Here is a 71,929-nt window from a genome sequence, read left to right on the forward strand (position 1 = left end):
TTATTTATATTCTTCTATTTCTCTCTCTCTCGCTCCCTCTCTCTCTCTCTCTCAGGACCACTTGAAATATTTAAAGGCTGATTAGGTACAGCCACAGCGTGTGCCGTAATTTTGTTCGCTGGTTTCCGTTTATCATGAGACCAATGGTTATACTTAACCCCTCCATTTGTGATTACCTGACTGGGTCACACGTACTCCAAACCAGACTCTAGTACTAATTTTTGCAAATCCAGTTTTTCGACAACACCTACAAAGCTCATCAATAACGTTGACCGTGCATCTTTGCATAACTGTGTCTTTCACACCTTGACGTTGTTGTGCCCGCTATGTCAGGCAGTGCTACTAAGCCGTTCTGAAAGACGATATTTTTAATATTAGTAACGTAACTCGCATACAGTTGATGCTAGGTGCAGGCTTGAATTAAAACATCTCGCAGTCGAGTACCACCTTATTAATACAACAAAATACTAACAGAAAAAAATTATTGCGTTGTTATTTCAGAGAAGGTAAAAGCATTCACCTTAAGGATTTCAGTGTTTATGGGTTCATGCAAAGTCCCTTCTAACATTATCAGGGTCGGTTCTCCAGCAGCTCGTATGGTAAAGAATTTTGTCATTGGAATCATCCTATAGAGTCTGCGCCCAACTGTTATTCGCATTTTTTATCCGACTTCTGCTTTCAAATAAAACGAGTTGTTATGTCGCTCAGTTGCACTTCCTCCTAGTCCAATATATGCCCCAATTAAAGCGGCAGTATTAATGGCCCCGTTGTCCACACAATCCGCGGCGGCACTCGTGGCGTTACGATGAATGAAGAACATATCTGTCAATTCAGGTAGTTTCTTGAAGGTGGAATGTCTACATGAGAACTGAACACTCCGGTTGTACGCTCTCTACCCCCTTTAACTAAAGATCTTTGAACATGTGACAGATTACTTTCCTTGGCGCGTATTGCTTTTTCTCCCTTTATTCCCCTCCGCGCGCGTAGGGTAGCTTACTAGGCATAGCCTAGGTACCCTCCCTGGCTTTCTCTTCTATTCTCTCTGCACATTTCGGTACACCAGGGTCCCGAGGAGGGACTTTATATGAATGTCGGGTGGTATTTCACGTGATGCGGGAGCTTACGACTTTGTTCTAGCGAGCATGAGAGAAAATAGAACCTGACGTAAGGGATTAGTTATAAGCAAGAAGAGAAGCGCATCTAAGCGAACGATGAACTGCGCGGGGAACCGCAGATTGGAGCCAATATACGGTTTCGTTTCATTCGTTTTAAACCAGAGCTTAACTGTGCCCAGATATCCTAGCTCAGCATTATGCTTGTTTTTAAAATTAAAAATGCAAAGTATCACGTGGCTACTTTTTCCTGTGTACACGAAACTTTAAATTTTTTAATAAGCTGTGCAAGTATTGACAATTTAACCTGATCACCAGGAAATATGTTTGGGCATGTTGGTTCATTGCCACGCAGAAAGTATAGCACAATAACAGAGGACGAAGTGAGGACAGGACAAGCGCTTTTCCTGTTCTCGCCTCCTCTTTTGTTTTCACAGCGCTATGTTTTCTGTTTTAAGCTGATGACATTCCCGGAATGGCAGCCAGCTTCCTCCCGAAAAAAAGCATGCATGAATTAAGGTAGTCACGATGCAGTGCACATCAGCACGTCCTAATTAGTTCAGCTGTACAAGGTAAATTGCTAACGCAATAGGTGATATATAGGCGCAAATAAATCAAGTAATAGTGCATATTCAGCCAAGACCGATAAACGTCGAAGGCTGGCGTTAACATTTCTTTTGACGAGAAATACTGCCTTTTTGAGGCAACTCATTTTGGCGGCTCATCACTTAGAACCCACTACAATTTACCTTACCAATGCTCCAAAGCAGAAGCATTAAATTCGTTGTAAGTTTTCCGAAATTGCAAAGTGGTTTCTTATTCAGGTGCATTTAGGAGTGGCTCACATTCTTCTCAATCCAACTATATGGATAGGAAAACTATATGGATAAGATATGTATAGGAATGAGCACCACTAAAAGTTTTGGTAGCTCTACCTTCATAACCAATTCAATACCATCGAAAGTTTTGAATAGCAAGCTGTTTCCTCTTCAATTTAAATGGGAACCTCGAATATATTGAATGATTATTGCAATGCCTTTTTCGGCCTAGCATCTGCATATTAACGACTGTCTGAGTTAGATAGGTAGGAATGAGGATGGAAGGCTGGGATGTTAACCGTAAAGGCCTCCGGTTGGCTACCCTACACTGGGGAAAAGGAATAAGGGCATTAAAGAGGGGAAGAGAAAAGGGACGTGGAGCTCAGACAGAGTTTGTCACACAAGCCGGTGGCTGTTAGAAAACTAAGCAGTGCCCTGTATGCCTTACAGGCGGTCGACTGCCATGGCCACGGACCAAAGATCTTATCCGCCGTTAAAGGGCGAGGATCGAGGTGCAGTTGGAGAATAACCTAGTAATGTCTCACCTGTAAGCAGTAATTATAAAAGTTATCTTAAATGTGTCACCAACCTTCAAATAACTGGTAAAGCACTGCTAAAGGAACTACAAATAACTTCACTCATAAGAACCGAACAAAAGGGCGAGATCCCTAGAGAATTGAAGGCTCTCCCCAATTCCAAAGCATATGCATTCGTAGCGCATTATTGGCCGGAGACGGGCAAGAACCCTAGCTCTTCAACAGTTGTGGGATGGGAAACCACATACGCTGTAAGTGGATGCAGCAGGTCCTATAAACGGTGTTATGGCCGTAGTGGTATTGACCCCAAATGGAGACTCCATTAAATGCGCCTCGATCAAGACCGCAGACCCGGACTGTGAAGAAGAAGCCGCGATAGCCTTCACCGTAGCCACAAACCCAAAAGCAACGGTCCTCATGAACTAGCAAAACGCCTGCCGCAGTCTCCCAAGGGGAGCAATACAAAAAACAGCACTAAAACTCATTACCAAACGACCGCCGATCCTCTCCACAGTGGTGTGGTTCCCAGGGCATTTGGTACCCGACTTATGGGGAGGTAATGACGCCGCGAATCGGCATACCAGAGCAACACTTCACCGGGCCTACTCCCACCTGGTTGTATAGGCCCCAAACTGCACGACATAGAAAGGAATTCTGACGCAGTCAACGTCAGCGCAATGCCGTACGGGAAACAACTCTTTCTACACACAGAGGCTGGAGCAGTCTGCCCACCACCTCAAAAAAACACTAAGGGAAAAGGGGAACATACACCTCGGCGCATACAAACTGACCCACACCGAAAGTCGCACATCAGTGGCACCCCACGCCACACAGCCCTCGATGTAGACACTGCGACCGAATTGCATATACATGCCACATGATATGGGAATTCCAAGACACAGCCCAGGTAATCTGAACCCCAACCCGTTTATAGAGCATGTGGGGAACGATTTTTACTCGTTCTCCTGTTCTGAAACACCAGAAAAGTCGAATTTTAGACATTTATTTTTAGCAATGGAAGCCCTTAATATATTTCAGCTTACCTGCAGCTTGCGACAGAGCGGGCTTCAGTGTTATAATCAACTTAGTAAGTCATGGCTTTTCAAAACAATCGGTAACGACACTTCCTCAAGCATATAATCAGAAGCAGTTTATGCACAGCGCTCCGAAAATAAAGCAAAAGGAGTTTCATCCACAAAAATCTGTACAACGTCGAAGTACTATTTAAGCTTGGCTATTTCATCCAGGAGTTTGCCGAGTGGCTCGTGAAGAATGGCGTTCTTGGTTTCCAGTTCCGTAACTCTTGCATCCACATCAGGGTGGGTCTGCATCACTCCAGCTTGCAATTCCTGCAAAATGCCGAGACCACGTAGCAGTCATCCGAATCAAAAAGGCATAAATGGCAGTTTTTTTTTTTTTTGTTTTTTTGTAGCCGCTCGCCAAATGTGTGCGTCAATGACAGTAAATAACATCGAAATACCAATGGTAGTAGGCTGCACAAGTGTTTGTCTATACCTGTCCGGAAACATAAGGCTATTTCAAAGTTTGGCTGCAGCAACAAAACTCCTTTCTCTGATAATTAACTACTTTGGTACCGTAATGAATCATGACTATCACACTGCGTACAAGTAGCATTGTGTTTTGTTTCAGTTCAGTTCAGGCGTTCAGTCGTGTCCGACTCTTCGTGACCCTATGGACCATGTCACGCCACGCTTTCCGGTCTCTCACTATCTTCCTAACATCCCATAACTTCATCTGCAATGCCTCGAGGATGCCATCTAACCATCGCGTTCGCTGCCTACCCCTTCTCCGGCGACCCTCAACCTTTCCCAACATCAAATATTTCTCCAGCGACTCCTCTCTTCTCATCAGATGACCAAAGTAGCTGAGCTTTAACTTGAGAATTTTACCCTCCAATGTGCAGTCAGGGTTTATGGTCGACAATATCGACTGATTTGATCTTCTGGCAGTCCAAGGAACTCTTAAGAGTCTTCGCCAGCACCACAATTCAAACGCGTCAATTCTTCGGCGGTCAGCCTTTTTCACAGTCCAACTCTCGCATCCATACATCACAACTGGAAGGCTCAGTATTTAAATAAATGCAAATTACCTGTCCGAATCAGTTTAAAAGAGCTTTTAAAAACCGCTACTCTCAACCGTACCAACGAAGAAAAGAGTAAGTCTTTCCGGTTACAGGCCCTCAATGATTACTGCACGAGTCTCAAGCCCAAACCGCCCTTTAAACCGAAAACACGCAATAAGCGAGAACACAGAAGTCGCCATAGAGTTTTTGCAAACTATACGCTTTTTTTTTTTTTTTGCCGCGTGCGGCATCTGAGATTTAACTAACAGTACGGTTCAATATCGCTGCCTGTTAGCTTTGTGAATGTGCGTTAATCCAGTTTTCAGAATCTGTTTCAACATGCTGTTTTGTTTGTGAACAACCCACAAAGCAAAACAAATAGTAGTGAGGTGCGGTAAAGTCAAAAAGCGAATCGGACTATTAGAAAGGCCGAAGTTGAGATCTACGGAGGATTTTCACCACTTGGGCTGGTTTAACTTTCAGTGGCAGCATACAGTACACGGACGCCTTGCGTTTCGACTCCACCCGAAACTATGTCGCCGCCTCTGGGACCGAATCCGAGTCCCTAGGCTCAGTAGGCGGGTGCCCTAACCCTTCATCCACCACGGCAATCACATATTACAATATGAAACTAAACATTCAATAGCAATTCCTGTCTATGCAACACGCTGCTAGTTAAATAGGTGCGCAGTCTGCTCACAGTTTCTCTGAAATATGCAGATAGGAACTACTGGCCCTGCTAAACGAGTTGAGCATGCATACGTTTCTGGCCTAGATTTGTGTTGCGCCGAATTGTTCGGCAATTTTTCGCCGTTTGCTAGCATCGTCTTATGTAAACGAGTTCCAGTCTTGTTAAGACGTAACTTGTTGGTGACAGGGCATTCACGGCTTCTACGCGCTTACTTAAATGTGTAGGTCTTTAAATATCGTACAATATTTAACTACTCTTAGCGGGTCACACTAGAAGTCATGTCCGCCGGTACAGTTTCCTCTCATTCCTGTTTCGTACGTGAAGTCTAAAACAAAAGCTAACAACGAACATGTAGATGCCGCATCCACCCAGGCATTGTAGAAAAAAAGCCTGAAAAGTGTGGCCTAACAAACCTTTAAATACATAAGCTGCTGACCCACCGATGCCTCGTTTCTGAGCCTCATGTAAGAAAAAAAAAAAGCTTGTGCCAGCTAATCATGTACTGAAACACATTGATTGGGCTTCATACAAAGACACTGAGGCCGTTTATAAAAATGTTAGTATTTTGGGGGCATGCTAACATCAAACATGAGCATTAAATACTGTTCAAAAGACACAAGCTAAGCTGAATTTAACTTTCACGAGAAAAACATGGTATATACAAATTTTGTTCACCGGGCGCAGTCATTGGGAAGCGTTAGGTTTTTGACAATTGTGAGCTCGAAATTATGTGCCGCTCAGCGCCTATTTTACGAAACCGGCTAACACCTGTGTGACCCAGCGCCCCAAAAGCCTTAGTGGCTAGGGCACACTTAGGATTTTAAACTTCCTAGACTATCAAAATATGCAATCAAACGGAGTCAAAAGAGGCTCCTGCCTATGCTACATATTCCGATTTATACTTAACTGCTGGTACAAGTGAACAAAAAAAAGCTACACCAGAGACGTTCCGTTCCTGTCCTTTCTTTAGTTTCCATCACATACGTGAGGTAACAAACCGGCCGGCACTGGCGAATTTTTCTTCCTTACCATTTCTCTGTCCACTTCTCTATCTACTCCAGCTACGCAGAATGTGAACCAATACTTACGCTTATTTTTTTCATGAGGTCTTCCTGGTTGTCGCTCATGTTTATAAGAAGGTACTCCTCCTCTTTCTGTTGTCGAAAAATACGTAAATTTAAATCACCAACCGTCCCTTGACTCGAGCAATTAAACTTCGATTAGGGGCATTCCAATATCGAATTTCACCAGCAGAATGGCGCTTTTTATTTTCAAGCAAAATCATTAAAGATGGTCTCATTTTTGTAGCTTTTAACGCTTCTGGGATGTAAATACATGTCGAGAACTTCTCGTTTATAGAAGAATCGAATCACTCGTTGTGGTGACCGTCAGTCTCAACCAGCAGTTCACCATGCAGCAACCAGCTGCTAATTCGAGAAGAAATGACCTTGAACGTAATTCCTATCCCTCAGCGCAGGCTACCACCACTGTCGAGAAACACTTCTGAATGCACCCTCAGCCATGATACACAAACCAACCCCTTATTCAAAAGCAAACAGCCATAGAAATGAACTGTCAATTGAAAAATTTCTACAAAAAAGTTCCCCGAACTCTTGTTTTCAAATACAGACATATTATAAGTCATCCGGTCTATTCTCCGCCTACGTTTGCAGTTCACTAATAAAGCCATCAATAATTTTTAATCTTCAAATACCTCAAAAATACTGTATTAGAACGCATCATTCTTTTTCACGACAATTCCGCAATAACCATGTTACTTTGACTACCTCAAAATAATGGTTTAGACGTAGGAGCTGTTCTCACCTGTATATCCTCTACGTTTCGGAGCGAGTCCTTGAGAGAATTATTCTCAATGCGCAACTCCTGGAAAGAAAACATTAGCCGCAATTTAGTAAGCTCGCAAGACGCCTGAGCTTACTTCCAAACACTCAAGTAATGCACCTGGCAATGGTATTTTGGTATGTTCCAACCAAGTGACGCATAATTCCAAGTGACGGTTTTTTGTTGACACTACGCCAGCCAGCTCAGCTCGTCGCGTATGCTCGTATGCCGTAGCCACAAACGGCAGGCACAACGAAACCCTCAGGAGACTGCGTGCAGAAGAAACGGATAAAAAGTGCACTGCACGTCTCGAGAAAAGAAGGAAGAGGGCTTTGGCTGCTTTAATCGTTGAGTCTGGAGACGTCGAAGGTGGTCGGTGCGCAGACTTTGCACGAGAGTTTTACCGCCGCTTCACGAACAACCTTTTGGAAGGGTGTGCTCTATGTGCGACCGGCTGTGGCATAAAAATGATCTAACACCGGTGCGTGAACTTATTTATCCGACTGTGCATTTGGCCACAAGCGTAGCCATGCAGCCGTTGCTTTCGCAATTCAACTAGGGGTAACCACAGCTGAACCACCGTCAACGTTTTTTCTTTGCGAGCATTTTTAATGTTTCGAAAGGTAACTTGAATTACATGGTGTTCCCTAGAGTTCCTGAAATGTCGCTTAACCTGTTATGTCTACATTGTTTGGCGTCCTTCGCATCATATTTGCATGCAGTTTGGGAACGTGAATTAGTCTCCACCACTTCAGCTCCCTCGTTGCATAGAAACAAATGTGACAGCTTTTGGTGTCATATTCTAAGCCTAACATCATTGTCGCTGCAAACAGCAGTTGTGTACTTCTCGCTGAAGTTATCAGGTGTCCCGTGAAATAGATGAGCGGGTGTTTATCGTAGGCACTTCTCAGTAATCTGCCACTGTTCCGCGAGTTCTTTCCCTTTATATATTTGCTACTTCGTTATATTTTCTACTTTTATTTCACCACACGAAATCTATGGTCAGCATGTCAATTTCATTTATACAGCTAAAACAAGTGACAATAAATTTCATTGAAGTGTGATGAGCGAGCGACGATTACGCACCCTTGGTTATGGGTCAAGCCACACGTGTTACAATATTTCCGCTGCAAGCACATAAATGAAGTGGAAATGAGGGTACTCGTTATAATACATGAAGGAAAGAAGCCAACAGTCGACGAGGCAAAGGAAAGCATTGGGGATTGTACTTTGTCTCTTTTTTTTTTAATTTTTACTTCGGTAATCACATAAATTAGTAATGTAATCTGTTTAGGGGAAAGATAAACACAAAGTAGAAGGAAAAACAACGTACCGATGGTGGGGACCGAACCCACGACCTCCGAATATCGCGTCCGGTGCTCTTCCAATCCCCAATGCTTTCCCAATGCTTCCAAAGTACAATCCCCAATGCTTTCCTTGGCCTCGCCGACTGTTGGCTTCTTTCCTTCAAGATTTCCGCTGAACTTGCAAGGCAGATCTTCATGTTATTATTGGCTTTAAAATGCTCTAATCCCTTAATCCGGGGTAGAACTTGAGAAAGACGTTGGCTACACAGTACGAAAGAGCACTTAACAAGGATAGATGACGAGCCTCAGTTCGCTAGCCGAACCAACGTTTCGACATGTGCACTTTTCTTCGTCTGGAGTTTCACAGTATATAGTGTTCCTTACAAACCATGTGGTCCCTCCTGGCCCTTACCTGAACTTGGGCCTCCAATTTAAGGATCCGGTCCATGAAAAGGGTGCCATGTGCTGGCGAGAGTAAGTGAGACTCCATTTCTTTGTTGGATGCCTGAAAATCCATTACTAGGGTTATTTTACTTCGTGTTTATGGTAATTCGTCGCTTATTGATGCAATAATAAAGACAAATTACCTGAAACTTGCACCCAAGTCGCTGGTAAGGACACTTAACGGGCTTCTCAGGGCAGACATCCAAGTGTTCGCCCCTAAGCTAAACGCGAAAAAGATGTAGAAGGTTAGACATAACTATTCTGTAATCATGCAAGCAACTTTACAGTCTCCTGATCGCCCTGTAAAACTTAGCTCCTTCTTAATTAAGCATTTCATTCAAGCCTCTGCTTTTTCAAAAATGCTTAAGCTACTCGACTCTGAGACTTGACCACGGTGCAAGATATATAGGTGGGGACACAGCGTACCACGCCGGTTCCAGATAAAGTCCCCTAGTTAGTCTAAGCCGCACGAGATGGCAGTTCACTCAGCGGTCTGTGACGTAGTGGGAGGCAATGCTTTTCTATGGTGAATACACGCTTTTTGAGAGCAATTTTCTCGTAAACTGTGGCCGATGATGACAGAAAAATATTTTTGCCGCGTTGTTTTTGTCTAGGACCATTAGTCAGCGCAGTTTTATCAATCTGTGGCTTCGTGAATGCTTAAATAAAAGCGTAGAAGGCGAATAATGTTTCGCGTGGAGTTTGAACCTGCTGCACGCATAAGCGGCGGCACTTTGACAACAAAGCATTAACCTTCGGTCGTTTCATTTGTTCTTTGACTTTGCATCTTTTGTTCGCCCATCAGTGCGCCCGCTCATCCTTAGTTTGCTCCTTACTTTATTCCTTCCCTAAATTAGAGGTCCTCTAACTGGATTCTACCAGCTCCCACTGAATTGCCCCCCCCCCCCCTCTCTCACTTCCTCCTTACCATTACTTCTGTTAGCTTTTTTTCTTTTCCCTTATTCTTTTATCCTCAGGGTATTGGGTACAGTACAGAGGGGAAGATAATTTCACAACAATGGAAAAATAACACCGAGTATAATTCATTCAATACACAACAATAGAGGTGAAAGTACGGTTAACAGCTTTTTTGAATTTACGTTAGAGATTGGCGAACAGTAATATGATGTGGTGCGCAAAAGCCGCATATCAATCAGTTGATGAACATAAATGGATAGAGAGATCGTGCAGCCGTTCGTGCAGTCGGGATTCGTGCAAATATTGAAGACAGTTGAGCTTGCTTGAGGCAAAAAAGCCTTAAATCACGGCAGCATTTGTTCCGGTTTTCGTACGCATAACTCGTCCGTACTTTTCTTCGCTTGCTTATTCCATTCTTCCGCTCAGTTTGCACAAAGCGGTACGGGGCGCTGCTGCATTTCCTTCATTAGGTGGTTACGAATACCCTATGAATTTTTATATTTTTCTCCCATTCGCTTAACCGAACGCAGAATTCGCTTTCCCTGCTCTATTTACGCTATCCAAAGTGAGAAACCTGCTTCCCCGGCGCCTTCAATTCAATAACGATGACTTAATGGTTGAGTAATGTAGTACTCACTCCCCGATATTTAAACATAAAGTGCCGCTTCAACCTTTTCTTCACTTCGTTGTTAGGAATAAATTGCGTCAATAGTATTGACAAGCCAATAAATTATTCTGGACTTCGCTTCTTCACTGATGCAGTGGGCACGGCTTAAGAATAAAGTGCTACGGTGTTGCTTCTGGCGACGACGGGGAAACAGTACGGGCCACGCAAACGGCTCACGCGGGAGAAACGCGCCGCGCGATATCAGCAGGTTGCTATCGCAACGGCGTCGTCGATGTATGTGTTTTTTTCTTCCAGTGAAGATTCGCCGCTACATCGACGCTGACGCTGCGATCAGCGGCCCGGTTCGGAGGAGCGTGGCTGGTATTTTATCTGGAAACTTGCGTCCAGTGCCTCGCCCGTGCTGTGTCCCCACCTAAATATTCTTACACCGTGGACGTGACCTAGATCAACTTTCCAGGTTCAAAAAATTCCATGTTATCTTAGTTCGGCATGAATGTATCCTTTTCTCCTCCGAGATTTCCTACAGAATATTTTGACTGCTTGATGACCTGGTTGTACGTGCCATCAAAAACAATTCTGGAAGCTAACACAATGCGTGCTTGGCTTCATTTAGACTTGTTTCTGGTAAAATGTCCCTACCGAGGCCGAAATCAAGCCAGCACAGTCCTCTTCGAGAGCTCTATTCCATCAACAGAGGCGTATTGGACACTGTGGGATCGAATGTACGCAACGCAAGTCACTGGAGATATACCGGGTGTCATACAAGTCTTGCTTGAAGCGCTTTCAATTGGACGTGTCATTCTGCACGGCCAAAACCACAGCCTATAAACGCTTTCTTCTGAAACCCCAGCCTTTTAATTGACCTTGAAGCAAGGTGATACCCCGTTCCCTTCAAAGTATTTATTTCACATTAGCTCGAACAATCACATCAATCTCCGACCTCAATCAACCAAAGAATCTCGAATTATTTCCTAAACGCACATAGCAAAACACTAATGAAAATGTGCAAATACCAATGCTATAAAGCAAAAGGTGCGCTCCAAACTTGTTTTTATTCCACTTATTCTACGTATTAGCAACTACACCAGTACCCAATATGTTGTCACCATAAGGAGCAGAGGCATCTCAGCAGTCTTTTCTATTTTTTAAGCACATTTCCTTTTCCCAAGCAATTTTACATATCGGAAAGGATAAAACACTTCAGATAATTAAGTACATACTCACTTCAGCGTAGGTATCGAAATCTTCACCACAGTAGGTACAACTTGCTGGCCTGAGATCGCAGTCTTCCATGTGACTCTGCAAATGTTTTGAGGCAAGTTATCGAAGCTGTTTCTGTAATCCAAGACACGATGTAGTCTTTTTTAATTGATAAGCTTCCATAAACGATCAGAGAACGTTTCCTTCGTAATATTTCACCTAGCCTTTAATAGTGCTATCCCAGGGCCACACCGAACCCTCCAGGCTACAAGCAATTACTCCATTTAAATTAAGCAATTAAGCAATTACAGGCACATTTACGAATTCGTTCTTGAAACCACAGCAAGAGTCCTTAATGTTTAACCCCTCTCAGTCTGTTAACAGGCCTGTTGTACTGCAAATAAAATGGCTTTAACACCGATTCTTGTCTCACTATACTTATGATGAAAAGGCGCGAGAACAGCTTAAAAAGCCACACTACAATATTACGCGCCATCAACTCAACGTTGGTGCCTTACAGCTCTTTACCTTCACTCACATAAAAGTATCCGTATAAACAGTCTTTTATTATACCCAACATCACCAGCCAGAATCCTGGCGTAAGAGGAGCGGAAATAACACAGCAGCTTGATTGCTATCATCACCAGGGTCATTACAAGGCATCACCCTAGTTTACATCTATTCGTGCATCTAAGCACCAAAGCAGCAACGGAAGCCTTTGCTTCCGTTCAACATCTGTTAGTGTAACATCATCTCAATGGCTTTCCGGGATACGTAGCAGCTTCCACCGCATTGTTACGGTCAGAACGATATGCCAAATTTGGCGATTAACGGAAAGGCAGTAGTTGGGTCGAAAAACCTTACCTCTAGATTCCGGGCTTCCACTTCCACTTCGCAGTAGGGGCAAAAGAGCATCCTGGATTCGCAAAGATCAGCTACGTGCGATGACATCAACTTTTGGGCAACCTCTTCTCCACACAGTGTACAGCGCTTAGTTCTGCTGGTACAATTCTTATAGTGGCCCTTAGAAAAACGAAAAAAAAACGTAAAGTAAACCTGACCACAAAACACTTGTCAGCTTGTGTGAACCGCTGAATATTCTCGCACCCGCTGGATTTGCTTTGCAAATGAAGGGTGCCTTAAATTATTGATATATTTTGTAAGCACAATGTGTCGAGAAATATGACTTGCTACAAATATACCTCATATTTGTAATAGGCTAATTTTAGGGCTATATTATATTTCTACATCAAGGCAAACTTCTCCGAGAGGTACTGGGCGGTCTTCTGAGTGGTTTTGATATCACTGTTTCTATTCACGCTCACGATTGTTCCATTGCATCAGTTGAAATGTAACTTATTACGCGCGCAAGAAAACAAAAGGCCGAGATCCCCTCCTGCACATTAACATGCGGGAACACGCAGATTTGGAAAAAAAATGTTATTGAGTGCTGAAATAACCTGTGAGCCTCACTTCATGTCAAACGGTTTGACACAATGCCATCAGTGTGACTGAATACTTGCTGACCAGTTATATAAATATTCTGAACATTCAAATCCATTTCAAACCTAGTGCAGTCAACTCAAACAACAGAACTCACATCGGATGAGAACCCCTATTTGTTTATGCAGAATATTCCAGTCATTGGTAATAATTCTGTTTTGCGAGAAGCGAGTCATTGAAAAAGTGTCACAATGATCTTCACTGCTAGGAATGATTACGCCGACGATAACCTATTTTGCGATCGAACCGCATCAAAGGCAAGGAACTGATAATGCCGACTAAGAATGTGGTATGTCCTAAAATATATCGCGCACATAGCAAAATATTGTAATAAACTTGCCAAAAAAAGTGAGCATAGGTCTAAGCGCTCACAAAATAATTTTTGATTCCATGCGTGCAATACCTTCTGGCAATAAACTTTTCCCAAAATGGTTATGTTGAGCATTTCAAACGTAAATGCTCGCCTTAGCGGTGAATTCTATTTTTTCGCTGTGTCTGCAGTATTGCAACCAAGTTTGATATGCACACACAAGTGGTGCAAACCTAGAGTTCCTTACACTAACTAGAGGGAAAGCTGAAGGCGCTGCACTTCAGCCACCATGGGCGCGCTAAGAATCATGGGCCGGTGTGCTACTTGTTGCGGGACAGTCGGTTTTGCTCGGGTACGTGGAGTGGCGTTACTGCAATGTTTTTTTTTCGTTATCATCATCATCTGAAGGTGCGTACATAGACCGCGAAAGCCATAGTAGCGAAGGCGCAAAAGCAGACGTCGCCAATAAATGGTTTCTGTTTCCCAAAATGCCACTAAAAACTTTCTTAAGTGATTGCACAACCATAAATATTTTTATAACGTTTTTTTTATTTCAAAGTTTGCCTATTAAGTGCGAAATATTGGTATTTGTGCTGCTCAAAACTAAGCCAATAGGAGAAAGAGCCATCGCTTATATTGCATAAATATCACACTGACATGCTGTTTCTCTCTCTCTTTACAATTTATAGTCATAATATTGAATGATAGGACATTATTTACGGTAGAACAACGCTTATCTTTGCATTAGTTTTGGCCAAAAGTTGTAGTTCTGCACTCGGTAGCTCTCCGGCCCATGATGCTTTGAGCGCCCATGGTGGCTGAACTGGCCGTCTGGAAACTCCATGTAAACTCCCATAGACGGCAGCACAGCTTTCCCTCTAGGTAAGAGTAAGAAACTCTATGGTGCAAACTCTTTGCTTCAGCGAGGGCTTATCCCTTACCATGACGTCTCGAAGTGAGCCCTGGAAGGAACATCCCTCTTTCGGGCACATTGCAGTCAGAAGCAGCGCTTCAAGGAAGGCTTCGTTGCAAATAGTCGTCTGCGGAGGTAAAAAAATGTTTGAAATCACTTAAAGACAAGTACCGCAAAACGACGAAGAAAGGTGATGTCATGGCTGTGTCTGCGTGTCCTATACACCGAACGTGTCCTAAACGTGTCCTGTGTGTCCTATACACCTATACACAAGTTTCCGATACACCAAACGCAATTACCACCTAATCAACCAGTGCGAACACTTGGGTGTCACGATCATGTAACTTAAAATTTTTATAAACTACGCGGAAAACAAAGCCAGGTTTCTCAGCTAAGACTGCGATACGGCTTTCGCCTTAAATTTGCCTATACAAGCGTCCTGAGGGTTGCGTGTGTCTGCGTGTCTGTGTGTGTCTGCGTGTGCCTGCCTGTCTCTCTCTCTCTCTCCGTGTGTGTGTGTGTGTGTGTGTGTGTGTGTGTGTGTGTGTGTGTGTGTGTGTGTGTGTGTGTGTGTGTGTGTGTGTGTGTGTGTGTGTGTGTGTGTGTGTGTGTGTGTGTGTGTGTGTGTGTGTGTGTGTGTGTGTGTGTGTGTGTGTGTGTGTGTGTGTGTGTGTGTGTGTGTGTGTGTGTGTGTGTGTGTGTGTGTGTGTGTGTGTGTGTGTGTGTGTGTGTGTGTGTGTGTGTGTGTGTGTGTGTGTGTGTGTGTGTGTGTGTGTGTGTGTGCGTGTGTGTGCGTGTGTGCGTGTGTGTGCGCGTGCGTGTGTGTGCGTGTGCGTGTGTGTGTGCGTGTGTGTGCGCGTGCGTGTGTGTGCGCGTGCGTGTGTGTGCGCGTGCGTGTGTGTGCGCGTGCGTGTGCGCGTGCGTGTGTGTGCGCGTGCGTGCGTGTGTGCGTGTGTGCGTGTGCGTGTGCGCGCGTGCGTGTGTGTGTGTGTGTGTGTGCGTGCGTGCGTGCGTGCGTGCGTGCGTGTGTAAGGGAGGGAGGGAGGGGGGGGGTTGAAGGGCCTAGTAATACATCGCTCTACCAAAAAGTGTTTCACTGCATATCATTAGGCACGAAGCAATTCTTGTAGCGAGGCGTCACATTCATTACCTCTGAAATCCCGTGCGTGCATTCGTCGTTACAGCACTCGATCACTCCATCGTTGTCCAGCATATTCACGCATGATTGGCAGTACGAGCGTCCACATGATACTTTGAGAAGCTCTGCAGAAATATTCCCACAAAGTGAGCACTGCACCGAAGCCGGAATGTCTGTCGTGAAAGTGACTAAGTTGTCTTCAAACGTGTGGTTGCGATCTTTGACTAGAAGTTTATGCACCGTCATTGTGTTCCTCGGGGTCTCCTCGGAGCCTGGAATCATAAGTAGAAAAATCTGCAGACTTTACAACAGTAGCCGACTAGCACATGCACTCAAATGAGCACAAGATATAGTCCAATTACGGCAGTGACATCATAATGATGAGCAAATGTATCTCACGAAATATCAGTCGGCACTTTTTTGGGGGCACAAAAGCATTTCCCACCCTTTTTATTGACACACGGTAGAAACTTTCAAGATCTCAAGAGGTGGCCAAGAAAATGTGCACGAGCTTCAAAGGCAGCGGAGCATCAAGGTTCAATGTTTATATGCCTTTTAGTTTGGTTTTGGTTTTGAGGTCTAACGTCGCAAAGCGACTCAGGCTATGAGAGACGCCGTAGTGGAGGACTCCGGAAATTTCGACCACCTGGGGTTCTTTAACGTGCACTGACATCGCACAGCACGCGGACGCCCCTCCGCTTCGCCTCCATCGAAACGCAACCGCCAAGGTGGGGTTCGAACCCGGGTACTCCGGCACAGTAGTCGGGTGTCTTACCACTGCCAATATTTAATGTTCTCGACAATAATTTGGCCAAGGTAACGATTGCAAATAAATATTGGCCATGTTAGGTTTTTATTGCAAATGTGCATATTTTCAAAATATTAATCGCACTATATTTTATTTTTTATTTATTCATACTGCCGACACAGGCCAAGGCAGGAGTTGCATTTTGTGAGTACATATATTACCGAACTTTTGCACGTATTATACAACTAAATCAGACAAATGTCAAAAAACTCTTTGAACATGAACTAAATTGGCACGTAACAGATGGCACATGATTTAACAAACTATAGTGAAAGACAAGTAAAAAGTTCTCAAACCATCAGTCGCAGAAAAAAAAGTGCATGCCAGAAAGCAGGTCCCCCTGATAAGCTTTAAATGATAGAAAACAAGGAAGCAACGCAAATATAAACAGGTAATAACAAGGCAGGTGTACAAATCATATCTTCATGAAATCATGAAATGCCCTCACAGTGCAGTTTCAAAGCTCTTAACCTTGGATTTTAAAATAAGTTCTTTGGGCGATCTGTTCCAGTCACCAATTGTCCTCACGAGAAAAGAATAACGAAAAGAGTCCGTCTTGTAAATCAGTGGTTTGATATGTTTGATGTGTTTTGTCCTTGACTGGGTGGAATTATCGGCTACAATGTGTCTTCTGAGGTTTACTTTGTAATAGCCATGCAATATATTGTAGAACAGAATCCTATTGTGCTCCATTTTTTTCTTAACAGTTGTTAGCGCAGCTTTTTTCCCAAGTTCTGAAACTGACTGCATTCTGGAATAAGCACTATAAATGAACGTAAAGGCCTTGTTCTGCACACGTTCACATTTCAAGATATTTTGCTCAGTGTATGGCTTCCAAACAGGACTTGCGTAGGTAAGTAATGGTAGAATTGTCATTTTATACGTCATCAACTTCACTTCAGGCGTGGCATCAGAAAGCTTCTTACGCAGTGTCCAAAGCTTTCCAATCACCTTGTCACAGACTTGATCTACCTGAGATAATCAGTTTAGGTCATGTCTAAGACACACGCCCAAGTACCTAAACTCAGTGACAACTTTCAAGATGACATTGTTGATTTTATACGAAAAAGCAAGAGGCTGTTTTTTTGCGCGTCATGTACATACAAACTGTCTTTTCTGTATTCTTGTCCATTTGCCACCTTTCACACCAAGTGCTGATTATGTCCAGGTGGTCATTCAGTCTGCTCTGATAATCACGAGATTGTATGTTAGATATAAATAGTAGTATCGTCTGCATAGTTTATAGTTATATCTGGTGAAAAACCGACGCTCGTATCGCTTATATACAAAGAAAAAAGCAAAGGACCTATGACAGACCCTTGCGGAGTCTTACATTTTTACATGATCTGGCTACATTATCAAGAGAAACAAACTGCTTTCTGTGGGTTAGGTATGCCTCCATCCATTTTATTGCCATATTATTCAACAGGTTCCTAAGTTTTACCATAACTTTCGGTGGGATATCCTGTCAAACGCTCTCTTAAAATCGATAAAGATAATATCTATTTGTCCTCTTTCGTCAATACATTTTGCAATCTCATGTACAACTTCAATTAATATAGTTACAGTAGAATATCCGTGCCGAAAACCGTGCTGGTGGCTACCCAGAAATCAGTTTGCTTCAGCAAAATCCAATAAGTGTGCAGATGTGCTCAAATGCTTTGCAGAACGTGCTCGTCAAAGATATTGGCCGGTAGTTTGCTACGTCATGTTTTGTTCCTTGTTTGTGCATTGGGATCACTTTCGCATACTTCCAGTCGCCAGGGACGTCACCAGCTAGAAGAGACTTTTTATATCTTACTACAAGATAGTAAGAACACCATTCTGCATGTCGTTTAGAAAAGGTATTAGGGATTTCGTCTGGTCCGACGGATTTTTTCGTATCGAGATTTCGAAGCAGGATTAGGACACCCTCTTGACTAATTTTTATATCCTGTAAGGATGGTGTATTAGGTAATTCGTCCAGTAGTGGTGTTGTGCCGTCGTCCCATGTAAATACGGACTCAAAATAGTCATTAAACAGGCATGCCATTTTAGTACTATCACTAACTGTTCAAGTAGCAGTTTTTAGGAATGGAATGGGAGATTTCTGTTTTTAAAAATGGCGCCAGAATATTCCCGATGTGGTTTTAATAAACGTTGCCAAAGATTAATTCATAAAGTGCTGCTTTGCTTTTGAAATCTCCGATTTAAATGCATGGGGAAAGCCTCCTAATCATTTCGTTTGTTACATTTGAGGTTGGATTTACGCGTTTGGTTTTCAGACGCTTCAACTGACACTTCATGTGAACAATACTCCGTGATATCCATGGGTTTCTCTTGCAGACCTTCTTGAAGCGCATAAGAATAAAGTATTTTATGCAGTGGTGAATTAACTGTTTCAACCGTTCCCAAGCTTCATTTACAGATGTAGACTCAAGATCTTCAAAATTACTGAAACCGTCGAAACTTTTCTCTAGACATTCCAGTAAGGAACTAAAGCAGTTTTAACGTGGTGTCGAGTTTGACATTTGATGGCGGACGATTACGATCATGTGGTCTGAAAGGCCATTGAGAACTTCACAGCATCGATTATATTGTGTTACCGATTGGCTCAAAAGGACTAGATTCAGTAGGTAGTTTCCAGAATCATGCATTCGCGTAGGCGTGGTGACCAGCTGGGTCATATTTAGGGAAAATACGAGGTCTAAAAACGCACAGGATGTTCCCACATCAACCGTGCCTACTTTGTATTTTATCCAGTCTATGTGGGGCAGATTGAAATCCCCAGCCATTATAATTTTCTTGGTTGTGTTAGCAAACAGAGGCATTAAAAAATCAGTGACTGCATATATTCTTCAGTAGTACCTAGAGGTCTGTACACTGTAATGACCGTGAAGGAAGTATTTTCGATTTCCATAGTACACAAGGCGCACTCTAGGTCAAATGGTGACGGTATTTCTACGCAAATAATGCTAGATTTATGAACAATAGCAACACCTCCACATCTGGTTCCACGGTCCTTACGGATAGTTAGGCGGTAGAAGTTCTGCACTGTCCATAAACTCACTCAGCCAGGTTTCGGTCACAATGATTACGTCTGGTTCATGCTCAAGAAGGATGCTTTTGAAATGTGAAGTTTTATTCGCTAAAATTCGCGCATTGAAGTTTATAACAGCTAGCGGTCAGGAAGACGTCTCTGCTTGCTCCTGCTAATTTTGGCTGTCATTTGCGCTGTCGTTTGGGCTGCGACGAGCTACCTATAAGCCATCCGCGTCGCAGCATCGTCGTTCCAGTAGTATGGCTTATCATTAACATATAACTTTTCGTGCATAAGACGCACACGTGTTCCATTTAGTTTTTCGTTCTTTACGCTTTCCCAGAGGTGTTTTCTGCGACAAGCCGTAGCCTTGGAAAAACCTTCGCTGACAGAGATGCCAGTGTTCTCAAGCTTTTTGCACATATGGCGGACAAAAACAAGCAGTGACAGCTTCTTCGGGCACTGATGTCTACCAGCCAATGGTGGCAGGGGTTCCTTCTTACTAATCCGAACAGCCTAGCAGGCGAGGCTCACTGCAGCAGAAAGAATTATGGGCATGCCCTTGCCCTCGCTTGCCTTGTCATCTCCTGCGTCTTCCGGAGCAGAAGCGCCGGGCAATCAACGCTTGCGCGCTACTGTTAAAGAATTGACAGGCTCTACAACCGCAACGGAAAAAAGATTAGCACAAGTGACATGACCGCAGAAAAAAAAATTGTGAGGCGCTCTGGTTGCTGCACGCACGATTAGCTGAAAGTTCCAGACACATTCTATTTCAAAAATGGGGGGTGGCCGGTCGAAAAGAGCCAATCACGACGTTGGCCGTTTTAAACTCATGCTTTAAATGAAAGTTTGTATTTTCCTTATAGGGAAAAGTATGCGCCCATATGGCTACCACATTTAGTTTTTTGATGGCGCTGTGAACAACGGTACCTTTTTCGCGCTGTCAACCGTAAAATGCCAGCTTTGCACAATGAGCTGCTTTCTGCCACCCACCCCCACTACGCAAATTGAAACGTCCCTTGCACTCTCGATATCGGCACGTGCGTCAACAACAGCGCCACGTCTCGCACTTTTATCAGTCCAATAAAGGACTACTTTTGCAGATGTTTTCAGTGCTGCAGAAAGACTACCCGCATTCTCCCAAACACCCGATGTCTGAAGCAGATTCCAAGTGTCCACAAAAAGTGTGTTAGATACAGCGTCTTTCCTTTCCTGACAGCCAATTATTAAGTAGGAAACACATCCACCTCCGGTAGGCCTGCTTCACTGACTACGAAGCTGTGTTGACCAAACTTTGTTACGAAGTGTGATTGTTATTCAACGCCATTAACAATAAAAGCATTACATTAAGAAGACCATCTCTCTAAAGCACATGCAATGTGTGCTCTGGAAGCATGGCCGCCTGGTGAACACAACAAAATAACGTTTAATAATTAAGACACAGCAAACACAATCCTATAAAAACGTCCTGTTGCTGAACGATATTGCGCGATTAACTGAGTTGAACTGTCTTTTTTTTTTTTTTTCATTGCAGCTTGGTGTATTTCAGATACACAAGTCATCACTTGATGAAGCAGCACATCAATTAAGCAGATATATCATTCTCGGAAAAAAACATCTGCTTATAGTAATGTTCCATTTTGCGAATGTCTTAGGTCATGCTTTGGAACGAACACTGCAACAGGTTTTAATATCGCCCGCGTAAGCATTCTCTGATATAGGTTTCCATGGAAACAGCTGCCAGATGCAAAGCCGAGAAAAAATAACACAGTTTATAGTGGTCAACCCCGCAAAACTGAATCCTGAACTGACCCCTTCTCGCATTGCGGTGCGAAGGGAGTTCGGGCCACTATCATTTTTCCCTATGACAACCAAACATGAAAACAAATAGATACTCATAACCCATCTTCTGACGCGTTGTCTACACGCCATATATCATGTATTCCTGTAAAAGATTCCAGCCTTTTATTGGCTATTTCCTTGTCATAGCGGTCACCCATACCTTCCAACCTTATGTAAATATGAATAATCCTTTTCCTAATGCCCGTCTTCTCATTTCAGCATATTGGCTTTGAGAAAATAACACCTCCTATCGTTCAACATTTCGCGGATAGTGGCATTCGAACGAACCTAAGCTGATTAATCTGCATTACAGCGCATATTAATTTCGACGCATACGATCCTAAAGGCACAAGCTCAGGTAAAGCGCCACGCACGTAAATGCATATGCCTATTTCCAAGCAGCCGCATTGCACAGGACAACTCTTCAAACACTTGATTCATTCACCTTCTAGTGTTCATTTGAAATTTGCCACCGCAGTAGCACAGGCACCAAATGTGGTTCTGATTCGAATGAGTGGAACACGTTCCGAATCCGAAACCACGCGAAATGTATTTCGAAATGTAAAAGTGCAGCGGTACTTTCATCTACAGTTTGTCATAATATTAACGCCATCAAGCACTAATACCCGTTTTAAGCGCAGTGTGCCTCAGGCATTGTCACATGCTCCACTGCAAGGCACGCATCGTTTCCTGATACAAATACCCCACGGCTACTTTTCGTAACACACCAGTCCCAACAGCTATGTTATCGCACGCGCTGGCTGCGTATGACTCACATATCGGCCCGTGCCTGCCTCCTATGCCTAACGACCCGAAGTTTAGCTCTAATTAGGGCTTGTAGCGACGTTGACTTACTTGTTTTAGTTTACGCAACACAGCTGCCTTCAGCTGCTCGAACACTGCAAATTCAGTCAGCACGCAAACGCACTTGCCTTGCCGTCGCCGCCGCTTCAGCCGACCGAGACACGCAGGAACCGCCTCACGAGCCGCTGCTCTCTGCCAGCGCTGGTGACACTTAGAAAGGAAGTGACTGCACGCTCCCTTTATCGGTTGCCATAGAAACATGATAGCGCCGTCGTTCAGGGAGCAGTAGAAAAAAAAAATCCTAGCTTGGCGCCTGCTGCTGGCCGGCCGCGTTCCCTTGGTTACTTCGTAACCGGTAGAAACGCAAGCACTTTTTTTTTTTTCAGGAGCAACAGACGATAAAAGCGAGACATTAATTCCATGCCTAAAGAGAGCAACAGAAAATCGTCCACTATATATATATTGCCATTCATTGATTTTTTTTTTTTTTTTGTCTGTTGTGTAGTTTTCGCTTTCAGCGTGAGAGGTAGCTTCCGCGCCCTTGCTGGATGAGGTTTGTCTCCTCTACGGACATAAACATCCCATTTCTTATGACCCACAGGACAACATTTATGACTATATTATAGATACGACGATGTTCTTATTGAACGAATACTGACAACTTTAATTAATCAAGGTATTCTCCGCTATGCACGCCGGGAAAGAGCTCACCTGCCTTGTGCCGGTGATTGAAGTTAACATTTAGTTTATCGAAGCTAATATTTAGATATTTCAGGCAATTACAGACGCACACAAGTCGTACGCTGTCTCCAGCACTGCGTTCCATCTAGTGTGCAACCTTACAACTACACCACCATTGTAAACGCTCTGGGAACAGCTCTTATGCTTTCGGGGAAGAAGGTCCATGGAAAGAAGCTATAAATTTTCAGACGCGCCGCTGAGTTACGATTTCTGGCTTAGACCAATAAGAGAGTTGAGCGAATGGCTGTTTCCGTCATTTTATCGCACATTCTTTTTCTTTGCACAAAAGGGGAGGGAGGGGGGCACATTTTACCTTTGCGTGTTTGACCTTTCAGCCCTTTTATCTATGCGCTTCTCAAAAACATATCGCACTCGAGCAGCCCCTCGAGTACCTCGAATGCCTGTACCTTCCTACCTAATGCAGCTTTAAAAGCAGCCATTTCCCGGGTTGCTTAACTTTAATATAGTACAGACTCAAGGCAGCAATGTACGATGGCCGCCGCAATATTTTGTTGAAGTACCTTTCAAATAATTCGGGTTTTTGATGTTATTGTTGTTGTTGTTATTGTTGTTGTTACCGCGTCGCACTGGTAGCCCAGAGGGCGCACTTGCAGTGTCTTGTCTTTCCGGTGACCGCCGCGACTGCTACCTTCCAGTAGTCATCGTTGTTGTAATAATGAATAAATGCTTATTTACATCTCTCATGGGCGTGGGAAGGCGCGGTATATACTTAAGATGTACGCCGTAGAAAACTCCAGTTACGCCGTCAGAAACGGCGTAACAATGTACGCCGTTTGCCCGTTACGATATTCTATACTAAGCTTTGTATATATTTCTCAAGAGCTTAGACAATAAGGGGTTTGCATCTGAAACCCACTGAATGGCTTGTAATGCATTCCCAAAACTCCATATCTTCTGAACGTAAGGTTTTTTGTCCTACCCTCCGGACTTACATGAATGCTAAAGAAGCGCCGCTATCGTTCATAGAATCAGATACGTTGGACTCAAAGCTTTTCACAAACGCTATAAACTTAATATACATTGCTTTTACACATCTATGTTTATTTTCTAATCATTCCATATTCGCCCTGCACTGCTATTATGGATTTCTTACACAAATATAGAGATGCGAATGTAAATGTAAATTGTTTCATGGGAAAGAAAATCTCTTGGAATGTGTGAGATGAAAGGATAAAGAGAGAAAGAGGTGCCTCCTCAGATATCATGATATGTTTCCAAGGCCAAGGATTTTCTCTCTTCATGTTTGGCATGAGCAGGAAACAATGACAAAATTATCACGTGATTTCATGTCAAAATTCTGACGTAACCGTTCTTTGTGCATCTTTCAGCTTCATTTCACTTCGCTTCCCAAATAGCATCCACCTATTGGTCAAGTTGGATGATAGTTTCTGATGGGGATTTAAACTTACGACTTCTTTATCTGCAACATTATGCCATATTTAAGTCTATATGTCCACCGTGAAGTGAGGTGGACACTGCGCCTTTCCTTTTCCTAAAAAACAACTAAAGACGTTTAACACTTTACCAGATTCTGCACCAGTCTCTGAATGCCTCCCTACGAAGCAACTGTTTTCGCGCGACTTGTTTTGTCTCTGCTTAGTTAAATCACGGCTTTCTTTCTGCACCTTTTTTCTTTTCATTCCTTTTTTCTTTGCATATTCATATCTCCGAAGCGCTTTCAAGGTTTTTCCTGTTCCGTTCCACCTGTTCTTTATTTGTGCCGGCTACTGGCCGCAGAATGGGCCTCCATCTGCGTTGAAATGATTTGACAGTGCACGAGATCTACACATCGATCCCAGCTCTCATAGTCAGGCGTATAAGAATAGCCAAATCAAAAGTCGCGGCTTTTCCGTCCACGTCAATTCCTGCCAACTTCAGCATCAAGCGCCTTTAAAGTACGCCGCATCAGAAAAACGGACGCGTTACCTTTGTTTATTTGCACGGTTTTGGCGACATTTGCTCGTGCAGCTGTCACAATTTACTGAAATAGTTGTCCACAGATGTCACCACCTCCTCAGCGTTGTGTCTGCTCTGAGCAACAGCGCCAGCTCAGCGTTGTGTCTGCTCTGAGCAACAGCGCCAGCTTCGGGTTGCCGCTGCGAACTTCCTTCTAGCACGCGTATCTTATCGGCGTGTCGGTGACTGGGCGCCGTTATGTGCTAGAATCGTAGCTGTTGACTGCTGTTCTTTGCCAGCACACCGCAACTGATCTGTGAAGGTAAGCTGTCCTATTTTGTTTCTCTTGGCACAGACCTGTAATATATCCTATCCTAATACTGCGGAGCATTTGAAGAAATTTGGAGCAATACATTTCAATCGCTGCCATCCAGATCTAAAATCTAAAATATGCGTCCGTGTAAACGAATGTGTCGGTGAACTTATCGATGGTGTTGGCAGTCGACAGCAAGCTTGATCTGTCGAGTGGTTTCTTTTTTCGCCACTGAGCTGGTTAACTCTTCAATCGCGAAAGCAACGTCTGAAGTAAACGAATGTCAGTGTGGAGTACACACTGTGTCCTATGACGCGAACTTTGAATCCAGGCAGCTTCATTTTGAAATCTGGAACTTCAGGCGGAATTGCCACCATCTACTACCTTAGAAGCGAATGGGCTGTGGGTAGTCACTCAATATAATAACAGGAGGAGCTGCTTTAATACTAGATTATTAACAAAAAGAGACAATGTCAAGGTAGGTTAAATCTAATGTCCGTCTTGTTAACATATCAACTGCAGAACCACTGCACCGATGAGAGCGAGCTGAAGTTCACATCGATAATTCAGCAGGCAGTTTCTATAAGAGTTATAGCGATTCTGCAGCGCTTCTGGCTGTTGCGGATGTTCTGAAACATGATCTCAAACAATTGTCTACACAACAATTATCTCATATTTGTTGTTATTTACACAACAATTATCTAATATTATCTATTATTATCTACACAACAATTATCGAATGTTTTTGAACTCTTAGTCAGCAAACCATTTTATTGTTTCCTTTCATTTGTATTGCTGATCTGGGTTATTAAACGTCATCCGCCGCGGCGGTTGAGTGCCTCTCACTTTCGGCTCCTGACCCAAAGTTCTCGAGAACAACCCCAGTGGTGGCAGTCGTATTTCAGAGGCCGGCTTATGCAAAGTCGTCCGTGCACATTCTAATGGCGGAGCATGTTCACAAACATCCTAGAGTAAAAGCTAATCCGGCGCTCTTCAGTATGGCGTCGCTCTAACCCGATGGTTTACTTCAAAACGGCGAAAATCATAATTTGAAGTTCACTATTCCATTAATATCGGCGCATTCTATAGCGTTTGGCGCCTCGTTAGAAATAAGGAACGTCGGGAACATTGCCATGTTAGAGTCACAAGAGTGTTTCCCTGCACTTTTCGTGAAAATATTCGTAGTAAATGGTCCCTCTCACACTTCCTCATTCGTCCTGCATACATACGTTCCCGTTTCATTTTCGGCTCCTGACCCAAAGTTCTCAAGAACAACCCCAGTGGTGGCAGTCGTATTTCAGAGGCCGGCTTATGCAAAGTCGTCCGTGCACATTCTAATGGCGGAGCATGTTCACAAACATCCTAGAGTAAAAGCTAATCCGGCGCTCCTCAGTATGGCGTCGCTCTAAGCCGATGGTTTACTTCAAAACGGCGAAAATCATAATTTGAAGTTCACTATTCCATTAATATCGGCGCATTCTATAGCGTTTGGCGCCTCGTTAGAAATAAGGAACGTCGGGAACATTGCCATGTTAGAGTCACAAGAGTGTTTCCCTGCACTTTTCGTGAAAATATTCGTAGTAAATGGTCCCTCTCACACTTCCTCATTCGTCCTGCATACATACGTTCCAGTTCCCCACTCCCCACCTGTATCTTGAAGCTATGCAAGGTGTGTTTCATGAGCCTTCACTCCCAGAGATTCTTATTCGCTGCTACTAATGCGCAAGGCGTCATGCACGAATAAAACTTCAAGTGAGCAACGATGATGCTGCGAGTCTTAGCCAGCCTCGCTACGATGCGTGTCATGGCTGCAGTAACTAGGTGTACATCTACACTTGACATTAACACCATCTTTAAGTGCCTCTCGCACACCGAAAACGCACGGCTCAGAAAGCTTGCTCCAATGTGGCGTCCAAACAGCCTAATGCTTTTCACGCGTCTTGCGCCGGCCTGATCTCTAATAAACGGCGGTATCTAGGGAATGATACGAGATTTTCCGAAAATAATTGCGTTGGCAGCCGAACAAAGGGAACAAAACAGATTAGCCGAAGAATCGACGCCAGAACATTCGTGTAGCGACATGAAGATTTGCTTGCGATAGCGGACGCCCAACACCCCTTACTAATGAAAGGAAATGGGCAGAACCGCTGCTCTACAAACGATTGACGCCTGAGCTTCTGTACATACCCAAAATCAATTACTAAGCCAGCATCCAGCCGCTTTATTATGCCGTTGAGGGCGGCACCAAAAGCGACCGATGGCGATAGCAGCTGCCGAAGCCACGGCACGAGCAGTGCGAGTGTGCAAGCTTCCAACTAAGCTTCTTTCGATCCGGATGATATTTCGATTTATTCTGAGAATAGACATTCGCTACAGTTTGTCCAGTGGTTAATACAACTGCTTATCAAGCATGCAGAAGGTGCGCTTTTCCCCCAAAATGTATAGCGGCTATCCACTGGAATTTACTTGGTACCGATCTTATCACACTTCTCTAAGCAGTCTGCGGCGCAATGATTGAAGTGAGATCTTAAATCGCTGCTTCGTTGCAAGGGCAAGACTCTAATGACAGTGCAGTTCTAGTCTTTGTAGGGTGTGCACGAATTTCATCCTCTGACTGGGTCTGGACTTCTCTGGATGAAATTCTGCTTGAAAAAAAAAAACGCTTTAGGAGGATACTTAGACTCCCCTTTAAAGGTATGATGCGATAATTTAAATGCTCTTATCCGGTTTCTCTTCACAGGAAATCACCAATTTTTGTCAAGTTTACCGTATCTATCTTGAAACTATATAAGCCACTACCACACACATATCCCCCTGCCCATCCCAATACCTTAGCCATGTCTATGTGGCGTAGCCGGAAGCGTAGCTGACAAACGCTACTTGGCATTTCCGACGTTCGTTTTCATTCATTTTCATGCAGTTACGACGGTGCCGTAGAGTTCGCCGGCTTGGCGTCATCGCAAAAGCGGCATACAGGATGGAGCGAAAGCCGTGCTACAAGCTGAAAGACCACCGAGACTTCCCAAACGACATCGATGTACCATTTGCGTCGCAGTTGCGTGTGGAGCTCTTGTGCTCGACATGTAACGCCATCACGCGCGCGGGCGTCAAAGACGGCGAAGGCCATGTTTTCTGTCAAAAATGCGCCGATACGCTCACAGACAGCGCCGGGGACTTCTCGTGTGTAATTTGCAGCTGGCAGGGCGACCAACGCTCCGTAAGCATTTCAAAGTGTTGAGCGCACTAGCGCATTATTTAGTATAATGTAGCGAATGGCTTCAAAATGTGCTAGAGAGGATTCAGTTCATCAAGCATTCGCCCCACAAAACGAAATTTTATGACGATTTGTATCATTTCCTATAAGTGTGCATTCATGCTTGATTTTTTTTTTCTTATTCTCCCCGAACGGGGCTACAGGCAATTCGTCTAATATATTATATGTAGTATTTCTAGGCAGAGCACCTATACCAGAGCATGTTCTAATACCTGGTGGTCTAATAATTTGGACACTGGCTAGCGTCAGTTAGACAAGGTAATGGAATTATATTGGTCACATTTGTGACAAAATATTACGAAAAGCAATTAGTTGCCTAATGTCTACATTCAGCGTAGCGGCGTTGATGCACCTGCCGGAGTATCAAGTACTGTTTGCTGTATTTCTGCTTACTCTGAGGCCGCAACTTTAGTTTAATATTAAAGCTAATAAAATACCCAAAGCGCGAAAGCCGAAATTTGAGTTCACACGCGCCTTGTAATGTTCTTGCTTTTGAATTTTGATAAATATATTGGACATAGCACTAAGCAGAAACAATCAGTGCTGTTGAGGAGGTATTTACATCTTTGTATACTCGTAATCCTAGTCCCTTATTTAGAATGCATAAAAAAAAGCTGAGGTCAAACGTATCTTCTGCCTCAGGAGGATATAGAATGTTTTCGTTTTTCGTGTCTTTCATGAAATCTTTCGGCAAAACTCGTAATGCTCATAACGAGTCGCATGCAGGATATGTGACAAAACACGGCACTAGTATCCGCGATCTTTGTTTATTTATTTTATTTATTTATTTATACAATACTGCAGGCCATAAAAAGGCCCTGGCAGGAACGGGGCACAATCGAGCATCGTTATACACACCTATGTACAGTACATTTTTCTGTGGAAAGAAGAGAGCAGAAAGAAAGAACAAGAACACATTTTGATATATTACAAAGAATAGACGTTATTGCTTCAAAAATTGTTGAATTGCGGAGACGACATTTGGTCCTTCAAACACATGCGAAGGCAAACCATTCCACTCGGTTAAAGTCCTTGGGAAAAATGAATATTTGAATTGGTTTGTGCGGGCAAATACAGGAGTTAGTTTATGAGGATGATGACGCCTCGTAACTCTGGACGATGAGGGTTGAAAATACAACGAAGGATTCATACGGAGCGTGCGATAATAGATGTTGAAGAGCAATTTTATTCTTGCTAGCCTTCTCCGAGATGCTAATGATTCGATTTCATTTATTCTTATCAACTGTGATGGTGAATCATGTCTGCGGAAGCGGTTATATATGAAGCGTACTGCTGATCTTTGTACTTGCTCTAACTTATTAATATCCTGCTTTGTATAAGGATCCCAGACTTCGCAGGCATATTCTAGCTTGGAACGGACTAAACAATTGTATGCTAGACGCTTTACATCGGAGGTGCAGTGCTTGAGCCTATGTCTCATTTGGCCTAGTTTGCGACGGGCAGATGAGCAGATGTTCTGAATATGGGGGGACCAGTTCAAGTGATTGTTAATTGTAACTCCTAAATATTTAAAGCTGTCGGTTTCAGTTATAAGGGTGTCCTTGATAGTGTATCGGTAAGAATGGTACGATTTTTTGTTCGTGATGCGCATGAACACGGTTTTATTGACGTTAAGTTTCATATCCCACTTTTCACACCAGTCAGAAACAGCATTAATATTTTTATTTAAAACCACTTGATCACTTGTATTATTAATAGCCCTGAAGATCAGGCAGTCGTCCGCAAATAAACGAATATTCACACTTTTATGGATAGAGGCAGTCAAGTCATTCACATAAATTAAAAAAAGAAGAGGACCTATCACGCTTCCTTGCGGAACACCGGAGGTTACGGAAAGGCAGTCTGAATAATGGCCTTCAAAATCGACAAACTGCTGGCGCATGTCTAGATATGATGAAATCCAATTAAGCACAGTTTGAGGTATACCCAGCTCGTCAAGCGCCAGCTATAGACTCACCGAACTATTCTTCATTGATACGCTTTATCAAAACACTCTCCAATTGCGTGAACCCTTTCAAATCTGGACATCACAGCATCTTTATTATTGCCTCAAACGCACAGCGTGGTCGTTATTTATTAACAGTCGCGAAGTGTTCCCTGCAATTAAACATATAAAGGTATAGAGATCATATCATTTTGGGCGGCTTTCGAGCACACAGTTTTTCCTGTGCTCAGATATCTACTAATGAGAAATATGCAGCAGCTGCTGTGATTGAGAAATATATCATATTTACGCTATCAATCATGTCATAGGGAAATGCAAGGATTATGTCCGCCTCGTATATGTATGTAGTATATCGTTAACAGAGTACGAAAATCCATTTGACGCAGTCAGATCCTCAGCAGCACGTAGACATTGTGCAGCTGGGAAACAACTGTTGGCAACAGTTAGAAACGATTTTTAATTATTAATACCCCAGCAATTTTCTAATCTCTGATCAAATCGCATTCCTAATTCAGGGGATGAATTGCAAGGCATGATAAATTAGCTTCGCAGAAAAAGGAGATAAATGATATGCACAAGACTAAAGTAAGGTTTAAAAGCCTCAGAAAGTAACAGAAGTTTGCGACAGGCAGCTAGGCGCTGGAATCAGGAAAGGAATACGTCTACGTACATCAGTCCGTGGCTGCATATTTCTACCAGCATAGTGACATGACTTCAAGAATAATAGTGGAGTGGAGAACATTAAGCCTATAATCCTAGTCAAGCATGGCAATTCACCAATCTCCCTCAACAAAAAACCTCATAACACCAGTGTCACACCAGCACTCAGTTATGGGTCAAACATTGAAGCTTACGAAATGAGTTCGACTTGTATTGAGGAACGGGCAGCGAGCTTTGGAAAGAAGTACGATTAACTTGAGATAGTAAGCGAGGTGGGCGGGTCAGAGGGCTAACGTTAATGAAATTCTGAAGGTGGCTTTGACAAGGCGTGTAATATGAAGCCAAGATAACCGGTAGTCGCCAACAGTAACAAACTGGTTTCTAAGAGTCACCAAAGGTGGAAAGAAACGGCACAAAATTAAGTGGGTAGAGTAGATTAGGAAGTTCATCTCGTTTAGGTGGCCGCAGCTATAGTGCAAGGCTAGTTTAACTGAAATATATTATAGAGGGTTTTTTGTTTACTCCAGTTACTGTAGTCAGGGTGCTTTGTGTTGATGATGCCAGCTAATCTTTTTACGTCAGAGTCAGTGAGCTTCCGAAAACACCACAAGTATCAACTTCTCAGTAAGTGGATTTGAAGCTACAAGAGAGTGAGAGCTGCTTCTACCAGTCTATTTCTTTCTAATGCTCCAGTAAGCAGGCATGCGTGAAATTGTCACGCAGAGATATTCCCAAAGGCCTTCTTATATCCTTTCCGGTTCTGTTTCTTTTTATTACAGATGGCAAAGAATAAGGATGATTGGGCTTTTCTAGAAAAAACAAAAGCATTTTGCCCTAACGAAAAAACGAGGTGCTCCTTTACAGGAACCTTGAAGGATGTCCTGGTATGTTCATTTTACTCTCGCTCACAGCCCAACTTACAGTTTTTACATAAAGGACAACTTGTCAGCTGACTTCACTTTGGGAAGACAAACGGTATCCTCTTTACGTGTACACTAATTATTATAAAGTTTGCTGATAAAAAGGGTGTATAAACAAGCCTTTCGTCAGTTGTGTGTGATGTTCTTCACTAACCGATAATAGTTCCGTTTTACACCATATCTATTATCGGCGCCTTATACATTTTAAAACCATCGTATCCGGATTGTTTAGCAAGCTTGAAATTTTTGTACTTACAGAATGAATTTAAAAAAAAAAACATTTTATATGTGTTCTTCCATATGACACCAGCTTTCTATTTAAAGGTCCGTACATTTTACTCCACTTGGTTTTCCTGACTGCTGCCAGCGCGCGGGGCATACATTTCATTAAAATCTTGGTACGCTACGTGCGCTGCTACACAGGGCTAGATGGCTGGCTATCTTCAACATTGGGTCATTTATTTATTTATTTATTGGTTGTGTGACTGAATAGGCGATCGATTGGAGACTTATTTTTGCAAATACTTCATTATTAAATTAATTCATTCATTGACCGGTCCAACCATCGATTCACGTATTACATGTACTTGTCATTCTGTGCCCATTCTTTTGCAGAGACACTACAAAGGGTGTGAGTACACAGGAAAGGCTCCTTGCTCGCTCTGTGGGTGTCTACTCGATAAGAAGGCTCACAGGGCCCACATATCCCATGAATGCCCAAACAGAATCCTTCAATGCGTCTTCTGCAATGCTGACGTTGAAGCTTTTGCCAAAAGGGTACGTAATGTTTGCCCGCGCTTTCTAAACATATTTAAGTTGGTAGGATGTAGTATGAAAAAATAGTTTCGCTGTCCGATCAGTTTATACTCTTTAATAGTTCAGAAAGAGAATATTACTTTCTTACACTTTGCTCGCTCTTCAATAAAACCAACTGCCGGGTGATAAAAAAAAAAGAGCAGACTCATAGGTTCACACTATTAATTTCATTCGGTCCAAGTATTTAGAGAGAAAGGAGAGTAAATTCAACTGTGCTTGTAGTGGTTTCAGCTTTCAAATATAGCTTGTTGGAACTGTGTGGCCTAGGAGTGAGTTGTTTGTTTTTGCACCAACTGCTCCATGTGAATAAAACGAAATTTGGATTTCGTCACTTCTGTTCAATGAACCCTGTTGAACATGTCACTGCTAAATAAAGCAATGGGCTTAATAAACAGTATGTCAGCATGTTGTAGTCCATAGACTCCTCCCGTACCACATATGTAAACGAGTAGAGAAAGTTCCGGAATTGTCGATATAAATGAACAGTTACAAACGGACAAAAGTTTTTGATTGGAAGTTATTAAATGAAAGCGAAAATGCTACTAAAGCGACCCATAGTTGAGGAAGCGGGCCCGGGTAGACCCCACGTATCTCCCTTGGGAAGTAGCGGAAGGGATAGCTTGTAGAGGAAGGGGAAGTAGGAATGAGGATAGGGTTATGGGATTTTGGAGGAGAATGTGACCAGCGTAGGAATTTTGACTGACAGATAATTCTAGTCGAGCTCCCTTTCGGGCCTCCGTTACATGGCGAGCACTCGCTCTTAGCCGAATGTGCGGCCCTCGGCCTCGTGATCATCCCACCACCATAAGGCGTTTGCCCGGTTTCGAGTGTCTGAGACAGCTTCCCTTCATGAAGCCGTTTTTTAGGTTCCCAGTCCCCCCAAGCCCGGTCCCCACCCCCACTCCCGGAATATACTTGAGGTATTAGAGAGGTAAATTTCACTTAGCGCTCATTCCTACTCCAGGGTACTAGGCAAGTGACCATACTTTAATCTGGTGCACACCGATGAATACTTTTCCCCGGTTTTCCGCCGAAAATAAAAATTCTACCTTCTTATGCTCAAAAAACGCAGAAAACTTAGATCTGCTAGTTATTTCGTACTGTAACGTAGCGGTGACAAGCCCGGTAGCCGCAACTGAAGACACTGGCGTTGCACTTGAATTAACTCATTATCGGGCTGACCTGCGCCCGTAAAAAAACTGAGCAACTCGGCGGCGTAACAGCAAACGTGGTCGTCGGTCGTCGTACTAGAAATGCTCGCTGCTTGCGGTAGGGCGTAATTTAAAGTCGGCGCAGAAACATCTAGACAAGCCAGAAAGGATACTGGTAAAGTCTGGAACAACGCGGGAACTGTTGTGCTGCCTGCAACCATTCCACACTAATCTCTGCGCATATCGCGCTAAACGAAAGGGATAAGGCTCATTCTGCGACTGAGCATACACAAACACATATCACAAAACCGTTCCATGTGCTGCAGCCACAGTGCAGCCACAGGCCGCATGCCGGCGGCTGTTGAAAAAAACAAATAACGATTTGTAACCTTCGCGACAATACAAACTGTTCTGGAGTTGTTTTTTTCTTTCATGCTCGAAACCTTACCAAGTGCCGCAGGGTATTTGTGTGCGAGGGCTGTGATGAGAAGGTGAGCGGTAGTGAGTGGAGTCATAGTCATGGTTAGTCATAGTCGTGGCTACAGTGGCTGGTGCCGAAACAGCTCAATGTAGATAGTACCGCTCCATGCGCAGACATTTCTGAACACGCCATTCGCGTGCAGCACAACACATTAGAAGTGTGAACAAAGGCGCACGACCAGACCAGCAACAAGGGAGAAATGCTTTCGCATTTCCCGGAATTTTATTTACAATTTTTTTTAAGTGCCCTCAATATTTCCATCAGTACTTGCATTGTTTCGTAAATTAGCGTATACTATAGTTTCGGTTTATCTATGCCAGCAGAGCAATGCTCGGTAAAAAAATCGCCTCCAACAAGGCCTCTTTTTAGCATGAGTTCCACCGTTTACATCTCCACCCGGTCAAGTATTCTGTTGTGAAATATATAGCGCAGGTTGTCATGGAAAAGGTATATTCCATGACTTCAGGTGTACGAGCTGCCTGCATGTTACATATAGTGCATATTCTTTTTTCTTTCCCATTAGGCGCATGAAGCCAACTGTCCTATGCGCCCGGGCACCTGCCAGCACTGCAAACAACAGTTTGTTACATATGCAGAGGTAACTACCATTAGGAGTTCACTTCAATTCATAACATTTAAGCGTTTTCGCTGGACAACTTTTTCAAAATATATATTCCAAGCCGGCACTCGTTTCTCGCTATGCTGTTTACGATGCTACCAATATCATTATTCGTAATATTTTCATTGTGGTCGCGGATCTCCACAGCATTCAAAATAGAAGCTCCGTTATCCTACCTCTCGCAGAGCGTTTCTCACTTCCAAATCGCGATATCGGTCACGATAAACAATTTTCAGTTTTACAATCACGCAAAATGTTATGCTCTGATGTTAAGAGCAGTAACAGAGAAAGCAAAATGCTTGAAGCTTGAGGTCTATTTTCTAGTGACATATATACAGCATATTAATTAACCTCAGAATCACAAATCCCGAAATCTAAACTACATACCTAAACTTTCAGTGTGCTACCTACACGGCATGATAAGGTAGAAAAGAAATAGTACCAAACGATCAGCTCCAAGAGCAAATGTGAGACATTATTATTGTCAGGAACGCACCACTCTGTAGCCATGAAACGTTAAGCCTATAGGTTTGCTGTGTTCGGTAGGTATTAGGGTTTCGTACGATTAATTGCTCTCATAACAATTGTTGTCTGTAACTCTCATGACTTGAAAAAAATAACGCAAGAAACTAAAACGAATCTTCCATTCAATACTCAATGACATAGTCCAGACATAACACTATGATTACTTTAGCGATTATTGAAACTTTTGGTGATTTCCGAAAGAAAAGCGGTCATTTTTCACCGGTGTCAAACGCTGAGTTTTTGGTATCATGCCAAGACCACCACTGCAATGCTTTATATGCATCCCTTTTATATATCTGTATCAAGAACTTCGCAGCTGTCATGGTATCATGTTTTTTTTTCTGATCTGCAAACCTAAATACTGCTGTGACATGCAATCAGGCGCGAAACATTAAACACAGTATTGGAGCGCTTTACGGATTTTTTTCTTCACTATCGTTTACGTTATTGCAAAATATTGTGACGTGGTGGTGACAAGGCCGATGACAAGGAAATGAGTCTGGGGGTGCACTAAAGAAGCTCTTTATTGGCTGACGGCGCCCGCAAAAGAACTAAGCGATTCGGCGGCCGCGGAAATAGCAAACGTGCTCGCTTGTCGTCGAACATAGAAAACCCAACTCGTCAGCGCTCGATTTAAAGGCGGCGAAGACAGATCGAGATAAAACCGCAAACTGTGACTAACATACCCTGGAACATTGTAGAAACACATGCACGTGTCTGCAATATCTCGAAGCAACTTCTGATAAAGCCGCGTCTCGCGACAAGGATGATGAACAACGAGTACATAATCGATCTGGGCGCTACAATTACAGAGATGAAGCCGCATGCAGGCGGCTGCCCAGAAAGAACAAATAAAGACTTGAGCGGTTGCCTGCAATATCTGCTAAGTTCTTCTGAAACTGAATGAAGGCACTAAGCTTAGTGGTTTGGTTTGGTTTGTGGAGTTTAACGTCCCAAAGCAACTCAGGCTATGAGAGACGCCGTAGTGGAGGACTCCGGAAATTTCGACCACCTGAGGTTCTTTAACGTGCACTGGCATCGCACAGCACACGGGCGCCTTGCTTTTCGTCTCCATCGAAAAGCTGCCTCCGAGGCCGGGATTCGATCCCGCGTCCTTGGGAACAGTAGTAGAGCACCGTAACCACTGCGCCACCCCGGCGGGACTAAGCTTAGTGCTGGTTGATATTCAGCGCTGAAAAAAACAACTGTTACGATGTTAAAATTTATTTCAGGCTTAAAATAATTGCCCTCACTCCCGTGTGACGCCTAGTTACGTCATGTTAAGACTGCTATATGATTCGATCTTGTGCCCTAATATCTTGCGATCTTTGCAACCTTTGGAAACGCCATTTTCGTGATCGAGAAAGTAGTCCGCCAAAGCAAGCGCTTTGAAGCTAGTGCTTGAAATGCCACTGGTTAGCCCTGTAATTTCGCCATTTGAAGGAAAGCGTGTTGAAGAAGTGACACTCGCCAGTGCGCAGCGTAAATTTGAACAGCGAAAACTAAGTTATGCTAGGACGTCCTTAAGCATGATTTAACTTTATTACCTACTCAGCTTTCGAAGCAAGTGCTTATCTGCTGTGCCTTCGAGATTAAACTCCAGCCACGTCTTTTAATTGTTTTGAGCAGTATGAGGTCCAATAATGTGCCTTCTGTCTATGAGGCATCTCTTACCTTTTTCGCTATCATTCGAAGTGGTAGAGCACAGCTTTTTGTGTGGGAAAATCATTATAGATGATAGAAAAGTAACTATGATCATGATATTATCATCGTTTTATTTTTCAGCTCGAACATCAACACTACCCAAAGTGTCCACGAATGCCAGTGTTTTGCCCCTTTAAAGATCTTGGGTGCAAGTTTGAGGTAAGATCCAATACTTTGGATAAGTAGCACTCTGTACTCATTAGTTTGTATAACTATATTAAAGCACCTCAGCTTAGTTTACGACTATACGTCACCTGTGATATACCTTGCTGAATTGAAATATCGCACTTTTGCATTTTTGCTTGGCTATTTCTACCCTCTTCGTGAATTACAATCCTGCTTAGCGCCTTTACATGGTGGCTAAACAGAGGTTTTTGCACAATTTGGACGTCCGTACCTGTTTAGCTGTTTTGAAGTCTGCCCAATATGTAGACGTCCTTGTTATTTTGACGTCTAATTGACTTCTCTGGCTGCAATTAGTTAACTAATCACTTCACATTAACGACATTTTGTACACGGACATGTATTTTTCGCCCTCTACTTCATACAACCATTCCTTTACTCATCAATCAATTCATTTCTCGACAATTACGGTGTAACCCCCTCCGAGGACGCGCAAATCCTGTCCACACACACGAGCCTTTTATATTGTTACGTGGGGGCATGACAAGCGATGTAACGCGGCGACCCAACAGAAACAGAAAGACATCATGACATGACGATGGAATATGCTTTAAAGGGCAACTCCGGGGGTTTTTTGACATTCGCATATTCTAATAAAAATTTTACTGTAGATTCTCCTCTCCGTCCTGATGCATTCTACAAAATTTGGGCGCCGTACGACAATCCGTTCGCGCGCAACACGACTTTAAAATATGCTATTTTCATGGCTTAAGTTGAGACTATTTCTGCTGGCAACACTGAGTTTCTGACGTCACAAACAGTATACCGGCTTTACTGTCCACTTCCCGCATGATTATGAAATTGTGAGGTTTATATTGAACTACCTCAGACATTTTATGCAATGCTTCATGATTTCCATACTTTATTTTCACCATCCAACGCACGTACGAGTGTTTCTCTAATACTGAGTGTGACGTCACCATTTCGTCACCTGGGACGTCGTTTCTGGCCGTGAAAGCAGTTTCGGTTTCGGTTTGCTGTTTTTTCTTTTTAAAAATACTTCTAATTGGAATTTCGAAAAACAGTTTTTTGTGTTCGAGTCAGGACGTGCCGAGGAATGTAATTCAACCAAAAACACAGAATGATGGAAAAACCACCGGAGTTGACCTTTAATGGCCAGCGGGCCTAGCGCGAGCACTCCGCCCCGCGCCACTGCCCGCTTCGTTATCTTCGTAGCAATATTTTTTGCCTAAATAGCGCACGGCCGCGAACATGATTCCGACCACCGGCAAAGCGCCCGGCTCAACTTCTCTGGCCGCTGCAGTAAGCAACTAAACCCTCTTCACAGCCTAATGCCGCACTTTAAGAGCAGCAACTAGTTTTTGTGCGGTAAATCGACGTCATCAACAAATTCTATTTGTGCGGAAGTCAGCCATAGTATGGACACATAGCTGCATCAGCTTGGTCAGCCATGCCGTGCCACGCCGCGGAGCCTCACGGCATCCCGGAATGCTCAATGTCGTTATTGTGGAAAAGTGCAGTGAAGGGGACCAAAATGTACACGCTCTGTACTCCTTGCCAAAATTCGGAGTATTCGACAGCTCCACACGTCTCGATGGAAAGTGGCAGTCAGGTCGCGCTGACTGATACACTAAGCCGGTATCTTAACCTATTTTACTTTTCTAAACTCTCCTCACACGGCTTAGGGCGAATTTCGTAATGCATTTCTTATAATCTCTACGAACAAGAGCTACAACTGTGCTATCTGTCAGCAGAAGGCTCGTTGCTAAAGTAGCAATAGCAGCCTCTGTATGGAGAAGTGGTGGACCTGTAGGAAAACGCTTAGCTCATTTTACTGAACACGAACGTAGCCAGCTGCTAAAGGTCGCCTACATAAGCCAGATGGGGTCATTGACTCAATTGCCGGTGGAGTCTGCTTCCTAGTCGGTCACTAGCGATGACAACATCAGGCAGCCATCACACTAGGTGTTCTATAGGCTTAAAGGCGTTGGCTAATATAATAAATATTCAGGAGCAACGCTAGCACCGTTTTCGCCAGCTATGCGAATTCGCTATTTCATGCACATTGTTCCGGATGTCATGTGTATAAATGACAATAGCATATCTTTGTCCACTCTCATTTCAAGGTTTGGCGAACGTTCTCCCTCAAGTCCCTATAATAGATCCCGTCATGACGACCCCCAAGGATGCGGGATCGAATTGCGATCGCAGCGACCGCTTTTCGATGGAGGCAAAAAGAAAAGCGCCCATGTGCTGTGTGATGTTAGGAGGCCCTAAAGAACCCCAGATGGTGGAACTTTCCGCAGCCCTTCATTACAGCGTCTCTCACATTCTGAGTCGCTCTGCGACGATAAACCCCGTAAACTAAACCAAACCTTCTTGACGGCCATCCCTGGACGTCTCAATGCGGAATCATTTGATAGCAGTAATACGCAGCTGACACTGGAATCGCAGAGAGTACTGGTGGAAGCATTCACCGAACCCTTGATATGCGCCTTGGACGGAAGAATGCTTATCGTTATCTCTCTCGAGCGACCTGTCATGCAAAGCACTATTCGGCAGTAAGGATGCAACACTGTAAAAGCGATGACGCGAAAATGCATCTTCGCTCTGGTAGTTGACGTTCCAACGCATTTGTCGAAGAAAAAAGTGAAATATTTTATGTTCCACCCGGTCTCTTTCTGAACGAACTCTGGAACTGGCATCTGTAATAGCTCTAAACCTGAACCTTTCGTTGCACCCGTTCGCTACTTGGCGCAGGCATCTTGTGTATAAATTTGGAAGAGCCCAAACTATCTGTTCGTCTTTCTCGTGTGGTTAGCATAGGACAAGAAAAACATATTGATCTTGGTAGATCATCAATTTGGTTGGTCATACCATTATTTTTGGAGGGAAACTCTACAAGATAAAAAAGTTAAAGCAGAAAATTGAGAAATTGTCTATCATTTATAACAGGCCAGAAAGCGGTGCTGCGAAGGAGGCCTGAATAAATCAAGGATCTAATTTTCTTGCGCAGAAAGAAAAGTCTTACAAAATTTATAAAATAGGCCGACAAATTGGATACAAGTCTGTGCTCTCCTCAAAGATATGTTCTTGACAAGACTAGCTGTCAGTTGAAATTTATTATTACTGCAAGCACGGTAATATTCAATTTCTGGGAAATTCCACAGTCAGTTCTTGGTAGCATATGTGCATTATAAGGAGTTTTGGGAATCACTGGTCCAGAGAGCTCTCGAAAATGTCATTTCCCGCACAATCCGAGAAAGCCCTGCTGTCTGCTTAGGAGAGATCACAAAGCGAAATGCATTCTTTCCAGGCATCGAGACAGGAGATGGCAAGACATGAGGCGGACAGCTCTCACCTTGCTATTCTTGTTGGCGCCCTGTGCCGTCAGCAAAATGAGATCAAGGTAAGAAACGTTCACTTGATAACCCTTCAATCCTGGTATTGCACTCAAGTTTGAAACCCCGTGTGTCTACGGCGCAGGTTAGTCCAGCTAATCCGGATATACCTCAGTCGTGTAGTAATTTGGTACACTCGCTCAATATGCATGGAATATGCTTCATCGGTATGTGCGCCACTTGGTGTACTTTATTTCATCCGTACGCAAGCGACTGTATTGAACACGTGCAATAGTAACTTATGTACTACAACTTGACATAAATGTTACTTTCTATGGTTTATCGTGCCCATCTTAACAATTTGACAAGAGTTGTTTCAAACAGGACTTGCGCTCTTCTCAACAGTCCAGACGGTATCAGGTGCTCTTAGAAAAAGGATGCTTTCTAGTGTCACGCTTTTCTACCACTTCTGTTGATTTCGTGCTATCAATTATCGAATTGTCTTCTATTTGATTTTCTGCGGCAGTTCGTGAGATTTACTGGAAGAGTAAGTTCGAGAACTAGTATCGTAGTAGAATGCGAATGGGGAAATGTCCCTATCTCTTATCGTGAAGGCCTCACAAGCGGAAAACCTTACTGAGCTGAGCTTCTCTTCAGCAGCCCCTGCAGTCTCATTACACCTGAAAAACATTGTCACCACTGAACCGTCACTTTCCCGTACTGTGAAAAAAGACCTCCGGTTTTCTAATAAGGGCTACACGTGTCAAGTATTAATATATACTCAAAAACTCGAGCACTCCCTATTTGGTGGCGATTACGGATGGTCGTTGCATTCCCGCCAAATTTTCAAAACTCGACTTTTGTGTGTGATGCTCTTGCCTATCATATTTATGGCAACTTTCGCTATCGGAAGGAGATTATCTGAGATCGCTTCTAATATAGGAAAAGTGCTTTCCGTGACGTTGCTTTAAATACATTTATTTTTTTCTGTACTAGTTATCAAAGCTATACAATTTATTCTGCTCTATAATAGTCTTAAGGCAATATGCTGAAGCATCGGATCACGGCGAAAATAGGGCAAGTTTATTTATCCTGTGCAATGAACCGACATTGAGCTCTTCCTTTGTAAACTAATTTCCGCCATTCACAATGCACTGGAGAAAGCAATGAGCAAAGGTTTAACCTACGGTTGAACCCAGTTTGACGAGCGGTAGCTCGGTTTAGCAACAAAATCAACGGCCCAACGTCAGAGGTAAAGGCCATGAGTCATGTCCATTATGGTAGACATTGTTCACGATGGTGAGTTATATACAGCCGCCCAAATCTCTAACTGGTGTGTGCCCCTGCGCCTTTCGTACGATAAAGCTAGCCGGAAGGTCAGGATTAGGCAAGGGCTCGGTAATCCCGTGCCTGTACTTGACTTTTCACTGGTTAGCTGCTCTGTAACGCTTAGAGTACGAAAAATGCAACCTCCACACATTCCAGTTAAATATTTGGGCGGCTGTACAACAGGCTACATCTTAGTATGCCTTAGAGCCATTATGTAGCAATACTGAGCTTATAAAAGTGAAATCATGGTCAACACGTACATCCTAGCAAACGAATTTTGCGTTAATGAGGGCTACGCCTCTAAAAATAGATGTCACATACCGTCATCGCGAGTAGATATCACCGTGTAACTTGTACCAGGGCGCCAAAATGTGTCTCGTATTTCGGCGGTTCAGGCGCTCCGACTGCAGCATGAGGACCCGAGCTGGTTGTGACCATCACATTCACTCCATCAGACGCGTATCTCTTGTGAATTAGTGTTCTCCCACTAGCTTGACAGGCAAGTGTGGCACACGCCGCTTTCTGGGGAGAAAGAATTTCATGCCCCTTAATTGTTCTAAAGTTGGCCGAAAGTCTGCTTCCCTATAGCTGATACGACCTACTCCAGCAGTTGCAGCGTGTAAAAGAACTGTGTTAAAGCGCCTTGTGTAAGGATGAATGAGCCACTGCACAGACGTAATTCGACGGACTTATCTTCTCAGACTAAAACAAAGGGATGTAAATGTGGGGAATTTCCTATCATAAAAACTAACTGTCCATAAAATCCGCGCCAGGAGCAAAAATTTTATGTAGCCTTTTTTTAGATGCTGCGAAGAGTGCGTCGAAGCGCTTAGGCACGAAAAGCGAATACAAAAGTCACATACTTTAGGGATAAAATTATGACTGCGTTGATTAATTCAAATTCATCGGAGCAGTCGTAGCGACAGTCGGGAAGTCAGGAGGGCCAAGATTTAGGTATGATCATGGAAGACAGTTGGGCAGGTTGCTGTGTATTCGTTAATGTAAGATTTATGTAAGAACGAAGAACTTCGTGTGTATATAGGAATTTCGCAGCACATATAAATCTGCTGGGTTTTACGAAAAGCTAATGCAAAACATTCTGCGCTGTAAGAAGTTTCGCATGTTGACCACATTTGCATCTCTTTAGTGTGCTATTGCTTATGTTTGTTTTTTCAGTCTTGTAATTCCCCTTTGACAGTATATTCGTATAGGCGTGCAATTAATAATCGTCTTAAACTAAAGCACCTGTAAACAACTACTTGGGTTGGAATGCAAGTAAATACTTTCAAGTTCTCTAGTCTGTTGCTTTTATTGATGTCTTCTACTAATAGAGTCTTAATCTATAGGAATTGAAAAGCACCTTTGAAGAGGAAAAAAAGGCTGTGGCGAAAGTTCACAAGGAAAAGATAAAAGAGCTGGAAACAAAGATGGTAATCTCTTTTTCTCATTTTCTAGCGTGTTTTGAAGTTTAAAACCGCTAAAGCTGTCGCTTAGATTCCTCTATACTGATTTTTGCCATCGCTTTGTGCAACAGGCCGACCTACAGGAAGAAGCAAACACTGAGTTCAATCATCGGGTTACCCTGGAAAAGGAGCTGACCGACCTAAAGCGTGCTTTTCAGGTGACCCATTTATTTTGTAAAGAGACACTAAAAAGCAAACCAACAATTACAGCAGGAAGTCTACTTGTGACAAGCGTACTGACGCTAGATAGCAAAGGGGAGTTCAGTCGGCGGACTTGAAAATTTAACTCACCAGGACCCTTTCATCCAAAATCAAACACGCTCTCTTACGCCATTCAGGCACATTGTACGGCTTCATCTGGCATTTGATACTTGACAGGTGGCAGTTTGCATAGTCGTGCACTGATTGGTGGGCCGAAATCGGGATGCCGTCACCACGCCGGTGTAGACTGCTACAACACATGTAAGAGGGTAGAAATAGTCATAAGTGCCGGCTTCTGAGATGATTCAAATACAGGAGTTTTGAGTATTATGACTTCTGTTACGAGATAGCACCGGTTTTGGTGCACACGAGAAACAAAAAAGGCCAATAACATTAACTTGTGAGCTATAAAACACATTTCTGATGAGTGACTATAACTATTATAGCTATAGGAGTGTGGTTTCAATTAGATATTGCCAGCATGCCGCTGGCAATGTTAATATCAGTTTTTAAGCTTTCAAAAATGTGAATTTCCTGAGCGGTGCGCCTAAGCAGAATTTCGGTATCTCGCGACAAAGAAGAGCGCTTTGGAAAAACCCGCGCACTAAAAGCAACACCCCCGTAAATCATTGCCTGTGTGCTGTTTTCTGTCCCGTCTTCGCTGCGGTGTTCGTTGCTGCAGCCTGCGCAGAACCGAGGTAGACAGCGCTGCCTTTCATTGGAGGCGGTGGGGCTTTCTTTTCAGAGGGCGGGTTCCTCGAACCTGGGAATCTTTCTCTCAAAATGGCGAAATTGTGTTGGGCGCGTGTCCAGTGAATTCGCGTTTTTGAAAAAACACTGATAACGGCCATTGCTAATTGCCTGCTACAAACCTAACTGCGGCCAGGTACTGTACTTCAATAGGTATAAAGACCATTATAAAGAATAGTTAACTAGCTCACTGCTCTTTTTTTTTTCTGATAGTTGTCTACAGCGGTAAAATGGTTCTGGAGAAGCAGTCTTCACAGCTCAAAACGCCTATATTTAAAAAGCGCTTTACTAATGATGGACTATAAGGTTTAGAGTTTGTAGAAACTTCCGCACACTGACGACTCACAGTCCAATTCATTACTAATATTCATTATGATGCGTTCGTTCTCTAAAAACGTAAGCTGTCCTAAGTGTCTCCTAATTTTTTTTAAGTACTTTAACATATTTCTGCTTGTTTTTCACAAGGCGATGGAAACATCGCATCGAGAAGAGAAAGGTCATCTTCAGGAGCGCATCACTGTGAGTCCTATTGGAAAATCTTGCACTTTTTATTCCGATTGTAGTACCTTTTAGCATTACTTGTTCTTACATCTTTTTTTTTCGCAGGAAGCAGAATTGTCCGTCCAACGCCTCGATCGCGAACTGCACTTGAACGCGGTAAGTGCTCGGGAGTCTTCTGCATGCTACAAAGGTCTCGTGCACACAAATCACGACTATCCAGGGCGACGTGACAAAACATAATTATCTTAATTGTAGCGCTACATTTACAAGTCGCGGTTGAGTGTTCCTTCTGTGGTCTGTTTTCAAGGTGTTTTGAAGCATAGCTACGCCTAGATATACTTCTTTGTCTGTACTAGGCTAAACACAACACTTCTATAGTGTATAAATACACGCCATTGCTACGTTTTGTTTTTTTTTCCCCCGACTAGGAACTGAGAAATGAGGGAGTACTCGTGGGGCTCAAATGTTAGGAGCTAAACTTCCAAGTTTTACTCTCATAATTATTCACTTATAGGTGTGATACGGAATACTGCAGCTGAGGCAAATCGCCAGAGCAGTTATCCCATACCCAGACACTTATAGGTGTGATACAGAGTACTGCAGCTGAGGCAAATCGCCAGAGCAGTTATCACATACCCAGACACTTATAGGTGTGATACGGAGTACTGCAGCTGAGGCAAATCGCCAGAGCAGTTATCACATACCCAGACACTTATAGGTGTGATACGGAGTACTGCAGCTGAGGCAAATCGCCAGAGCAGTTATCACATACCCAGACACTTATAGGTGTGATACGGAGTACTGCAGCTGAGGCAAATCGCCAGTGCAGTTATCACATACCTAGACACTTATAGGTGTGATACGGAGTACTGCAGCTGAGGCAAATCGCCAGTGCAGTTATCACATACCCAGACACCTATAGGTGTGATACGGAGTACTGCAGGTGAGGCAAATCGCCAGAGCAGTTATCACATACCCAGACACTTATAGGTGTGATACGGAGTACTGCAGCTGAGGCAAATCGCCAGTGCAGTTATCACATACCGAGACACTTATAGGTGTGATACGGAGCACTGCAGCTGAGGCAAATCGCCAGTGCAGTTATCACATACCCAGACACTTATAGGTGTGATACGGAGTACTGCAGCTGAGGCAAATCGCCAGTGCAGTTATCACATACCCAGACACTTATAGGTGTGATACGGAGTACTGCAGCCGAGGCAAATCGCCAGTGCAGTTATCACATACCCAGACACTTATAGGTGTGATATGGAGTACTGCAGCTGAGGCAAATCGCCAGTGCAGTTATCACATACCCAGACACTTATAGGTGTGATACGGAGTACTGCAGCTGAGGCAAATCGCCAGTGCAGTTATCACATACCCAGACACTTATAGGTGTGATACGGAGTACTGCAGCTGAGGCAAATCGCCAGTGCAGTTATCACATACCCAGACACTTATAGGTGTGATACGGAGTACTGCAGCTGAGGCAAATCGCCAGAGCAGTTATCACATACCCAGACAGTTATAGGTGTGATACGGAGTACTGCAGCTGAGGCAAATCGCCAGTGCAGTTATCACATACCCAGACACTTATAGGTGTGATACGGAGTACTGCAGCTGAGGCAAATCGCCAGTGCAGTTATCACATACCCAGACACTTATAGGTGTGATACGGAGTACTGCAGCTGAGGCAAATCGCCAGTGCAGTTATCACATACCCAGACACTTATAGGTGTGATACGGAGTACTGCAGCTGAGGCAAATCGCCAGTGCAGTTATCACATACCCAGACACTTATAGGTGTGATACGGAGTACTGCAGCTGAGGCAAATCGCCAGTGCAGTTATCACATACCCAGACACTTATAGGTGTGATACGGAGTACTGCAGCTGAGGCAAATCGCCAGTGCAGTTATCACATACCCAGACACTTATAGGTGTGATACGGAGTACTGCAGCTGAGGCAAATCGCCAGAGCAGTTATCACGTACCCAGACACTTATAGGTGTGATACGGAGTACTGCAGCTCAGGCAAATCGCCAGTGCAGTTATCACATACCCAGACACTTATAGGTGTGATACGGAGTACTGCAGCTGAGGCAAATCGCCAGTGCAGTTATCACATACCCAGACACTTATAGGTGTGATACGGAGTACTGCAGCTGAGGCAAATCGCCAGTGCAGTTATCACATACCCAGACACTTATAGGTGTGATACGGAGTACTGCAGCTGAGGCAAATCGCCAGTGCAGTTATCACATACCCAGACACTTATAGGTGTGATACGGAGTACTGCAGCTGAGGCAAATCGCCAGTGCAGTTATCACATACCCAGACACTTATAGGTGTGATACGGAGTACTGCAGCTGAGGCAAATCGCCAGTGCAGTTATCACATACCCAGACACTTATAGGTGTGATACGGAGTACTGCAGCTGAGGCAAATCGCCAGTGCAGTTATCACATACCCAGACACTTATAGGTGTGATACGGAGTACTGCAGCTGAGGCAAATCGCCAGTGCAGTTATCACATACCCAGACACTTATAGGTGTGATACGGAGTACTGCAGCTGAGGCAAATCGCCAGTGCAGTTATCACATACCCAGACACTTATAGGTGTGATACGGAGTACTGTAGCTGAGGCAAATCGCCAGAGCAGTTATCACGTACCCAGACACTTATAGGTGTGATACGGAGTACTGCAGCTGAGGCAAATCGCCAGTGCAGTTATCACATACCCAGACACTTATAGGTGTGATACGGAGTACTGCAGCTGAGGCAAATCGCCACTGCAGTTATCACGTACCCAGACACTTATAGGTGTGATACGGAGTACTGCAGCTGAGGCAAATCGCCAGTGCAGTTATCACATACCCAGACACTTATAGGTGTGATACGGAGTACTGCAGCTGAGGCAAATCGCCAGTGCAGTTATCACATACCCAGACACTTATAGGTGTGATACGGAGTACTGCAGCTGAGGCAAATCGCCAGTGCAGTTATCACATACCCAGACACTTATAGGTGTGATACGGAGTACTGCAGCTGAGGCAAATCGCCAGTGCAGTTATCACATACCCAGACACAAGAAATATCACTTCAAGACACAACTTTGATGGTAACCCAGTAACTAGGATGATCTGCTAATGGCGCACCGTAGCCTAGTGGCTTATGTCAGCTGCAGCCGCAGTGTGTTGAGGCCGGAATGCGTAAACTGTCGTGAGCATGAATTTCAGCCCTCATTAAAAACCCGCAACTCGCTCAAGTTATTTTCATGTCGTCCACTACTGCGTGCCTCATTCCACCTTTCGCCCCGCCGGGGTGGTGCAGTGGGTAAGGCGCTCGACCACTACCACGACTAAGGTGAGGAATCGGATCCCAGCCGCGGCGGCCCCTTTTCGATTAAGGCGAAAAGCAAGGCGCCCGTGTACTGTACGATGTGCCCATTAAAGAATTCCAGGTGGTCTATATTTCCGAAGTCCTTCACTGCGGCGTCTCTCATAGCTAGCTGAGTCACTCTGGGATGTTAAAACCCAAAAACCAAGCCAAACCATCATTCCACCTTTCGCATTGCGGCGGCACAATTCTGATAGGCGCATCTGGCGATTTTGAGCTTTATAACGATGTGAAAAAATGCCCCTGAAACGGTACTTGCGGTAATATTGTAATGCAAAAATCTTTAGAGGCACGCGGCCCTTGTTGAGTATTCGACTCAAATTTAAAAGGTTTACGTGGAGCAAATAATTTATAAATGCTTTACGAAAAATTAGTCTCTTAGATATCCCGTATAAAGTGAAAGGCGAAAACCTGCTCTTTCTCCTATTATCATTCGCCTCTTTTTCTTTCTTCTCTTTGCATAATTCTATTTCCTTCTTTCTATTGGCCTCTCATTTTAGTCATTACTAGCCGTTACTAAGCATTTTAGTCATTTCTACTCAATTGTAATCGTTACAAGTCGTCGTTAGACATATTGGTCATGTGTAATCATTAGGAAATTCAGTCGTTACTGCTCATAACTAAGCATTTTAGCAATTTCTAATCACTAGTAGTTGTTATAAGTCGTTCTTAGAGATATTGGTAATTACAAGTCATTAACAGTCATTACAAGTTAATACCGGTCATTACTAATTAATTGTAGTCGTTACAAGTCGTCATTATACATTGGGCATTTATAACCATTTCAAGTCGTAAGTAATTAAAACTAATTACTAAGAATTTTATTCCTGATTGATTCTAATGAACACGTTGTCGTTCGACATATCAGTAACTACAAGTCAATAGTAGTCGTTAGAAGACATTAGTAGTCATTACAATTGATTAGTAGGCATTTTAGTCATTACTAGTGACTAGTAATAAGCATTTTAAGTCATTTTGATCAATTGTGGTCGTTGTAATTCGTCGTTAGGCATGCGGTTGATTACAAATTACTAGTAGCCATTCCGTTCAGTTCAGTTCAGTCGTTCAGTCGTGTCCGACTCTTCGTGACCCTATTGACCATGTCACGCCACGCTTTCCGGTCTCTCACTATCTTCCTAACATCACATAACTTCATCTGCAGTGCCTCGAAGATGCCATCTAACCATCGCGTTCGCTGCCTACCCCTTCTCCGGTGACCTTCAACCTTTCCCAACATCAAATCTTTCTCCAGCGACTCCTCTCTTCTCATCAGATGACCAAAGTAGCTGAGCTTTAACTTTAGAATTTGACCCTCCAATGAGCAGTCGGGGTTTATGGTCGACAATATTGACTGATTTGATCTTCTGGCAGTCCAAGGAACTCTCAAGAGTCTTCGCCAGCACCACAATTCAAACGCGTCAATTCTTCGGCGGTCAGCCTTTTTCACAGTCCAACTCTCGCATCCATACATCACAACTGGAAAGACCATAGCACGAGTTATACGGATCTTGGTTGGCAGACTAATGTCTCTGCTTTTTACTAGGCGGTCAAGGCTAACCATTGCTCTCTTTCCCAGAAGCAGGCGTCTCCTAAATCTTGGAGCCCAAGAAGAGAAAATCTGTCACAGCTTCCACTTGTTGTCCATTGATGCTCCAGGACTTGACAGGGCAAGACGCCATGATCTTTGTCTTTTTAAAGTTCAGTTTAAGCCCAAACTTCTCACTCTCTTCTTGTACGCGCATCAGAAGACTCTTGAGTTCCACTTCACTTTCTGCCATTAAAGTGGTATCATCCGCATATCTAAGGTTGTTGATACGTTTTCCAGAAATCTTCACTCCAGCTGAAGACTCGTCCAGACCGGCCTTCCTCATGATGCACTCTGCATATAGGTTAAATAGGCAGGGCGACAGTATGCAGCCTTGCCTCACTCCTTTCTCAATCGGAAATCAATCAGTAAGACCATGCCCAGTTCTGACTGTGGCCTCTTGCCCTTCATACAGGTTCCTGAGGAGACAGATGAGGTGAATTGGAACTCCCATCTCTTGGAGAGCTTGCCACAATCTGCTGTGATCTACGCAATGAGTCATCATAACCTCTAGCAATCTCTATTGTAACAAATATTAATCACTAACTGTCGCTATCAATCATTTTTCATTCTTTAATACGTCTTCATACGGCGGACATTTCCTGATGACGCGTCCGGCGATCACGTCCAGCCGACGTACCATGAGCCTGCAAAGGCTTTTGCCTTAAAGGTCAACTCCGGTGGTTTTTTCATCATTCTGTGTTTTTGGTTGAATTACATTCCTCGGCACGTCCTGACTCGAACACAGAAAACCGTTTTTCGAAATTCCAATTAGAAGTATTTTTAAAAAGAAAAAACAGCAAATCGAAACCGAAACTGCTTTCACGGCCAGAAACGACGTCCCAGGTGACGAAATGGTGACGTCACACTCAGTATTAGAGAAACACTCGTACGTGCGTTGGATGGTGAAAATAAAGTATGGAAATCATGAAGCATTGCATAAAATGTCTGAGGTAGTTCAATATAAGCCTCACAATTTCATAATCATGCGGGAAGTGGACAGTAACGCCGGTATACTGTTTGTGACGTCAGAAGCTCAGTGTTGCTGGCAGAAATAGTCTCAACTTAAGCGATGAAAACAGCATATTTTAAAGTCGTGTTGTGCGCGAACGGATTATCGTACAGCGCCCAAATTTTGTAGAATGCGTCAGGACGGAGAGGAGAATCTACAGTAAAATTTTTATTAGAATATTCGAATGTCGGAAAACCCCCGGAGTTGCCCTTTAAACATGCTCCTTGTGAACGCTCGCAACCTTCTAAGGGGACACGTTCCCGCGCTTGAGCCTCCCAAATGACGTCATATTGGCTAGATGGGCCCACTCACTGGCGCTCCCAAGTTACACGGGCGCAACGGGGCGAGGCGGAGCTCCATCGCGGCTTGATTTCTTCATTTTTTCTTGCGCGGAGGCCTGCGCTGAGTTGTGGGGAGAGGAGTAACGCAATTTTTATCGTCAATATATTTGGTGTTTTTTACTCCAGCTTAAACATTTTGTGTTGCGCACACAATGATGGCAGATTTATTGCTCGTGATCGTTTTCTAGTTTTAGTAAATAGCTTTTCATGGGCCATTTAAGTACAGTTTTAGTGTCCGTGAGTATGGTCTGAAATTACGTGCCGATAAGGAAGCTAATATGCAGAGCACTTATGTGTCAGAACAAAGGTTCGCCTTGTGAGGCAGAAGTGTTGCTTTATTCTGCACAAGCTTTTTACAACGTATCTTGCAGCTGGCGCCTGGATTCGAGTACTTGTGGAAGCTTCAGCCGTACTCTGCGTTGAAGAATGCTGCCATAGCGACTACCGAGGAAATATCCTCTGGTGTAGTGTACATCAGCAAGCCCGGATACGCAGTTGAGTTTATGATTGGCTTCGTTCGCCCTTCCCAAGCTGTTTCTACGCCACAGCTTTCATTCAAGTGTAGGATTCACGGGGGCAGCTACGACGACATGCTCCCGTGGCCTTTCAAGAACAAGGCAAGTAAAATTTCGGAACACGAATTCATGAAGGTGACTTGCAGCATCCTCGATCAACCCCAGAGATAACCTTCAGCAAGGGGGATGACTGGACGAGTTGTTGTTCGTTGATAAACAAAGCCGAGTCAAAAAGTACAAAGAATGAGTATCAAAACTTACAGAGGCTCCATTTAGAACTGAAACCCTATTGTACGCAAAAGGGAAAGAAAACGGCTTCAAAATGCGCAGAGGCTCAAAAAATCTAACGAAAGTCACTGTTGCATTGCTACGTATTGCACTAAAGGCGATATTTTCCGGTTGATGCTGAGCGACGGTTTTACAATACTCGTTGCATAACAGACATAGTAGGTCTCGACTGCATATCACAGAAAACCGGGGTGCAATATAAATAGAAAATTTATTATATTTGCATGAGCGAGATTGACAGTGTCAGTGAATATCCGTTCTACCCAAATAATTGCAGTCCTCACTCAGACGCAAATTTCTACGCCTAACGCAGTGGTTTCTTCTACAAGGCAACGAAATGAGGTTGTAAATCTTGTAATTGGTGAACCTACTTTTATTGGGGTACTGTGCACTGTGCGATCTCTTTCCTTGGCCACATTCAGTCTTTTAACATAGACGAAAGGGCCATCAGTCTTGTTTGTAGGCGTGAAAAAAACAACAGCAATCTAAACTTGCTTCGGCTTTCTACTGTTTATGGGAAATATCGTGAAAGTAAGGCACAGTAGGCATCTTTTGACTTTGTGCTGCCATAACAAACACGTTTCCAACGTTTTTGGCTTATTTGTATTCACTCAAAGCACACTCGGACAAGATTGCGAGATGGAGGGTTATATATCCACTATCTATTAGGTTGGAAATCTACAAGTGTAACTTTCGTAAAGCTCACGTGACACAGGCTTTCGCTAACCCGTCCTTCATCAACCTTGAGTTGTTTCACTCATAACTAAGAAGCGCTTCTCAGACCGAGCACTATAGTCACACCACAGATATCCCCAAAGCATAATTCCAAATCAAGGAAGTAGATGTGATCCTGCCCAAAACGTTTGACGTAATATAGACGCCTTGACCGATCGCCTCTAACGAACCCTAATGCATCGAGTGCGGCACTTGCCTTGCGGCAGTTGTCTTGCTAATAAATAGTGACACACACGCTTAAGTCTATAACAAGGCCTCCGCCCATGTATACGTTTTCTTGCTACGACTGTGGCTTCACTCCAAAACTCGGCCCTTCTCTACTTTGATACCAGGTTGTCGGCAGAACTCTATCCACGCTCCAAGATAGGCTTGTCCTTGCGTCCATTTTCTTATCTTCGTGGATTCGGAGCTTACCTGTGGTCTTTTTCTTTATAGAAGGCGACGTCGACAGGACAATCTTGCATGGCAAATCTGTGAATTCGTCATCTCAATCGCTGCTTAGAGCGTGATTTGCATTGATTCAGACGAGAACTAAAGCATTCGAAATGTGCTGAAGCTCTTGCACGGCGTCAAAAGACGGCTGTTATACCTTACCTTCACGGCATTTTACACCTACAGAAGAACATTATGGCAAAGTGCACTGTTGTTTTTGAAGCTAGGATCAAGGCTAGCGGCCTTTGCTCCACTGTAAAAAGGAGACTGATAGAAACCAGGGAAAGAAGATCACAGTGCACCGCATCCTCACTACTGAGGTTCACCATTTTGCAAGTGGTTCATCACATTCTGCCGCATTTTAGAAGATATCACAGGCAGAGACAGGAGAGAATTTACCTTACCGATTTCCGTGGGGCTTCTGTGGTGTAGTAAAAAGTGGTAAATGGCTGTGGGGAGACAGAGATAGAAAGGGAGAAAAATATATGTATTTTAATGCATGCAGGAAATAGATTGGTGGAGGGATAGTTGATGCCTCCCTCTTAAAGGCAAATTTCATGTGCGTAGCAAAGCCAATGCTCAGTCTTGACCAGAAGAAAAGGCCTTTTGCTCGTGCAAAGTTAACTGGCGGTTGAAGTTGTTTTTGTTTGGAGCATGTCCATGTCCAAGCGTGTCCTCGTTCAGTATTATTTCGCTTGCATTATATAATGAAATCTCAGTTGTTAGTCCATTATCTGTCATTTACATTTCTTCTGTGTGTGTCATCTTTTATGTTTGTTTTCGAGGCTACAGTCTGTGTGCGAATATCACTTATCCTAAAGTTGACCTCAGTCAAATCTAGGTAATTCAAGTGTACTGAACAGTCATGGCCTAGCCTATAGACTCAAGAGCTCAGCATCCAATATTTCTTTTAGTACAGAACGTATACTCGGATTAAATAAAGGGATCTCTTAATGAATAATCACCTGTTTAACTGTGGGCTACATCTTCCTATCCGCATCAAAAAAAAAAAAGATACTCGTTGGCGGAGGAACAGCTTTTCGCTCCCGAAGATATTCAGGGTGCTATTTTAATTTTTGCTGTTTGCCTTACTGTCCGTTTTTGTTTTAATGCTATGCCATAAGAAGCCTCATCACTGAAAACTTCAGCCTGACTTATTTATTAGCTGAGAAAGATGGGATGCCAACTCAAAATGACGTCTTCAACCAATGCAAAGCCAGCATAGGTCTAGAGTCTGTCCGTTGCTAACTTCCTATTGGCTTAGAAGGGAGACGGAGTGTAACGTTGTCATAATCTAAAGGGACGCCAGCACAAGATAGTAACTGACTTGTCTCAAACCTGCCACTTTCTAAAAGGAGTCGGCGACTGGTCATTGACAAGTGCTCTCATGAGATGGCATGTCCGAGATTACTGGTGGGCTAAGCATCAGCTGGCACCAGCGCTAGGTTCTGTGCAAACCACTCGCTGTCGTATCAGATGCTGTGCGTATCAAGCTCGAGCTGCGTCACGATCAACGCCGCGAGTGTCTGCCATTGTGGAAAATGCCGCAAGCTGAGAGAACAGCACGGAAAAATGTCATTGCAGATTGGGGATCGGGGACTACACAGTGATCAGCGTATACGGCAGAGGATATCTAATTTCTATCTTATTGTCAACACACGATGTAGTCGTGTGCCCCTCATGTTTTCCAACCGTGCTAGCATTTCCCTACGGTATTGTGAGTACTGCTCATTGTAATCATTGCACCACCGAAGTGGCTGGAAGCCAGTCAGTTCGTCCACTGAAATGGGAGAGCCAGGTTTCTCCCCTCTGGGACTGCCGTGTTTTAATGGAGGCGAAACGCAAAGCCCCCTTGTAATGTTCGTCGTCATTGTAGAAATTTTCCGCTGCCCTCCACTACAGAGTCCCTCGTAGCCTGATTTGCTTTGTTGCGTATAAGCCCATAAAAAAATTGTCATACTAAACGCCTAGAATAAAGTATGCTAGAATAAAGTATCCATATAACAACAGAAGAAAAACAGTAAAGACACCTGCACACTTGCATATTGGGGTGCAGTGCAGTTCGTTTCATAGCCCAGTTAAAAACCGACTTACCGCACATACTTTTTCGCTACGTCAGAGGCCTCTTCGCTCGAATAGAAAAGTATGTCTTGCTACATAAATGTCCTTCTAATGTGCCCTACCCTCTGCATTTCTGGGATTGCATCATTGGTAACTAGGTATATAAAATATATTATTAGTGGATTTGTTTGTTTATTAGATGATGTCCTGATTCAAGTACCCAATATAAAAAATTGTATATCCTACGTATATCCATAGTGTTAGCGTTGTTCCTCAATTACCACTGCAGCTGAGCCTACAAGCTCCCAATTCTAAAGTTTCGCTCTCTCGTCTGAAACAAGTGTAAATTTCTCGGTTTTCGGTGTTTCCTCCTGCACAGCATCAACCTCTTCTTTTTTTTTTTCAGATCATACTCTTTCTTATAAACCAGCACAATGAAGCCGACAGCCGGAGTTTCGAATTAAACCCCGCTGAAGCTCCAAATGCCGACGAACTGTTCAAGAAGCCCGAGCCAAATCAACCTAACTCCAAGTTTGGCTTCTCGCAAGTCATATCCATTCCACTCATGGAGAACGGAAGAAAAGGTTTCCTGTTCCATAACTGCGTTATTTTTAAAGTTGTAGTGCCTCCTCTTCTTTGAGCACTCAATGACCTCTAAGTACTTATATGTTTTCCACAAGCGCAGGAAATAAAACCGTTTTCTTGATTTATGTCGTTGAGTTCTCAGGTCTATCTCATTTCTAGCACTTATAGTTTGCCTGTGTTTGGCCTGACTAACACAGGCGAATTGTGCGTGCAAGTCAAAGAAAACAGTTTGTATTCTACTACACTAGATCTGCCGTTTGCCTGCCATAACCATAAAGGTTGTGTTGTACTATTCTCTGGTAGCACCTAGCTATCAACTGCTACCAAGTTGTCATAACCCGCTTTTCACTCCAATGCTGCCGAAAAAAAAAACACTATTGTTAACACGCCACAATTCACGGAGTGGTTTGGTTTCGCGTTACGTAGGGTGGTAATTTTCCTATCGTTTCTCCAAACATCAGTGAATATTTTTTTAATGACACTCGCACGCACGTAGTGCTTCCGTGAGTCCTGAATGTCATAATAACTTCAATTAGCTCCGAAGCCATATCAGTATTGGCTACATTTCCATGCAGAGCTTTCTGCCAATGGCAGCACAAATTGGCCCAGTGATTAGGGGAATCCTCTCAGTTGCAGCAGATGTGCAGTTATGGAAGAATTACAGATTAACATCCACCGAAGTGCAGCCATAGAGTTTTTGAATAAAGCGTTTCTTTTTAGGTACGAATTGTATGAGTGAAAGCGATTTAGCGTTTCTTTTGTTGTCGTATACCTGCGCTTGTGTGGATTCTAACAAGCAATTGCTCCCTCATTAGCAGCAGGTACTATTTAAGCTCTTTATTAGCTCTGACTACAGCCTTCACTGACTCATTTATTTAGTAATGCATGCAGTCCTCTCGAAGAGTATCCCTTCATCCTAAATGGCGGCATGTAAACTTCAGAAGCGCCACAGCATCTTCGGAGGAAAAAGAATTGGAAACCGTGTGAAGGCACTGCACATTATTAACGAGTATTGTGCAGGGAGCCAATATGTTTAAATAAGCTCCCAAGCTATGAAACCATAGTTTATTTTGCCTGAGTAGCACACATGTGTTTTACGCTGAGGCTATCACTGCAGGAAGATGATTGGATTTACATTCCTTTCCTGATAATAAAGGAAGGTAATATTGGTACGAACAACTAAATATTGTCCCGCGGTGACTTCTGATCAGAGACGACGCTGACAGTTGCGACACGTTTTCACATAGTGTGAAACGTCTGAGTGAAGTCGAGGCCAGTAGTACTTTTCCTTGAGCCTTGCAAGCGTGCGGGTGACTCCCAAATGTCCAGAGGTTGGTTCATCGTGGCAAGCTTGTAAGATTTCATCACGTAGACACATAGGTACAACAATCAGGTACGGCATTTGGCTGGCGGAAAAGTTTTTCTTCATGAGGACACCATTGCGCACACATAACGATGACAGAGCACGCTTGAAAGCTCTCGGAGCGGTTGTACATGCACCGTTTAGATAGTCCATGATGTGACGAAGTTCGGGATCTGCAGATTGTCTTTCAGCGAGGCACTCTGTGCTGATGGCATTTAGCAGTATGGCCTCATCAGGAATTTCATCTGCGGGGGGATCTACAGGGGCCCGTGAGAGGCAGTCTGCGTCCGAATGCTGACGGCCAGATTTGTACGTGACAGTTATGTCGAATTCCTGTAATCGTAGACTCCATCTTACAAGACGAGTTGAAGGGTCCTTTAGGGTTGCAAGCCAGCATAGGGCATGGTGGTCAGTTACTAACTTGAATGGTTTCCCGTAAAGGTATGGCCGGAATTTCGACGTCGCCCACACAATGGCTAGACATTCTTTCTCTGTTGCGGAATAGTTCGATTCCACTTTAGATAGACAGCGACTGACGTAAGCGATTACACGTTCTTGGCCGCCCTGGATTTGAACTAGAACGGCGCCCAGGCCTATGTTGCTTGCATCGGTGTGAAGCTCCGTGTGGGCGTTTTCGTCGAAGTGAGCCAATATGGGAGGTGTTTGTAGGCGGCGTTGAAGCTCTTTGAATGCTTGTTCCTGTGGTGCGTCCCAAGTGAAAGGCGTGTCTGTCTTTGTCAGACGTGTTAGGGGCTCGGCGAGTCGAGCGAAATCTTTGACGTAGCGCCGGTAGTAGGCACATAAGCCAAGAAATCGTCGAACAGCTTTCTGGTCTTTGGGCGGAGGGAAGTTGGCAATAGCTGTCGTTTTCTCTGGATCCGGCAGGACACCAGCGTGGCTTACGACGTGCCCCAAGAACTTGAGCTCCGTATAAGCAAAATGACATTTATCGTTCTTTAACGTAAGGCCAGAGGATGTTATGGCTTGCAAACCAGTTTCAAGGCGCCGAAGGTGCTCCTCGAACGTTGGAGCGAAGACCACAACGTCGTCAAGGTAAACGAGACATGTCTGCCACTTGATATCTGCAAGTACGGTGTCCATAAGCCGTTGGAAAGTAGCCGGAGCAGAGCAGAGACCAAAGGGCATAGCCTTGAACTCGTAGAGCCCATCCGGAGTAATAAACGCCGTTTTCTCGCGGTCCCTCTCATCTACCTCTATTTGCCAGTATCCGGATTTCAAGTCCATTGAAGAGGAATATTTCGCGGAGCAGAGACTATCCAGAGCATCGTCGATGCGTGGAAGGGGATAGACGTCTTTCTTTGTAACTTTGTTTAGCCGGCGGTAATCCACACAAAACCTCAGCGTACCATCCTTTTTCTTCACAAGAACGACAGGTGCAGCCCATGGACTCCGCGAGGGCTGGATGACATCGTCGCGAAGCATCTCTTTCACTTGGCGGGTGATAGCGGCGCGTTCAGTCGGAGACACTCGGTAAGGTGACTGTCTGAGAGGTGGCACGGTATCATCCGTAATAATGCGGTGCTTGGCGAGATCGGTTCTGCCAACACGTGAAGAGTTGGAGAAGGTCGCCCGATAGCGCTGGAGGAGCTGGTTCACTTGGCGATGCTGCAGTTGAGAAAGCGCAGGGTTAATGTTGAAGTGTAAATTAGTGGTAGGCCTCTCCATTTCGGTCAATGACAGCGTCGCAAGTCCGGAGGCTTTTCGAACATGCGTGATACCGCAAATGTGGGCCACTACAGTCCCAGTGCTTAAATGCTGGTGCTCACCGCCAAAATTTGTGAGTAGGACGTCTGCTTTGCCCTCTTCGAGGCGAACGACTCCTCTGGCTACAGCAAGACTGCGTTCGAAACGTAAGATCTGTTTACTCTCCACGACACCTTCAAAGTTTCGCAGTGTATTCGCAGCCACAGACGTCATCACGCTGGAACGGGGCGGAATAGTGACGTGATCATCAAGGATGTGCAGTGCTGTCGGTCGCTCTGAAGCACTGTGTATTGCGTTCTCAGTCGATAAGGTCACTGGCTTAGTCTGCAGGTCGATAACGGCTCCATTCTCTGCTAAGCAATCCATGCCAAGGATGACGTCGCGGGAACACTGGGCAAGTACGACGAAGGTTGCTAAGTACGTTTCTTCTTACACAGTTACCCTAGAAGTGCAGGTACCGGTCGGCGTTATCAAGTGGCCTCCGGCGGTACGAATTTGTGGGCCTGTCCAGGGTGTAGTCACTTTTTTCAGAGTGGCGGCGAAAGGCCCACTCATCGCAGAATAATCGGCGCCGGTATCCACAAGCGCTGTCACGTCGGTTCCGTCCACTGAAATGTTCAGGTCGGCGGTTACGGCTGTGGTGTTGCCGGAACGTCGCGGGGTCCGGTCACGGCTGCGGTGTGGTACTAGCTGATTTCGTATCGTCGGAGAACTGGAGCGCAGAGGCAGCGGATAATTGTGGGGCGTGTCGTGTCGTCGTGAAACGGAGTGGCCATCCGGTTGCAGCGGTGGAGGAGCTTGAGAATTTCGTTGATGAGCAACCTTCCCTCCAAAGGTTGCCGCGTCTAGTTTTCCCGATGGGGGCTAGGGGAGCGGATCCGCGTCAGGCCGGCATTACCACGTGTCTGCGAGGAGTATTGGCGCGGTGAAGGCGACCGCGAGTAGTCAGAGGGCGTTCCGGATGATTCAGCCAAGTACGAGTCAATGGCAGGGGGTCGTTCACCACGCTGCGGCTTTCGCGCGTCGGCGCTAAATCCCGGCAGACCCATTCGTCGGTAATAGCAACCGCGGAACAGGTGACCAGCTTCGCCACAGTGGAAGCACAGCGGGCGATTATCGCGAGTGCGCCAGACGTCGCTTTTGCGTGGACGCACCTGAGAAATTCGAGCGGGAGGTGCTTGACGAGTGTATACAGGGGCTGCTTGGTGCTGACTGGGAGGTGGATGCTGACTGGGAGGAGGACAGGCACGACGAGTGACTGCGGCGTAGGTCATGGCCTGCTGTGGTGGCATTGTCGGGAGTGGCTCGGGTGGATTGAGTGCCTGGTTGACCTCTTCCCGAACCATCTGAGAAAGGCTGGATACTTGAGGGGGTGCTGCCGTCGAAAATAGTTTTTGCAGCTCCTCGCGTACGATGGCCCGTATGGCCTCACGGAGCACGTCAGTGCTACCAGTGTCCGCGATGGCGGCAGCAATAGGGATGGACGGCCGCTCGTAGTGCTTAGATCGCATCTCTAGAGCCCTCTCAATGGTAGTGGCCTCGGATACAAATCCCCCGATTGTCTTGGGGGGACATCGCACTAATCCAGCGAAGATCTGTTCCTTAATTCCCATCATGAGATAGCGAAGTTTTTTTTCTTCGGACATGTTTGGATCAGCGCGACGGAATAGCCTCGTCAGGTCCTCGAAGTAAACGAGGACGCTCTCGTTAGGGAGCTGAACTCTCGTCTGTAGGAGCAGCTCGGCGCGTTCTTTCCGAAAAACGGTGGTGAAAGCTTGCAGGAACTGGTCCTTGAAGGAACTCCACGTTGTGATAGTAGTCTCATGATTTTCAAACCATGTACGAGCTGCACCGTCGAGCGAAAAAAATACATGCTGCAGTTTCTGGTCGTCGCCCCAGCGATTGTACTGGGCTACTCGCTCGAATTTATCTAGCCAGTCTTCCGGGTCGTCGCCGGGAAAGGCTTGGAAGATGGGTATCTCCCGCGGCTGCTGCAACACGAAGGAGGAGGCAGTGGTGTCTACCTGCGTCATTACGGGTGGTTGTGTTGTCTCCGAAGGTGGTGCTGGAGAAGATGGTGGCGGCCTCGCAGTACGAGAAAATTGTAGAGGCGCGAATTCGGGATCAAGCCCTCGAAGCCGTCGGCTACTCTGATGGGTAGGCGTAATCTCGATGGTAGGAGATCCTTGAGGGCTGGAGTCTCGGCTGGTTGGAGGTGTTCGGAGCATGGGTTGCGTTACCCAGCACCTCCACCAGATGTCACGGTGTGAAGTCTCTGATCAGAAGTCACCGCGGGACACAGGAGTAACAGAAGTCACAGTGCGGCAGGAAACTAGCAGGCCGCTTCGACAGAAGAACTTCAGTTTCTTCGCCTCGAGGAGACGAACGTCGGTTTCTTTGCCTCGAGGAGGCACACGCTCGCGATCAGCACAGAGGGAAGATAAAGAATGCAGCGTGACAATAGTAGCAGTAGCAGTAGCAAGTAGAACATAAGCCCACCACCAGGCTTAGTATTAGGGCACCGCTACGAGCAGAAGGCGTGAATCGGCTAAGTATTGGGCGGCTAGTCCACTTTTTTCTGTTTTCCCCTGCGCATTTGCGCTTTTCACCGTGTTGATATAACGCTCGCAGAGAGATTGTAACTATAAAGTGATGTCTACGCAGTCTCCCGGCCAGGGGCGCTCCCCCTCGTCGGCTTTCATTACTCCTCACGATCTACCTCTGGAAACGTTCCAACGATCTGGCGTTCCAAACATTCCTGTGGCGCTGGTGCCCAAGGATGGCGGATTTATTAAAATGAATAACCCTGGGACTGTTCGAGCTGCTCTCCAGGCAGCCTCTACCCTGTATGACTCGATCACAGAAGTGAGGCAGTTTGGGCGTGGCGGGATACTGTGCCGATCTCCAGACCTCAATTGCGTGAAGGATCTGCTTAAATGCAATTCATTTGGATCACTTCAGGTGAGCAGCTTTATCCCTACTCATCTTGCATGCACAAAGGGATTAGTCCGAGGAGTAGACTCTTCTTTAACTCCAGCTGAGACCCTCGACCTTCTTTCGGCGGCTGGTGTGGTAGCGGTGTACCGTTGCAGCCGGGAGGTTAATAATACGCGGGTACCAACAGAGTCGGTGATTGCCACATTTGCGGGAACTTCATGCCCGTCAGAGATAAAAGCATGGCCATTGATCTTCCGTGTGGATCCTCTTGATTCTAAGCCACTGCAGTGCACTAATTGCTGGCAATATGGTCACAGTGCTCGTGGTTGTAAGTCCTCCGTGCGGTGTTCAAAATGTGGCGATGGTCATCATTCGTCATCATGTTCACAACAACACGACAAATGCTGCCTTTGCGGTGGAGCCCACGCTGCAAACTCCTTGGAGTGTCCATCTCGAAAACAGGAGCTGCAAATTCTAGAGGTAATAGATAGAAAACGCTGTTCGCGTCGTGACGCTGTAATAGAAGTTAAGGACCGATTACACGGTTATGCAGGTGTGTCAGCCCGATCAGGTGTGCCTATGGATGCATCAATCTCAAAGGCGATAATGACTGCAGTGGAAGCATCAATGAATAAAATGGTCGACCGAATAGTTGCTACTGTCACAGAGTGTTTTTCTAACGTTCTGGCAGTTCAGCTAACGCAAGCCCTGCAATCAGGAACAGCCCCTTTCATAGCAAATATGCCCTCTGAAAGCTCTCAACTGCTTGAAAGCACTACTGTTGCTTCGCCTAACAAGGCTGCTCTCCCAGATGACGATGAAAACATTGATGACGCAGAGATGGTAGAATCAGATGTGAGAATTCTAAAACGGTGTGGGTCTCCCATGTCCAATCATTCTTCTCCGCGGTCCCAACCAAAATCAAAGAAACATCAGCATACATTAAAGCCAAAGGATAATATTTTGGGGCAGGCAGTTGCGGCTGCCAAGATTTCACAATCATAGGGGCACTAAGAGTTATCCAGTGGAACTGTCGTTCAATTCTAACAGCTTCAACAGATTTAGTTTACATTTCTTCTCAATATAATCCACACATAATTATTTTGCAAGAAACTTGGCTAACAGCCGAAAAGCATTTCTATTTACAAAATTATCATTCATTCCGACAAGATCGCCAATCAAAAGGAGGAGGTTTAATTATATTTGTCTGTACAAAATTCTGTCACAGGGCTAAGATTTCTTTCCAGTTATCTTCTATAGATTGTGAGTTATTGGCCCTAGACTTTGAAATTCCAGGGCACTGTCCGTTTTCCTTAGCGAATGCTTATTTCCCTAGCGGTGTACAAGATACAAAACCTCTAGATCTACTATTAGTTAATTGTCGAAACTCAGTTCTTCTGGCTGGTGATTTTAATTCGCATCATGTGTCATGGGGCTACAAGACAGATAGTTGTGGCAAGCGTCTTTGGGATTGGATAACAAATAATAACTTTTCCTGTAGAAATTCGGGTTCGGCCACATTTATAAGAAAACAAAGTAAATCTGTGTTAGATTTAACTTTTACCTCTCCCAGTCTCTTCGTTAATAATTGGTCGACACTTGATTGTGGCACCTCTAGTGACCACATACCGATTGCGTTTGAGGTTAATCACCCTGTAACTCCAGCGACTTCTCAGTTGAAGTCACTTATCAACTATAATAACTTTCAGTCAACGTTACGCTCTAATCTTGAGTCATTGACTAACACGGATGAAGAAGAAAAATCAAAACGCCTATGCTCGGTGATTGAGGATTGCCGTAAGAAGTCTGAGATCTTGGTACGGAGCTCAAAGGGGAATACTTCAGCTGTTTGGTGGAATGCTGATTGTTCCCGAGATTACAGACGTAGAAAGGCGGCATGGAAAAAGCTTCTCCACAACCAGTGCCCGAAAAACTGGCAGGATTACAAGTTCATTGCTGCTATTTTTAAACGTACAGTTGCAAAAGCGAAGGACGAGTATGATGCTAAGCATTTTGATTTCCTTTCTAAATCTGGCAATCGAACTGCTCTTTTTGGTTTTTTACGCTCGCGGAAAAAGATTCCGCACGCACAAAATCTACATTCCTTCATTTTGACTCCACATGAAGCAATAGACACAATTGAAACAATTGCCAAAGGACTGGAGAAGCGTTTCTCGTCTGCACTTCCTTCGGGCTCGATACCTGTAATGCCAATGGAACCAGTTAATTATGATCCCCAAATTTCCGTTTCTGAGCTTTCTCCTATAGTTATGAGATTACCAGCCGCTGCTCCCGGTCCTGATAAAGTAACTTCAAAAATGTTAAAAATTCTTTTTGACGAGTCACCTCAGACGTTATTAGAGCTAGTAAATTATTCCATTAAACATGCTTGGATACACCCAGAATGGAAACTTGCCAAAATAATTCCTTTACTTAAGAATAAAGGCGGTGCCTTGTCCATTGATAATATTAGACCAATTGCATTAACATCAAACATTGTAAAATTAATTGAAAGAGTCATACTTATACGTGTTTCGGAATTCATGAATAAAGAAAATATCCTCAGCCCTTGCCAAATTGGTTTCCGTCAAAAGTGTTCCATCTGGAATGCGCATGCTGATCTCGAAAGTCGAGTTCTTTTAGCGCGACGCCAAAAAATGTACGCTGCCTTGATAACGCTAGATATAGCCAAGGCCTATGATAGCGTTGAGCATAACATTCTATTGCAAAAATTGAAATCTCTTCAGTTTCCACATTATTTAGTAGCCTGGATATCTGAATTCCTCCAAAACCGAGAGTTTTACTGTGCACTAAATGGCGTCCATTCTGGCAGATATAAGCAAGCCAGGGGAGTGCCGCAAGGAGCAGTCCTTTCACCAGTCCTTTTCAACATACTACTCAGCTCAATACCAGTTAATTATGACGTTCGCACTTACGTATATGCGGATGATATTGCGTTTTTTGCAACTGCATCGGATATTCAATCCCTTTATCTCCACTTGCAAACGTACCTAAACTCTATTGAGAATTGGTTGTGTGGCTTGCGTCTCACATTAAATGTCAACAAAAGCGCAGTCCTCGTATTTAACATAAAAGATTCTGTAAGTCCGTCTGTAATGTATCAGCAGCAAATAATACCACAGGTTAAATCATTAAAGTATTTAGGGGTCACTTATGATGATAATCTTTCATGGCAGCCCCACATTAACCATATTGCTACGAAAGGGGCTCGGGCCGTGGGCATGTTGCGCCGAATTAGTCGTCCCAGGTCTGGAATGCGGAGAGATGTCCTTTTAATGATTTATATTATGTATGTGCGTCCAATTTTAGAGTTTGGTTCAGTCTTGTTTTCTGGATCAGCAACTTATAAAATTCGACCGCTAGTTCTGTTGGAGCGAGAAGCACTTAGGTTGTGTCTGGGACTTCCAAAATTTGTTGCCAACAATGTGCTCTACCTTGAAGCCCGGATTCCACCCTTGATATATAGATTACAAATTCTAACCGTTCAGACGTACTTAAGGATATATGAATCAGAGTTTCACCGATCTATGTCTATTTTTTGCTGTCAACCGACCTCCTTTTTCGGTGTCCATTGGTCTAAATTTCACACCCCGCAGGTTGTTATGGTCAAAAATTTGCTGGACCCTTTAAATGTTTCCCTTCCTAGTATTCTACCCATACAAACCATCGGTTCATCTATTAAAATTGTCTTTGACGACATATTCCCGAATAATGCTAAAAACTTATCATCCGTTATTCTAAACGGATTATTAGAAGACCATTTAAGAAGTCTTTCTGCTAGTTTAGTTGTAGCTACTGACGCATCTCAAAGTAATGAAAAGGCGGGTGTGGGTATATATTGTCCACATTTAGACTGGTCTTTTTCTGTCCGGCTTCCGGACTTCACCCCAATTTTTGAGGCAGAGTTTCTGGCGGTGGTACTCGCTTTACGAAAATTAGACTCCTCTTTTTCTAAAGTGGCAGTAATTTCCGACTCTCTATCCTTGTGTTCATCTCTCTCTTCGTCGGTGGATTCTGCAATAGTAAAAACCTTTGTCTCCCTGATCCCTAGACATTTGAAAATTGTACATATGGTATGGGTTCCAGGCCACAGCAATGTGACTTTAAATGAATATGCTGACAATTTGGCAAAAGAGTCCCTTAATGGCCCCGTATTATCTATCCTTCCGGCGACCGCGTACATCACCGCAGCGAGGTTTCGAAGAAACGTCCTATTAAATATGAAAAATGGACATCTTTTAAGATCTGATGACTACCTGCATCTAAATTATTCTTGGAATAGAAAATTATGTCATTCACGGCAACTTGAGATTTCACTAACAAGGCTGCGATGCCGTATCCCACCTTTAAATTTCTATCTTTACAGGTCTGGTTTGGCACTGTCTCCCGTCTGCGCATTTTGCGGTGAACAAGAAACATTAGATCACTTTTTATTGTTTTGCCGCCGCTTTACTACGCTGAGAAAGCAGTTGATGGAAAGGCCATTGCAACAGCTTGGCCTTAGTTTAAGCAGCCCGACATTGTTATCATTTGGCGCCACAATCCTTGGGCACAGTCACAGGTCTGTGTTAACTGCCATGCAAAATTTTTTACTGGACTCAAATCATTTGCCTTGCTAAATATTTAAACATCACTTGCTCTAAAATTGTAGTGTCAATCTCCCGTGAGTGTTACCACTTTTCATTTTATATTTCACTTATCTCCCGTTTTGTTTCCTTTGCTCTACCCCTCAAATCATTTTTTTTTTATGCAAGTATATTAAAAAAAAAATTCTTTGCTACCCAATTCTTGGCCGATCCCCCTCTGTGGGTATGTGCCATAAGTTATTTGGACAACAACAACAACAACAACCTTAACCTTATGGGCACTTCGTTCTGGAAATAAGTTCATTTTCCCTGCGCATGAAGAGATTGAAATTGAATTAAATTACTTAGATAAGTGCATTAACAATCACTACCTAACGTTGCCCTGATGCAATTCATTTCTGATAGACTGAAACTCAACTGTTGTCGAAACATTAACTTCTCATACATTTTTACGCATGAATTCACCTGTATATAGAAGAGAAAGACTTACTGTACGGTAAAAATTCTGAAAAAAAAAAATATCCGAGATGATCAAACTTACTCAGACAAAACTGCTTTCTCGCAAGCGCGAGGAATGAAAGCATCACTCATTTTCTGCGTAGTAAATCTTCTAACGACTGCATTAACGTAATACACAAAACGAAAGCCACATAGGTAAATTTTTTGGTCACAGATATAAGGATTCTCGACACTTTACACTGTCCTTGGATGAACCATCTCACCGAGAAGGCTATACAGCATTTACTTTCCGGGGTGTGTGTGCGGGGGGGGGGGGGGGGGGGTAAATTTCTCGGCGTGCGTCCAATCGCGCTGTTTTGAGCTGTGAGGTGTCAGCGAGCAGTAACGAACACTAGGTAGTCTTTGTGGATCCAGATTCATTGTCTGCGGAATCCATCCTCACCCGTATGGCCCTTCGAAATGTTAGACCCCCCCTTCCGCATAGGAAACTGTAGGATAAAGCGACGATGTCTACAGGCCCCTTTCACTGAAGACCACATTTTATTTTTATTTATTTATTTGCAAACACTGTTAGCCCTTCCGGGCTGTTACAGGGTGGGCAATGTACATTTAAGCGGCACAACAAATTTCCAACTCTTTCTCAAAAGTTTCTAAAGAACAAGTTTTTTCAAATGCGCTTCGGTCAAGGTTGTTCCATTCAATGATTGTTTTAGGCAGAAACGAAAATTTAAATGCATCAACTCTTGGCACATACGACATCACTGCAAAGGAATGATTAGTGCGAGATTACAGTCTCCCGGGCGGCCGCAAGCACAAGCCGGAAGCTAAATTGGGTTTATTGTTATAAAGTTGATAAAGGAACTTGAGCCTAGCAATTTTTCTACGAAGAGCCAAGGTTTGTAGTTCAGCAAGTGAAATAAGTTCGGTTGCGGACTGTGTTCTTCGATAGCGAGAAAACACGAACCTCAATACTAGCGTACCGCGGGAGAATGCTAAATAAATCAGTTAACAACAGCAAGGAGACAGGCGATCCTTCGATGTGGTGCGAGAAGCCTTCATTCAGATTCTTTCAACAAGAGTTGTTGTCGGGCTAGTTGGCTTGAATCATGTAATGCCATGAAGGCTATGCGCAAAAAAGACAACACAAAAAACCGGTCGTTGCCTCTGTTTTTTGTGCTGTCTTTTTTGCGCATAGCCTTAATGGCATTACATGATTCACATTCTTGATTTAAAATTTCGTCTCGCATTTACACTTTCCCTTTTACATTGGTCTGTGTCCCATTTCGTCGTCCAATTTCATTTCGCAATCACTTCATCTCGTTCCTGCGCGGTTCGTTTGGTGTATGATACTTAAGGGTAAAGGTGGGTTGACGCATTTGGACGCTGGAGGTAACTGGGCCATAGTTAATGGGTAGATCATGGAGGCTATTTGTACTGAGGGTAGATGTTGGCTTCAAAAAGTTGGCCAAGGCGTTCTCGCTGAATAGTGAAGATACTTGCAATTAAATAAAAATGTTAACCTGAACGCTCACATTACCATAGTAAAGCACATCCATCCCTTTCTTTCCGAAAATATGCATTGACCTGGCTGTACAGTATTGAATTCCCCAAGCGACGAATCTGTGAAGAGTTTGAAGTATGCTTAGCTGCTTTTCATATTCGTCCACTGTTTTTACATATTTGTGGCTCATGTTGCATTTCTAGGAAGATATATTTTCCTTTATCTGGCTGTCTACTCCCTTCCGTAAACTTTCTAAGCGCGCTACAATCGTCATCGTCGGAGCAACTCGCGCGAGAGAATGCTAAGGCCCCGTCTTTGTTCTTATTGCAGCGGTTGTAGTTGAGTCACTACAACAGGTAAATAATACGTGTAAACATTAGCTTTCTTGCTGATATAAGAAGGTGAATCTTTCCACCTAGCTTGAGAGGTTTGTCTTAAATCAGTATTTAATACCAAGGATATTATCATTAACCTCTTTATACCCTAAATACGTTCGGGCTCTCCCAAACCTTATCCTAGCCATATTTACTTATTTCTGCTTGCTAGACATTCCTTACACCTTGATTTTCTAAAATCTAAAATCATAATTGAACATCTCTGCCGACCTCACGTACTGGAAACTGGGTGGCCTATTATAGAGAGTTTATACTAATTTGTATTCTAAGTTAACTCCGGAGCCATCGAGCGGGCACTGTGCTCTGTCAATCCCAGAGGGACTTCAAAACCAGATGTCTCTATCTTATTATCATTTCTCCTATATCAGCGTTAAACAATCTCATAGCCTGAGTCGCTTTGGGACTTTAAACCCCATAAACCAAACCAAAGCAAATCTTTCTTCTTGGATACTGACAGCACGATATAAGTCTGGAGGACTCGACCATAGGCATCTCGAAGCCTATTTAAGGAAACTCAACAGCATACACGTATTCCTCAAATTAACTTTTCCGCTTTTCTTTATGTGATCCAGAATATTTCTCTCACTTTGTGACAGAGCTTGAGACATTGCTTTACCAATGGGATCGTGAAACAAAAATGCCGGCTGGGCAATGGATGCATTCGGTGACCTGATGTGTGAAGACATTTGAGCTTAAAGATTAGGAAAAGGTTCGAAGGCCACAATTTATTGAAACGCTGAGGAAAGCCTGGTTATTATCTCGAAAAGAGCAGGACAGTAAAATGGGAGTTTTATGCCAACATTCATTGAAAAATGCTTCACAGCGACATTTAGAAGCGTCAACAGTCACTAAAAAAGAAGCGATCTCCTTGTGCACGACAAAGTCCTGTTGACGAGTCTTGTCTTGCCGAAGCTACCATTCGAAAGCATGGTTTGCAAGAGCTGTGACACCGCTCCCTCGATTCTGGTCTGGACCTTATTCGCATCTATTTTACAAAGTCATCAAAAGAACATGGATTATAGAAATGAACTCACTTAAAACTGCCATAAGCTAGAGGTAAAAAGGAACAAATTCTTTTTCTTTTTGACATGTCAAATTCCTTCCGCGAAAATGGAAGTGCACTAGCGTTAGAAACTAGATTGCATTTTTTTTTTTTTGACGAAAGCCTCGCCGTTTTCCTTACGGCGAGTCGCAACTTTTTGATCTCACCTCAAATACTGTGGCATGGTCGTTATGTGCATACCTTATATGAAACTCGTATACACATAGTGCAGAAACTGGTGCAGAAAACCATGCGAATTTTATTCTATCATAGGCAATGTATATTGTTTGCTTGCTTAAAGAATAGCTATAATAGGCGCTGTCAGTTCTTTCAGGGACTCCGTGTTTGAAATATCGGGTCAAATTATGAGCCTGCAAGTTTTGCGGATGTTTATCGATTCCATATAAAAGTTGCACAGGAGCGTTTGGTACGTAACTAGTCGATATCTACCCATTTTCGTACATTCTGAATGTACTCCGCTGTGCCTTCCATATACAGAGCTTTTCGCAAACCATCAAGAGGTGAAAGGGAAAGGACGCCTTGAAACAAAAAAAAAAAAGAAAAGCTTAACGACCCAAAATATAGGCGGAGAAAATAAAAAGAAAAAAAGCACTGCCGGAACATGGGGCCACAGTTGCTTTCGTAATGCCAAAATAGCGCTGATCACACACCGGGTTCACTTTTAGCTAGGACTGCTGTTGCTACGACTTCTCAAGAAAATTATGTGTTTTACGAAACGCTAACCTGCATTCCCAAGTACCAAACTCCTTAGCAGCTTTTCTGCACCGTCGCGGTGGCGCATTGGTAAGGGCGCTCTCAGCGGTTCAGGGAGATATGGGCTGGGCATCTTTCGAAGTGTGCGAAGCTCAGAGTAAAATATTATATGAGGAACGCCTGAGGAAATTGGACAGTAACAGATGGGCAGCTAAAGTATTTAAATACCTGTACCTAAAAAGCGTTGACTCACAATGGAGGAAAAGAACTAGGAAACTAACTAGTAAGTATGCTAGTAACAAGGACGGAGAAATAAAGAGCATTAAGCAACAGGTGAAAAACACAGAAAGTAAAAATTGGATAAATTCGATGGAAAAGAAACAGAGTGTGGAATTATACCGAAAGTGGAAAATGCAGATCAGGAGGGAAGATTTCTTTGATAACTCAAGAGGCAGTGCCCTATTTTTTGAAGCTAGATCAGGGTGCCTTAGAACACGCAGCTACAAAAAGAAATTTAACAATGGAGATGACGCATGTGCTGTATGTGGAAACTCCAGTGAAGCAATTGCCCACATTATACTCAAATGTAATGATATCCATCCGGAAGTTGGTGCAGGCGCAATCACTGTTCCTGAAGCTCTGGGGTTTAGGGATAACAGTGGCCGGGTGAATAAACCGGCGGTGGAAACTAGCAAAAAAAGACTGGAAGATTGGTGGCTTAAAAGCACAGAAGTGACATAATGTTAGTAATGTAGGAACAAAATTTAATAAATAGAATGATGGTTTAGTTAACCATTCTAAATCAATAATTAAGATATAGGGAGAAAAGTGAGCATTATAGCTACTGCTACCACCCCGTTTCAAAGGGGACGCTCCTATATTCCATCCATCCCATCGACTGCTGAACCCAAGGATGCGGGATCGAATCCCGACCGTGGAAGCCGTTTTTCAATGAAGGCGAAAAGCAAGGTGCCCGTGTCCTGAGCGATGTCAGTGCACGTTAAGGATCCCCAGGTGGGTTGCCATAGGGGTCAAGTCAAAACTGCCCACCTAAGCACATGTAATACCCTACTCTTGCACTGTGATGCCATCGAAGCAGTTCGCACTTTGAAGCTTTCCAAACAAGCATCAGTTTTCGCTTGCTTCGGTTATAAGTGTGTGACGCGATAGGGTAGGCTATCAATCGACATATAAACCCCCGCTTTAACGAAGTCGAATGAACATCCCAGCGTGGCCCTGGAGTAGTGTGTCTTACCGGCATCCAAGAGCACTGAAAGGAATATTCTTATTCCACCTTCCCTTCTATCGGTCCATATATTCGACTATCGGTCCAAATATTCCTTACGTATTTCGTTGCATACAAATAAAGAGCGCTTTGATTGATTGCTTGATTGATTGATTGATTGATTGATTGATTGATTGATTCATTCATTCATTCATTCATTGATTCATTGATTGATTGATTGATTGATTGATTGATTGATTGATTGATTGATTG

General features: G+C 44.0%; 2 protein-coding genes across 7 annotated transcripts; one reads left to right on the forward strand and one right to left on the reverse strand.

Moving 5' to 3' along the window:
• Positions 1-3,453: 3,453 nt before the first annotated feature.
• Positions 3,454-22,198, reverse strand: LOC146172927 (TNF receptor-associated factor 2-like). 4 transcript variants are annotated; one of them, XM_084584415.1, is made up of 10 exons: positions 22,045-22,198; positions 15,456-15,715; positions 14,334-14,432; positions 12,444-12,602; positions 11,604-11,678; positions 8,977-9,054; positions 8,802-8,894; positions 7,065-7,124; positions 6,329-6,394; positions 3,454-3,815 (listed from the first exon to the last, which is right to left on the reverse strand). In XM_084584415.1, exons 1-10 carry the CDS (start codon positions 22,175-22,177, stop codon positions 3,687-3,689), a joined length of 1,152 nt encoding a protein of 383 aa, XP_084440541.1. In that variant the 5' UTR covers positions 22,178-22,198; the 3' UTR covers positions 3,454-3,686. The 4 variants fall into 4 exon arrangements, with proteins under 4 accessions (XP_084440541.1, XP_084440542.1, XP_084440543.1 ...); XM_084584416.1 differs by having other exon boundaries at positions 22,041-22,162; XM_084584417.1 differs by having other exon boundaries at positions 21,968-22,094.
• Positions 22,199-24,745: 2,547 nt separating this feature from the next.
• On the forward strand, positions 24,746-55,817 carry LOC146172928 (TNF receptor-associated factor 3-like). 3 transcript variants are annotated; one of them, XM_084584654.1, is made up of 13 exons: positions 24,746-24,896; positions 27,808-28,104; positions 31,567-31,671; positions 32,323-32,484; positions 34,679-34,753; positions 37,085-37,162; positions 40,464-40,556; positions 43,164-43,247; positions 43,352-43,438; positions 44,697-44,750; positions 44,838-44,888; positions 51,444-51,689; positions 55,510-55,817. In XM_084584654.1, the coding sequence occupies exons 2-13, from the start codon at positions 27,865-27,867 to the stop codon at positions 55,741-55,743; spliced, it is 1,509 nt and encodes a 502-aa protein (XP_084440780.1). In that variant the 5' UTR covers positions 24,746-24,896; positions 27,808-27,864; the 3' UTR covers positions 55,744-55,817. The 3 variants fall into 3 exon arrangements, with proteins under 3 accessions (XP_084440780.1, XP_084440781.1, XP_084440782.1); XM_084584655.1 differs by lacking the exon at positions 27,808-28,104 and having other exon boundaries at positions 24,766-24,896; XM_084584656.1 differs by lacking the exons at positions 24,746-24,896; positions 27,808-28,104 and adding an exon at positions 30,772-31,411.
• The last annotated feature ends 16,112 nt before the right edge of the window (positions 55,818-71,929 follow it).

Source organism: Amblyomma maculatum, chromosome 11 (genome assembly GCF_055883805.1).
Source record: "Amblyomma maculatum isolate TAMU_Amacu chromosome 11, ASM5588380v1, whole genome shotgun sequence".
Lineage (NCBI taxonomy): Eukaryota > Metazoa > Arthropoda > Arachnida > Ixodida > Ixodidae > Amblyomma > Amblyomma maculatum.

Coding starts and splice junctions, on each gene's coding strand:
- LOC146172927 (XM_084584415.1), bottom strand. CDS start 22,177: ATGTTTCTATGGCAACCGATAAAGGGAGCGTGCAGTCACTTCCTTTCT. Junction 12,603..14,333: donor GCTCACTTCGAGACGTCATG/GTAAGGGATAAG, acceptor CGTTTTTCTAAG/GGCCACTATAAGAATTGTAC. Junction 6,395..7,064: donor GAAACGTAGAGGATATACAG/GTGAGAACAGCT, acceptor TTTCGACAACAG/AAAGAGGAGGAGTACCTTCT.
- LOC146172928 (XM_084584654.1), top strand. CDS start 27,865: ATGGAGCGAAAGCCGTGCTACAAGCTGAAAGACCACCGAGACTTCCCA. Junction 43,248..43,351: donor AAGAGCTGGAAACAAAGATG/GTAATCTCTTTT, acceptor TTTGTGCAACAG/GCCGACCTACAGGAAGAAGC. Junction 43,439..44,696: donor ACCTAAAGCGTGCTTTTCAG/GTGACCCATTTA, acceptor GTTTTTCACAAG/GCGATGGAAACATCGCATCG.